Source organism: Myripristis murdjan, chromosome 6 (genome assembly GCF_902150065.1).
Source record: "Myripristis murdjan chromosome 6, fMyrMur1.1, whole genome shotgun sequence".
NCBI classification, from domain to species: Eukaryota; Metazoa; Chordata; class Actinopteri; order Holocentriformes; family Holocentridae; genus Myripristis; species Myripristis murdjan.
Window position 1 is genome coordinate 31,909,679 of NC_043985.1, and position 72,089 is coordinate 31,981,767.

Genomic DNA, 72,089 nt, shown 5'->3' on the forward strand with positions numbered 1-72,089 from the left:
CTCAGAAGTAACTTGTTTTTAGACAATTTTCACTTGTTTCAAGTGAAATTTCACTTGAAACAAGTGAAAATTTGCTTGTTTCATTGGCAAAATTTGCCAGTGGAAAAAGTGAAAATTCACTTGAAATAAGTGAAAATTAGCTAGAAACAAGAAACAAATTTTGCCAATGAAACAAGCAAATTTTCACTTGAAACAAGAGACAATTGTCTAAAAACAAGTTACTTCTGAGGTGATCATGTCTTATTTTAAGTGTAATGAGATATTTTGACTAGTAATAAGACATTTTTGACTTGAAATAAGACAAATAATCTTGGTAAGATTTTGAGTTTTTGCAGTGCAGCATTTACCATCAGGCTGCTCGAGGAGGTGGAGGAGTTTCACCTGAAATGTGTGCAGACCCACAGCGCTGAGCGTTTAATGACATTTCCAGCTCATAAAAATAACATTAAACTCACTTAGAAAGCGTGTGCAAATAAGGGGTATAATTTATTAGAATACCAGTTAACATCACCGTCTTTATTTATATATGTCATTATAATTATTAATATTTAGATTTTTTTTCCTTTAATGGTCATGGTTAAATTTATTATCATTTTTGTTTTATTTCATTTTAATAAATGAACTAATTTATTAATTAACCGTCCCATGTCGACTTCTTGTTAACAGCGCTGTCATTTGTGATTGAAACATTTACGCTGTCTACTGAGGAAACAATCAATAAACTGTTGATCCAAATTTCAGACTCTCCAGGTATCGACCAGCCCTCACGCTCTTGATTAATTAACGAGCAGCATTTTAATTCTAGTTCAGCAAAATAACAAGCAAGCAAAAATAAGATTTCTGTGACCACGGAAGATGAACAATGATTTGACTTTTTGTGTGTGTGTGTGTGTGTGTGTGTGTGTGGGACACAAACTGCATCTGTATCTGCTCGTGTCACGTCCTGTCCTCCCTGTCTGTCTTTAATGAGGGCAGGCCTGCCTAGATCCCCGCTAATCAGCCTCTGTCATCACGCCACGCTTTCTCTCCTCCTCCTCCTCCTCCTCCTCCTCCTCATCCCTCTCTTCTTTCACCCTGCGCTCATCTCTGTCTCCCTTTCACCTCCTCCTCCTCCTCCTCTCTCCTTCCTCGCTTCTCTCTTTATCCATTAAACTGTTTCTCGCTGTGTTGGAGAAACAGATCACTGCAGCTTGTTGTGATGTGTGTGATCTTGTTGTGGGAGGTTCATGAAGCCTGTCTGTGTTTAAACAGCTGGGAACAGATCAGATCTGTGCCATAAAGAAGCGACAGAGCCTCCAGTGTCTCCTGTGTTGATAATAAGAAGCTTTTCTGTCCCGTGTGTCTGCTCGCTGCCGGGGGAAAGGAGACCAGGCCGGCAGCGAGAGCCCTGCGTCAGTTCCTGGGGATAAAACTGTAATGAGGACGGGACAGGAGATAATAGGCAGGGGACGGGGATGACGAGGTGGAGGAGGGGGCTGAGGGACACACACACACACACACACACACAGACTGTGGAAAAGTATGAAGTGAGAGCCCAACTCACCTCAAAGCTCTTTAAAAAATAGAAATGATTCCTGCTCCTTATTTTGCTCAGTGCGTCTGAACTTGGAAGAAAAAAACAAAAGAGTTTCCTGACAAATTAGTGCAATCAGTCAGGCTCTTACAATGAATCCTATTTCCTAAGTGTCTTTTTATTTCTGTATGCCGTTTTTTATAGATTAAAAAAAATGTATTTTCACAATAATTTTGTTTTATGAAAGAAACATGTTAAAGTTTTACGTAATTTCCTTGACTTGAGGTGGACTGTATTTGGATATTGCTGATATGGCCTGCATGCCTCCCTTTTTTTGCTATTTCCTTTGTGTTGAGTTTATGCATCGTTTTGTGTTCTGTCATGTTAAATTGTTTTTTAAGTGCAACTAATTGTGCAGCTGTCTTAACCAGGACTGGAAGAAGAGATCTTGTGTCTCAGTGGGACCTTCTGGATGAAATAAAGGATAAATAAAATAAAATAAACTGTTTGTGGCTGATGTGTGCAACCCACCAAATCAAATGTCTTGAATTTGCAAACTCACTTGGCCATTAAAACTGACTGTGACCGTGAAACAGACTTTCAGAGGTCGGCTATAGCGGTTATGAAGGAGGTCAAAGGTCAGAAGACAGAGGCAAACACACAACTAAAGATAGCTGTGCTGGTGGATCTATAAAGTTTCTGTTCAACACTTTACTCCAAGGCAACGCCTGTCGAAATCTATCACTCAAGTTGCCATGGAAATTGATCATGTGATCAATTTCCATGGCATGGTGATCATGTTGATGCTCCCCAGGGAATGAACCCTGTCAACTCTGGTGACCTCATGACCTTTCCTCTACTGCCATCCTCAAGCCAAAATGTCAACTTTGTACATGAGATGTCACAAAATCTGAGAATGATGTTTGGCTCCCCAGAGGAAGATTCCTCCTCATTTTGATGACTCATCACCTTTCCTCTATAGCGCCACCCTCAGTTTTGAGATTGCATAATTTATTGGCCAGATTTCACTAAAACTGGATGAGTCCATCAGGCAGCCAAAAGCGAGCAATATCGACTATGAGGCCAAAATCTCAAACTGATATTTTAAAGACTATTTTGCAGATTGTCATGAAATTCAAAAAGCACGTTCATGCTTCCCGGAGCATGCACCCTGTCAGCTCTGGTGACCTCATGACCTTTCCTCTGGCTCCACCCTCAGGTCAGTCATGTGACTTTAAATGTAGTGGATGGATTGCTGTGCAGTTTTGCTGAGTGGCTCCCCGGAGAATGAATCCTGTCTGTTTTGGTGATCTCATCCCAACTGCATGTAATTCAGTCACAAACGTGAAATTATACTACTTTAACTCTCCCACAGAGAAGAACACACATACAATTTTATTCACTCTGTTAATTTTAGTAACTTTAGATTTTCTCTCGCATTATCCTTAACCAACCTCTCATTTTTCACCACACCAGCAGGGAACCAGTGGCAAAACACACGCTTGCGGATAAGTGACTGATAGATTAATCAACAATGAAAATAATATTTAGCTACAGACGTAGTTTGGTCGGGAATCAAGACGAGAATAATCCTGTTTTATAAAATGGACCTTAGTGTTTGAATAGTTGTTTGGATTGTGAGTTTGCATCATGAAGTCTGTGGTTCACTTGGTGGGAAGGAGGCAGGGTGAAAGCTTGTAGGTTACAGGGCTGATGTCCAGTGTGTTTGTCTAATCTGCGATAGCCCGCAAGTCCAGGATTGGGCCCTGTCCTTCAGGTGCTGCTGGGTAATCCTGTTAGCTCGGGCGAGCGCCGGCTAAATCCCAGCAGAGCAGCAGGACTGGCCGCACGGCGCTCTGGACTCTGGACTCTGGACGCCACAGGCATGCAGACCCACCTGTAAACACACAGGTAAGCAGCACTCCGCTCTTATTCTGATACATGATGAACTGCATGGTGTGTGTGTGTGTGTGTGTGTGTGTGTGTTGATAATGTGAGTGGTTAAGGTGCTTCCTGCAGCTCTGGGTCCAGACTCAGTGGTGCTGTGCTACAAGAAAAATGTGTTTTTAAGGAGGAAGTGGCTCTTTCTGGAGTGTGTCTGACTGCAGAGATGTTATGTGTTGACATGTGTAGATGTTTAGAGATAGTTTCCCATGTGTGGCCTCATCTGGGGACGGAAAGATATTAAGCATCTTCATTAAACTTAAAAAAAAAAAAAGCTTCCCAAATCAGTGGAATCAGAACAATGACGAGAGCTTCTTCCTCTCATCGATGAAACTGTTTGTTTGATTGGTGAAAATGATGAGTGTGTATCAAGCGTTTAGCAGCTAATCCAGGTCTTAGGCAGTGAGGGAGGCAGTAGATTAGGGTGTGGGCAGAGCCGCACCATGTAATCCAATACTGCAGACTGCAGATTAGGCCAGGAGAGGCTCATTTGATCTCTGCTGACTGGGACAGTATGTCAGAAATCACACAGGGATCAAACAACCGGCAGAAAAAAAAAAAGAACAAAAAAACACACTTTTGTTTGCCAGGTTTCTATGAACGCGGTGGATCTGCGCAGATAAAGACGTCAGGTATTAGAGGGACTCAGCGCATTAAAGAATGAATCACTGGGGGCGTGTGGAGGCTGTAATCTGTCTCTTACAGCATTTTAAAGCTTTGGATATCCCTAAAACTAAAGACGCTGACATGCTGTGTTCAGTTTTTAAACACATTGTTGGTGCGTCAGTTCTTCTTTAAACTGGCAGCAGAGCGTCACCTGGCTCAGTAACACCACACAGAATATTGGAAAGTACTCAGCCAACAACTCGACAGAGCTTTAATGTCATGCCGGGAGGATTAATCAGTTGATTGATAGTCGATCAAGAGAAAATGAGACTGTAATTTGGTCATTTATCAAGTAAAAATACCAAACCCTTGCCTGTTCCACCTCCACGGTGCTCGGATTTGCTTGTTTTTCTCTGTTTCATGTCATTATTAAACTGATGCATTGAGGGTTTCTTTGAGCATTTCTAAGACCTCACTTTGGGGTTTGCACATTTATCATGTAATTTAATATTTTAGCGATAAGTGAGTGAGGATGTCAGCGCTCTTTTCATGAGCCCAGGAAAGTTAAAAAAAAAAAAAAAAAATGAATGAAGAGGATCAGAGAGGGGGAAAAAAAGAAGCCGACTGATGCAACAATTACTTCTGCACTTTTTCCACCTCGTCACGATGCAAATATGTTTTTGCAAACTGTTGCATCAGTGGTCCTGCCTTTGGTATTTCAACCGTTATAGAGTGCAAGTTCCTTCTGATCCATAACATTTTTAAGAGTGAAATGATGAATCAACTGATGGTAGAGACTGTGGGCCAATCAGAGGCCATATTTCTGTTAAAAAACAAAGGAAGACAGGACTTGTTGAGGTGCTGGAGGCTGTAATCCTTGAAGGCCCAGAGCCAAAAACATGATGCAGGGCTGGAGGAGGTGTTTCACCTCCTGTAACGCCACGGCTCAGCTGATCTTTTTGGCCTGAGCGGGGACACGGGACGGTTCCCCTTGGCCTGGGACAAAGCTCAGTGTTTGGCCTCACCTGTTCCCCGTCATGATCCACCAAACCTACCTGAGCTTTTTGGAGCTGCGTATGAAAAAAAAGCTCTGCATCCTGCTAGGAGGAGGTGGAAGCCACAGAAAGAAGCTCTGAGCTGAAAGTTATATTTTTAGCTTGATTTTGGGTTTATGGAAACTTGTTCTTCTTAGAGTTTCGGGCGTTTAGAAATAAACAACGGCGGCAGCTGTCCTGGCAACTGAGTCTGAAATCCTGCAGGTTCGGTGGCTCGCTGCCCGCTGCTGAAGTGGATTAGCTGAGCAGATTCACTGGATAAGCCGGAAGCGTGGCGCTCCTGCTCGCTTTTCTGTGACTCAGTTTCTCAGATCAGCTCATCAGCCGGCGAAACTCCCTCCTCCCGTTTGTTTTTGACGTGTTTGCTCTTCCTCCCTAACCGATTTAACCCTCTGTCACCTGTGGAGCCGCACAGGAAAGCAGCTTAAGTCGCTGCCGCCGCCTGTTTGGTTCTCCTGTGGCTCTGCTGCTGTCTGACCTCTGAACAAATGAACACCAAGCCTGTTTTTAGAGATACACGTTTTTCACCTGACAGTTTCCATGAAGCTTCAGTCTCATTTTTAGTCTTTGCCAAAGTCAGACTCTTTTCCTCTTGCCGGTCTAAATGTTTTGAAGTGACACAGTCGTCTACCTGTTTCACAAACGCCCAGAATAAAAACCAGAGCTGCACCAAAACAAAATGCTGTGTGCAGGGAGAGGGGGGGCCAACGCGAGGCTGGGTGTCCTTCGCAGGACCTGATTAGCCGCAGTGAGAGCCCCCTCTGACATGAAGTGGCCGCCCCAAGCAGCTCATGAAAGAAAAATGATTGGACATTATCGTTTTTATGATCATCAACAACATCTGAAGAGCGGCTTCACTCGCCCCAAATTCAGGCTTTGACTTAATGGCCAAATTTGGTAAACAGCTGATTATGACTCTCTCTCTCTCTCTCTCTCTCTCTCTCTCTCTGTGTGTGTGTGTGTGTGTGTGTTCAACAGGATGTTTAGCTGGGTGGTGAAAGTCGTCCCGCAGCCCCCTGATGCCCCGGGGACTCTGGGAGATGAGGCTGCCAAGACCTCTGCTGCTGTAAGAGCAAGCACACACACACACACACACACACACACACACACACACACACACACACACTGATCAATATCTGAGAGTAAAAAAAAACTTCCATTAGTGACGTTCTGTTTTTTTCTTTTAAAGAAACTAATATTTGTTGTGAGGAATCCCCAGATTTGGTCTTCTGAAAGTTCAAGTTCATGTTTATTTAGGAACTCAAATCCCTGTTTAAAGTCTCAAAGCCCAACAGGCTCACAGGTTTACAGCAAACAACACAGGAGGGGCGAGGAAAAAAAACAAAAAACAAAAAAAAAACACTCCTGCTGTGGTCTGATTGGCTGATTAGTTCATTTTGGCTCCTGCTGCACACCTGGAGGGGAACGCTGCTCTCTCTGTGCTTTCCCCTTCATCCTCTTTACCTGGTATCAAATTACAAATAAATCTTCTTTATTGCAGGAAGGCCCATCACAGTATCAGACTTTCACTTCACGATTATGGCCAAAAGATTTCGTTGTCACAACATTTAGACACAATCAAATCACATTATCAGTCCAATTCATCTTTAACCTTCGTTTAATGTGTGTTTTGTCTCTTTTAACCCTAACCCTCTCTCTCTCTCTCTCTCTCTCTCTCTCTCTCTCCCTCTCTCTCATCTGTAGGAAGTGTCCAGAGGTAAAGAAGGTGAGCATTAGTTTCCTGTAACACACACCGTCTCATTGCTTATCCTGCACTTGTGTTGAGTTTTCTTCACCTAGAATGTGTGTGTATATATGTGCATGTGTGTATAACTAATAATAACAGTAATAATAACCTTCATTTCTACAGCAGTTTTCCAAATAGAGTCACAAAGTGCTTTAAAGTCAAAGCCACTAAAAGTCAAAGGGCAAATCTAATAAATGCAAAAATAAAACACAAAGATAAATGAAGTAATAAACAGCAAAACAGGAATATAACCAGGTGACTGTGATTAAAAAAAAAAAAAACACTCAAAGTGATAATAAATAAAATTAAACAATGAAAATATTTATTGTAAAAGATGCAGCATGTAAAAGATCGTCTGCACCTGCATGAGTGCAAAATTTGAATTAAAATTATTTTTTGACTTTATTTTGCAGTGAAGAACCAGGAGGTGAAGAGGATAGAGGTGAAGAGCCCGCCGGTGAAAAACACCTCAGAGGAAGCCTCAGAGGAAAGGTAAAGCACCCTGTGTGTGTGTGTGTGTGTGTGTGTGTGTGTGTGTGATAATAGATAATGAATGAGAGCTAACGAGCGCTGTGTCCTCCTGCAGTCAGACGCAGACCGGCGTGCTGGGCTGGCTGTCCAACGGGTTTGTGAGCGCCCTGCCGCAGCCCAGCTCCCCCGGGCTGCACCGGGCCAACTCCACCTCCGGGGTGAGTCCCAGTCCCAGTCCCAGTCCCAGTCCCAGTCCCAGTCCCAGTCCCTGTCCCAGTCCCAGTCCCAGTCCCAGTCCCAGTCCAAGTCTGCTTGACTCTGTGTGTCTCTGTAGCATCAGTGTGTGTGTGTGTGTGTTCAAGCTCAGGACTCAGCAAGGTGCCCTGCAGCTGTAGTTGTTAACCAAAGATAATAGAAGAAGTCCTCGAATCCATTTAAAGTTGCAATACCATAATGGATAAAATACTCCAGTAAATGTAAAAGTCCTGCAGTCCTAATGTTCCTTCAGTAAGAATAACACGTCATTTCATTGGGCTGTGAATTTCATGGGAGGTAGGCGATAACTGGCAAGTAATTTCCTTAAAATCACCCCCAAATCACATCAACATTTACCTCTATAAAAATCTATTAAATCTATTGAAAACCAAACCTTTTACATTTACTGTGTCACCAAACTCACTCCAGATGAAGCAAATCCCTTCTATGATAAAAATGAAACCAGGGTTGCCACTGGTTGTGAAAATCTGTGGATTATCTTGAAATCCAAAAACTGACTTTACATGTGCAGCTTGAACGCAGCTTCAGTGCCGTTTTAGAGTTTTACAGGAAAACCAGCAAATAAAAATAATAAATTCGGTTTGTAACAACATTTGAAATGATCAGAGTGAGTCTGATGGCGCAGAAAAAGTAAACACAGCACACTAAAATGAAGTGTAACCAAAGAAAAGGAGCATCCACAATAAAATGTAACTCAGTCTGACAAGTAAAAGTAGTCTTCCTTTCAGAGAGTTGAATTACTACTGCATTAATCTATAAGACGTATTTAAATGTTAAATGTTAGCTCTAACTGCTCCATGTCCATATCCAGCTGTCACTTAAATGTAGTGCAGGAAAAAGTACAAGATCTCCTTCTGTAATGCCTCTCAGGAAAAAGTAGGAAGTCTCTCAAAATGGAAATACTCAAGAAAAGTGCCAGTACTTCAAAATGTTCAAAATGACACTTCAACACAGTAGTGGGTTAAATACACAGAATTACAGAGACTGCATGATGCTCTGAGTTTTGTTTCAGAGGCTTCTCCACCTTGACTATGATAAAGTTCGACGCATGACTGTCTGTGTCCTGTGTTACTGACCCAGAGTTTGGTTTCTGCAGCATCTCATTTTTTTTCATTCCATCTTTTTCTTCTCTCTTTTCCACCCATCAGGCGGGAGAAGATGGAGAAAGGTACTGTACGCTCCGGGGGGTGGTGGATATTTAGAGGAATATTTAGATCGAAGGGTGGGATGATCGAAACAGAATTCAATTCTGATTCTATGGGTGGGACCCGTCGGTGACCCCTCTCTCTCTCTCTCTCTCTCTCTCTCTCTCTCTCTCTCTCTCTCTCTCTCTCTCTCTCTGGCAGGACCGGGGTGATCAGCTGGGTGGCTCAGGGTTTGACCAAAGTGCTGCCGCAGCCTGATGAGAAGTACAGAGAGATCCACATCAACGCCAAAAAAGTTGATGAAGTAACGGAGGTGAGCGACATCATCACATCATCACATCATCACATCATCACATCATCACATCATCACATCATCACATCATCACATTGTGTCTCCAACAATAAAAGAAAAAGTCCTTTAACGCCGCAGGACACAGCTCCCGTGGAACAAATGACCATTATTAACTGTGATTACATGGACGTGAGAATCCCAGGTATGAGGCTTATCCCGGTTTTGATCATATTTGGGATATGACATCCGGTTTTTCATATCTCTGTGTACATGGTAAACACTGGTAGATAGATAGATAGATAGATAGATAGATAGATAGATAGATACTTTATTCATCCCGCAGGAAATTCGCAGTTTTTCAGCAGTATCCACAGATTACAGATTAAATAAATAAAAAATAAAAAATAAAAAATAAAGAATAAGATCTGAGTACAACAGAATAAGATCTAAGTACAACCCAGTGTGCAAAAAGCAATGTGCAAAAAAAAAAAAAAAAAACATGTGCATGGGTGTGTAAAATGTGCATAGAGGTAGGTCAATGTGCAAATTTCGAAGAAATATACAGTATACACATGATAAATAGCAGTAAGCAATATAAGCACTATAAACAAGGATTGTAAAAAAAATAGAAATGGTATCCTGGTTACTGTGTTTACAGCACAAACCTTTAATCTGATGTTCCTCTGTAGCCGTTAACCTGAATTTGGTTGCGTTAAATGCCGACATGGTGCCGTGGATTCGGCCCATCCACCTTATGACCAGCAGTGGGATCAGATGTAAACACGCCGCAGTGTCCCGGTGTCCTTCAGAGGAACTCCAGCTGGCATGATCAGGTTTCTCAAAGCCAGGATAAAGGCTGATCCAGGTTTCTGAAATCAGGATGTAACGTTTACATGCACAAAGACACAAACAGGACACTTCAAAAACCCGATCATACCTGGGATACTCAAGTCCATGTGAACACAGTCCACCTGATGAGAAGGGAGGGAGGGGACGGGGAACCGGCATATTTGTCCGATACTGGGAAAGTTGAACATGTGTCAGAGAAGACGTGCTGCACTTCTGCCACCACCTGGACAAACGTGGTCATGGTACTGCAACCCTGTCTTAAAAAAATCTTAATAGTCACAAATTTAATCTACAGTTTCATGTCCATGGACAGAAGAATTGTCATTTTTTTGTTCGTGCACATGGACACAAGTTTAATTTGTGAATTCTCCCTTACTGGCTAGATTCTGGTAGCTTTAGCCAACAAAACGTGGTTAAAGTTAGCAGGAGGTCATGGTTTAGGTTAAGAAAAGGGGGTGGGAGCCGGGAGATGCACCAACATGTTTATTTGTCTGCATCTGAAGCTGCTAAAATATTCACACCTCACTGAAAATGGTGAACCAGCTCCAGTCTGATGATTAGTCGACCTAGTGGGCCTTTAATTAAACAAGCAGTCCGAGCATCATCTTGACACACGTGTCCTCTGAGGTTCAGCTGCTCTACAGGGTAAACAGCTGAACTGATCCTGATGAAGCCAGACGACGTTCAGAGCTCTCGTCTTTGAACTGACTTGACACAAGCAACTTGATGCCACCTGAAAGGCTCGTTAGCTTAATCATGTATATGGATTAAGCTCACGAGGGCATCACAGGCTCCTCAGCCAGATTAAATCCCACTGTTAACTTTCCTGCCATCTGAACATCTCATCATTTGACAGACAAAAGTACATCTTAAAACTATTTCTGCTTATTTCTAATAAAACATTCAATTTACTTTCTTTGTTACTGGATATTTTTGTCATACAAAAGCGCACCAACACAATTCTGTGATTTCATGTTGCTGTCACCATCACAGTATTACAAAATATATCAAATGTGATGAATATATAAGAGTATAATGTGGAAGGTGATTGCTCTAAACAATGTTTAGCCTGTTTATCCATGATATTATGTGGCATTATCAACCCAGTTTTGAGGTTTTCCCTATTTCCAATGCTGAATTCTATGTATAATTCCTAAAAAAAAAAAAAAAAAAATTCATGCATTGTAAATTATTCTTGTAAGAATAAGCAGTCCCACATAGATTTAAAACTGTGTGTAAATTGTACATGAACTGTTTTCTCACTCAGGAGGGGCCGGTCACTCAGGTGAGTCAGAGCAGCAGCAGACGAACTCGCTGTGATGTGAACGCCGTTTTCACACTGAGGTCATGACAATCTGAGGCGGACCTGAAAAGGCCGCGGAGAATTCAACCCGCCTGAGGTGGTCTTCATTTAATTCAGACGACAGACGGCCTCAGAAAGCTCAGACCGGAGCGCCATGACCTAAAACTGTGCTGCACGGTGCTGAGAACGACAAGTTTCCGGTGTCAGCACGGTGCAGACGAGAGTGTGAAACTGCTTTTTTTTTTTTTGGTGTTTGTTCAACGTGCCGTACAGTGTCAGCTAGGGGTGTGACGCTTTTGCACACACACACCCTCGAAAACTGTGATTCTGCAGCACTCAGTTCGGTGTGTGACGTGATGTGAAGGTTTTACTGAGTGGGATGCAAAATTACAGCAAACATTATGAGTCATGTGGAGCATTTCTCTTCATTCATAAGAGCATTAAAGTGAGGAGGCTAAACCGTCACACCCCTGGTTCACACATGGAAACACGCTTACTAACGCACTCAAGTGTTCCAGCTGTCACAGTGTTTGTCCTCAGCTTTTTTTTCGAGGCTTGGTGCCCTTGTTTATTGTGGAAGACAATAAACATGTTTGCCGTTGATGCTGTGTTGATGCTGTGGTCCAGTGCATTTTAGAGGATTTTTATCCTAGGATTTAAGTGGGCTTGTGCAAAAAGCTTCTGTATGCAGACCCTAAAAACTCTAATGTAAGAGGTTGCTTAATTTCATTGAAAATAGACAATTGCTAAATAAATAAGTAAATGAGAATATATTCATTTCAGTTCAGTTCAGTTTATTTATTTACAAATCATTTGAGATACAAATACCAGTTATAGTCAGTGTTTAAGTTTTGTAAAATGGGACTCCCCAGAAGCTATCTGTAGCTTATAAACAGGGGCCCAAAACATTAAAAAAAAAAACAAAAAAAACAACCATACATTACATAACAAAACAGTTCCTTATATAACCTACTCTAAAAACTAAGATCCCCTCGGATTCCCTAGATACAGAGATATTCACATAAAATCAGCACATCAGTTATACATGAGAAATACATACATACATATATTCATTCAAGTGAGCAGTTCATAATTTAGATCCTCAGCAGTTTTTTTTAACAGTTTCATAATACATATAATTAAGCATAATTAGATAGCAGCTTTTGTTTTAACCTCTTTTTAAATATAGACAGAGATGCAGACTCTTTTATAGTGCTGTCAATCTCATTCCAAATTTTTGGACCTTTACAGGTTATACTAAAACTTGTACATTTCAGTTTCCTTTTCTTTCCCTTTAAAAGTTGTTATTGACTCTTACAGGCCTATTGTGAGGGAACGCTGTTTAAACTAAGAGGCAAATTATTTCAAACCTCTGTGGCCGTGAAATTTAAACTCTTTAAAAAATATGGATTACTGGCATTTGCTGGTGTGACGTAAAAAAAGAATAAAATAGAAGCGGCTGTGTCTCTCATGAACTCTGCTGGCTTGAGTTTGAAAGTATTTCTTTTTTTTTTTTTCTGTCCTGTCCCAGGTGTTTGATGCAGAGGAGATGCCAGGTATGTTGGTGTTTTAGCCTCTTTTAAATGTGTATTTGCCTTTATTTAGTGGGATTGATCACTGATGGAAAAAAAAAACTGTGTGAAAAGTATAAAATGTGAGAAATTAGGGGCTGAAAATGGGTGTCACCTCACTGTTAAACCAAATAAATAAATTCATAGCCTACATCCACAAATAAAATATGTTTAAAAATGCAATAGTGCCTCTCAGTGCCCCTGTTAAATCTGAATAAACTTGTAATAAACCTGAATAATTTAGGTTTAGTCTGATTGGTCTGAAACCTGAAGGTCTGTTGTCTGATTGGCCCAGATTACGACCCCCTCCCGCACATCCCGGTGGTGGAGATGGTGTCCGAGGACGAGATGTCTGAGGTGGACAGCCTGACCAGCAGCTTCCCCCCAAGGTACGCTCACAGCAGCCACACACTACACATACACACCTGCACACCACACACACACACACTCCTGTTAAAGAGACAGTTCACCCAAAATACAAAAAAAAAAAAAAGATATTTTCCCATGAGTTTCTTTCCAAAAACAATGACACAGATATAATACAAGACATAATCCACAGGGGCGAGGAGTTTTGTCAGGAACTATTTCCTGCCGAAGAACACCAGCAAACTGTGTTTATTCCTACACCACATGTACTATAGTGCATAAATGCTTACAATACTACCAACCATTTTCCAAAGCATTCTGCGCTTTTAGATGCTGCTGAATGAGTCTGACTTGAAACCTGCTTATGGAAGGGAAAAGTCCTGTGCTCATTTATTTTTGTAAAAGTGACTTTACTGTGGAGCACGCTGATCTGAGGAGTCTGCAGTTCCTCTGGTGGCTTCATGTGCCGCTGGGAAGCTCCTCATCTTTGTTTTTATTCCACCTCTTGGTTCTGTATGTGGGATTCCCTGCACAAGGCTGTCTGCTGTAGGAAGCTCCGACTTCTGAGACTTCCAAGATGGAAAAAACGAATTCCCTCCTTGGTGGCCAGAATTTCATTTATTTATGTGTCTATTTAAGGAGGAAGCATCCAATTCCACATCATCACAACGTCTGTGTTTTCTTATCATTTGTCCTCTGGGTTTGATTTTCCATGCAAGCAGCACATGAATGCAATGCTGACTTCGAATGCCACAATTCCCAGCAGCACATGAACGCACCAGAGGACCTAATCGTGCAATGACAGCTTAAGTGGATGAAAGTAAATTAGGGCAGGATGCTTGCTCGGTGATGGATTATCTGTCTGAAGCGAGTTTCATGTCTCTGCAACTTTATTTTTGCACCAGAAAACATGATCCTCCTTAAACCCTGACAGTGTGTGCACCTTGTTCTGTCTGTACACACACGTACACACACACACACACACACACACATAAATACAGGTCAAGCACACTATAGACATGCGCGTGACTCTCTCTCTCTCTCTCCCTCTCTCTCTGCAGGGTGGTCAGCTGGATAAAGCAGGTGATTCCTCAGCCGATTCTGCTGCCTCCTGGTGCCGTGCCCCTGGAGTCAGCAGCCAAGACCAACTGCCATGACAAAAGTACAAACAACACACACACACACACACACGAACTTTCGCACACACACACACACACACACACACACACACACAGCAGCTGTCCATGATGTCTGAAGTGTGTGTGTGTGTCTCTGCTCCCCAGTTGTGTCTCCACCACCCGAGTCTCTCAGTGGGATCTCACTGGACACTGACGGCAAGGCTGCAGGGTACGTTCTCATCACGTTCTAATGACGTTCTCACGTTCTCATGATGTTCTGACGTTCTCATGACGTTCTCATGACGTTCTCACGTTCTCATGATGTTCTAAAGTTAGATAGATAGATAGATAGATAGATAGATAGATAGATAGATAGATAGATAGATAGATAGATAGATAGGTATACTTTATTGATCCCAAACTGGGAAATTCACGTTACGGCAGCATCATCAATAAAAAAAACATAAAATAAAATTAAAATTAAAATTAAAAGTATATACAATAGAGACTAAATATACTAAATATATCCACCAAAGACAATAACGGCTAAGTATATACAATAAACTAACCTAAGAATATGAGATGTTTAAGTGTTGAAATATAAGATATACCGATGAAATAATAAATAAATAAATAATAAATAAAAAAAAGTTCTGACGATGCTCTGACGTTCTCATGACGTTCTCACGTTCTGATGATGTTCTGACGTTCTCATGACGTTCTCATGTTCTGATGATGTTCTGAGGCTCTGACGTTCTGAAACTCTTAGGTTCTGATGACGCTCTGTTGCTCTGACATTCTGACGTTCTGATCCTCTGACTCATTTTTTTGACGTTCTGCCGTCGACTGACTAATTGATTCACTGACAAACTGTCTCAGTGCCAGATGCATAATATTACTCTGTCTAATTATAGTATTCAGTCCACTAACATGAGAAGCCAGAATCAGAGGAACGTGGTGTGTGTCAGGTGTCTCACATGCCACTGCTCAGAGTGTAAAGTGTGTAAAAAGTGTGTAAAAAGTGTGTAAAGTGCTGGCTTTGTGTCTCGTCTCTCTCAGGATGGTCGGCTGGTTCGTCTCAGGTTTGGGCCTCAGGATGCCTCAGCCGGTCGTCCCTCCCAAAGACGACGCTGTGGTGAGATTCAACACACGCTGAGGGGTTTTAACCCTTTATAGGGCACTCAATGAAATACTTTGAAATTCAAAAAAACAACCCTAGACTGTTATTAGTGAACATGACATGACTTTATTACTTGTATAAAATTTTTCAAATATTTCATTTTCCTATAGAAAATCAGAGCCAATGAGATTGGTCAAATGCCACAAACATGTGACCTGGGATGTAGAGCGATCTTTGCTGATTGGCTGGGTGAAGACCAAATGATTATTGAACTAACTGAGACAGGGGATGGGCCTGATATGTAAAATTTTTGAAATTACCAAAAATAGTCACTTGCCCTATAAAGGGGTGCAAATACGTTCATTTGTCTGTTCCACTTCCTTAATCTCACATTTTTGCATTGTGATATATTGAATTTCAATATATTGTAGCGGTTTGGAAAATGAATGAATGAATAAATACATTGTCCCATCATCCCTCTTTACCATGCATTATAAAAATTCCCCGTCTTCCTTCTTAGCCTGTCTTTTTTGTCTGTATCTTATGAAATGCATGCTTTGGGTCTGGGCTCACACTAATAAGAATTCATTTCATAACACAATGTTTCTCTCTCTCTCTTTTTGCTCTCAGGGTGCAGCTGAAGTCCTAAACAAAGGTGAGTTTTATTTTATTTTCTCGCTCCATGAAAATAAATCCTGAGTGCCGATGCAGCACTGATCCTCAGAGCTGCCACAGTTCACAGTTCAGTTCAGCAGATCCATGCCATGTAAATTATTTCCAAAAACATGTTTTACGTGAGGACAGAGCTTTGCATATAACTGGACAGAAAACACCTCTTCAATTGCTCAGGTTGGGGGGGGGGGGGGGGGGGGGGGGTATTTTAAGTCATTAATCGTGCCAGACCTGCATTCCAACAGTGTCTTCTTCAGAGTCACTGAGGCCAGGCTGCTGTAGATCAGTGTAAATAAATTCATCCATTCACAATCAGTTTCAAGAAAAAGTGTCATCTGGAGCAGCCAGTGCCATATTGCTACATATTCAAAACTTATACAATGATACAATAACAGAAAAACAATAGATGCAATAAAATCAGCACATCACAGGAAACAGGACAAATCCATTTCTTCACTTAGGCTGTGAGGTTTGATGGTGTTGAGTGTGTGGATCAAAAAAACTTCCCTACAAAACAGTTTAAACGCTGTTTTTGACATGAAATATTGAGCACAGGTGTTACTGATGATGTTAATCAAGGGTCAAGTGTAGCAGAGCCTTCCCACTACAGCAGAGCCCTGGCTCTGTTAGACCTAAACCAAACAGAACCTTCATTAATGTAATGTCATGTGCTTACCCTGCTATTTCATGTCAAAATGGCTGCTGTGAAAAATGTCTATTAAAATTGCACAAAAAACCTGATTGATTACATGATTACTCTTCACTTTGCTCAGCGTCTTCCCTGAAGTTTATGGAAGGTCCAAGAGAATTCTGCATTTGGGATATTTATTTTTATTATTTATTTATTTATTTATTTATTTATTACCTTGGGACTGGACATTTTTTATAAATTGCATTGTAGGCAAGCTTTTGGGATCCACACATTCAACATGAATGAAGCCTAAATGAGGAAACGACTGTCCTGTTTCTTGTGATGTACAGATTGGTTATGTTTGTTATGTCTATTGTTGTATTGTTGCACACGATTTAAAGGAATACTCCAATAAAATTCCCTTTTTCTGTCTCAGACCCAGTCTGAGACCAGATGTTGGACACCATCTTCACCTCTGTACGTCCCGTGGTTCAGTTCCTGTGGGTGGCATTTCGATGGTGAAACTGTAAACTCATTCTTTTCAAATCCACGTGATCCACTGTGTAAGTCAGGCTAACGACTCCCATAGACTTCAACTGTTTATGCTAAACTAAAAGGAAATGCTACCCACAGGAACTGAACCACTGGACGTACAGAGGTGAAGATGGTATCAAACATCTTATCTCAGTCTGGGGACGTCAGAAAAAAGGGGATTTGGCCGAAAACATTGGAGTTTTCCTTTAAACATGTGGTAATGAGGCATTGGCTGTTACAGGTGAGACCTTTCATGGCCCACCTGTATCAAATAGGTGGAGTTTATTTAAGCAGATTTATGGCAGACGTGTGTGTCTCAGTCTTATGAGTGGCACCAGCAGATTTGTGCGGTTATATGAGCGCGCTTTAAACGTCACCTGCATGCATCCTGTTTCTGAAAGGCGGCACATCGTCAGGCTCTTCGGCTGAGGTGCAGATGCTTCATTCACTTTTGAAATTATGGTCTCTCTGTTGACGAAGCGCCCTCTTGTTTCTCCCCCTTTAGTTTTTGAAGAGGTGTTGTGGAAGGTTTGCGGTTTGAGCCAGATGGTCGGAGCCTAACTCAGTCCCTCTTCTCCTTCTGTTTCAGGGGGGAAGGCGCTGCGAGCCCCTTAAACAGCAGGAGGAGACGACTGGGGGACGCTCCAATTCACACACACACACACACACTTACAAATAAAGATAGGCACACTGTTGGAGGAACCACACACACAATGTACAGCAACCAGGCAGCTGTGAAACACCACATGAATACTGAGACATACGAATGTATTAAAACTTAAAACATGTGCACAGCATGAGATGTGTAGTGTACACATGTTCTGAAATTTGCTTTGGTCGACTGTGATTGTGGATATTTTTTTTTAGCTTAATTAATTAGATGGTTGTGTCTGTCCTGAGTACTGTATATCTTTGTAATGATGAATTTGCACATTCTCTGTTAAATACAGAAATACTATCAATCAATCAAAATATTAGATAGGGTTTTCAGAGAAAGGATTCCTGAGATATATTTTTCTGTTAGAATATTTAATTATATGTATGCGATTGTTGTGTGTATTCATGTTGCCATTTTCATGTATAACAAAATAGAGCAATAAGAGATTAAAGCACCGAATTAAGTGCAAGGGCATCCCTGCCCGGAAAAAATAATCATAATAATAATAATAATTTCCCAGCTGACTGACAGAAATCAGGACATAATAATTGACCGTATGTGGCAGCTAGTTTATGACTGAGTTATTTGTAAAAACTCAAGTATAAACCAGATCTCTATTTCTAAATATTCACTGGATGGAAATGAATGTTTGAAGTTTAGCATTTAGGAAGTTTTCATCCACTAAACCCTTCTCGTTGACGATGTCCTGTGATTAGCCTAAGGTGTGCAAAGTCGTTTTTGTTCCAGACGTTTTACTGAGAGTTCACCGTAGAAAATAAACATGTAGGATCAGCACATTCAGGCCTGTTCGGCTCCAGCGGGTCTGCTGTGAACTGTGAACTGTGGCGTAGACGTGGGACTGTTTCTCAGCTTTGTTCCTCACATCTGGTTTGACTGGACTTTAGGCAGCTGTACTTTATTACCTGTCTGACTTAGAGAGAGCTTCACTATGACAGTATTGATAACACAGTGTATTTATGTGTCAGGATATTGCACCCAGAATAAATGTTCAATGAGAAATGCTTTATGTGGTTATTTTGTGCAAACCTTGCCCTGTGTATACACTGACTGACCAAAATCTGTCAGTGCAAACGTCATGCAAAGTTTTGCATGACAAACAAAATAATGCTTTCTTTCTAGCTCTTTTAAAAGTGGTAGTTTGTATTCTTGTCTGCATCGTGGTGTTTGTTTCTGTATACGAGCGTGATACATCCACCGAGTTTGGTGCATTAAATCCTTCCCTGACATGAGAGCAAGAGCTTCACTGGGAGTGTACTGCTCCAAAATGAATGAAGTAGATACAGACCAGAAAACAACTTTAAACCCCGCTTGTAACACATACAGAGCTATTTTCACTAAATCCAGACAAAAATCACCTACTAGTGATATGTATAAACTTGAATCAGCATTACTCTGACAAACTCATATTTTATGGCTAGACAAGCTCTGTCTGATGCCCGAAACTGCAAAGATCTCAAATAGATATATGGTCCCCCACAGGTTATGTGTCTCCAAGTAAAAACAAATCCTACATCCCTCCTGCATCCAAACCCCAAGCAAAACCCAACAATATGCTCAGAGCCATGTCACTAAAGTAAAATTAAAATAAAATAAAATAAAAAGTCTACTTCCACTACATTCTTGTCTCTTGCAAGTCCATGCAAAATGACCGTTGCCGCCTTCTCACAGCTTCGTACAAACTCAAACCTGACATGGTCCTGGAGGATGTGGAGTCAGACAACGAGGGGAAGGGGGAACAAGAGGACCGGTCCAAACCCTCAGCAGCCTCAGCACCATCTGCAGCGCTGGCTCCTCCATCACCTGCAGCAAAAGAGCCTCAGCCAACACATTCCAGCTCAGGGCCAGCGCAACTGCAACGACCGGCATCGGAGAGCGGGACAAAATTCTCTCAAGAAGACGCTGAGACCCAGACGGGCCGCTGGACGCCGTTTATCAACAGCATAAAGAAGGAGGCTGAAGATGTGGCCATAGCGACTATGGAAGAACGGTAAGGGGGGATGGGGCATGAAGGACCACAGGTGGTTAGAGCTGCAGCCCTCAGTGGACTGCAGATTGAAGTCCAGTGACCTCATGACCTCACGTCTTTTTCAAAAGCGAGTTAAAAACATTAATTTTCTTCTTTTGTGTAACAGCAATAACAGTCGTCTTACACGCCCTCGTAGCTCTCCTGTCCGTCTAGTTTGATCCAGGAGTCAACCGGCTCCTGCCCCACAGTTTGGCAGGATTTATCAATCTGGAAAACTTTAATACAGTCTTGCAAAGCTCTTTACCACCCATCAGATTAAGACAAGGAATATATGAGGCTATAATACTGTGTATTAACATTAGTCTTTCATAAACCAGTGAACAAAAGGTCTATGTCTTGAGTCCGCAAAGGGCCAGAGCATGAATTTAGACATTGTCACCTGACACCTAACTGAAGGATTACATGGTTCTCTATGAGTTTAGGAAATACTTTGACCTTAGTAATGGTTTTAGTCTTTTATCAAGAAAAAAATCATACTTTTGCTTATTTAGGCTTCACTAAAATGACTAATATGATAAGATTTCTTTACTTGTCAATATTTATATCATTATATAATTAATACTTTGGTTTAATTTTGGCTATTTGTCATACTAAGGAAGAATTTTGAAGACATCAGTTCAGGCTCTGCTAACTTCCCATGAGACTTTGTGATGCTTTGTACAATATAATGAATCAACTAATCAAACAATAAATAAATAAATTAACAATGAATCATTAGTTTCAGACCCATTATGAAACATATTCCATTGCAGTGGAGTCACATCAGTGTGCACCATCTTAGTCTCCTGCAGGAGCGCATTGAGATGGTGCGTATGGCCGAGGAGGTGGCCCGGCAGACGGCTGAGATGGCTATTAGACAGATGGCGGCTGAGGGTCAGTCCATCAAGCTCTCACTGGGGAGCCAGGAGCTGCTGGAGGGCCCGGAGATGGAGTAAGAGTTTGTGTTTGAACATCGCGTGCATGTGGCAATAACACTTAGAGAGAGAGGTGGAGCGCGAGTGTGTGTCGGTGTACGTGTGTGTGTGTGTGTTTATGGCTCCCGGTTGGGTCTATATGATGTGATGTGTCACACTGTGTGTTCACCACAACCAGGTTGCAGGCGATACGAGATGAGGAGAGCGAGGCGGAGCACAGTAAAACCACAGAGTAAGAACACATAAACAGAAAAAAATCCCGCGTGGGACCCCTCAACCTTCTTAGGCTTTAACGTAGAACTACCCTAACATAGGACGATGCATCTTGTCCATAAGACCTTAATGTATCAGAGGACACAGTAGAATCTCCTGTGTTGTAGATGAGCCTTTCTGTAGCTTATTTTTTGTTACCTAGTGTTCTAAATTTAAAAAATAAAATAGTATAATCTAACTGATAATCTTCCTCATTTGTGTGGTGTTCCCTAAGGCTCTATTAAAGGCCCCTTGTTGTTTTAGTAATGTGCTTTGTCTAGGTTATATTGTTTGCAAAATAGAACATTTCTTTACATTGCTATGTAAACAATATCCAAATCTATGTTCCAATAAATGCCGATGACTCTGGCAGCTTAACCCACCTGAAGGCCTCCTCCACAGATATTTCTGCAGCCCCATAACTTCATAATGCCATCACTTCTGTTACAGTATTCAGAAGTAACAGAATGGCCTGTTTGGTCCATCAGGTTGTTTCAAAGTTGTCATGGTAATCTATGTGCTTTTGTAAATTGCTAGAAATCTGGGCATAATATTTGATTAACATATCTGTTTTGATGACCAAGTAAAAAGGAGGTCATGTCTTCCTATAGCTATCTGAAAATAGTATGAGTGCTGTTTTAATTAATGAACACAATTGCTTGTCCTCAGCTGATCTTGAGGTTATCCACACCTTCTCTTCTTCTCATTTACATTACTGTAACCCTCTCTACTATTTGTTATCAAATTCACCCCCAAATTTTTAATTATAGCTTACTTGTAAGGCGAGGCTCAATCTCATCTCCAGCTACATATCACACCTTTTGATTATTTATGCAGGTGTAGGTTGCAGCCTCAGATCTTCAGGTGCGCTCCTGGCTTCTCTAAATACCAAATCTACTTCTGGGACTCGGGACGTCCTGCCTCAGGAGCCCAGACCAGCAGAAGAAAAAGTTTTCTCATTTTAAACCAATAATGGCAATTTTCATTTTTAGTTGTTTAATCTTATTTTCTCACTTACCTCATAGAAATTTTGTTTAGTATTTTTGCCTTTTGCCTTTTCTCATGCTGTAAAGCATTTAGTAATCAATTTGTAATTGTAATTGCACAACAAATAGGCTATATGAATGTGGAATCATATTATTGTATAGTTATATAATACTACATTATGACACACCACGCACGGCCGTGGTGACCGCAGGTGTAACCCACATCACCTGCTCGGCCGTGTCATTTAGGAGCCATGTGTGAATGTTGTCGCCCGTTGCCATAGCAACGCTTATCCAGCACAAACGTGGTCTCGCTCCAAATCCCGACGGTCCTCGTTATGTGATCTCTGCCGCGCGCGCCGCCTCAGCATCATTCTGTCGCACCATAGCAACCACAGCTTCCCATGGCAACAGCCGAGCCCCGCCCCCTTTTCTCCTCCTCCTCCTCCATCCATCTCAGCGGTTCCCTTGGTAACCGCGCGCGCGCCTGATCTCGAGAGACAGACTGTCCCCCCCGTTTCCCTCAAACTTTAAACCTCCTGATCGAGTTTCTCCGCCGATTCCGTCTCGCATCCTCCTCCGCGAGCTCTGTGGATGTAATCTGTCGGGATTATTAACAACCGCACGCGAAATCCCTGAGTGAAAGTGAGTATCTTGTAACGTTTTTGCTGGTCGAGATTAGATAATGGAGTAGCGTTTTTTTTTCATGGGTCGCAGTGGTATTATTATTAAGATGAGCATGCGAAGAACTTTATTCCAGTCGGATTGCCAACACAGTCTGGATGATCTCGGGTGCAACAGGTGCTGCTGATTCAGGCGGACGTTTATGATGAAGGGAAGCCTTCCTGATTTTTTTTTTTTTTTTTTTTTTTTTTGCTGAAGGTCTTTCAGGTAATACAAAGAGAAGGTGCGCCCTTTATACGGAGTCTGCTCCGTGAGGATGTGCCACCGGTTGCATGCACATCTGGGACAGCACACTTTTTTTTTTTTTTTTTAATTATCGTTGCTTGTTCAGCTGAAACAAGTGCCAGTCTATTCCTTGGGAATAAAACCACAGTCCTTAGGAAAAGACTGTGTCTGCAGTGTTTTTCAAGAGTGTGGCCTACATGTTGAGATGTCCAGCGCACCTGCAGACACCTTTTATTAACATCTTCATAGTTCATAACGTCTTCAGGGTTCATGCAGTCATGAAAAACCTAGAACAGGTGGTGAATGTCCATGCTCTGGAAAAAAAAAAAAAAAGAAAAAAGAAAATTATTGAATTTTTTAAATCTTAAGGCTTGTTTGGAAATCAGCTTTATCAGCATCAGCTATGGATACTATAAGTTGATTGACCTAAACAAACTAACTAACTAACTAACAAACAAACAAAAACATTGTGGTGGCGCTTTAGGATTTCCATTGTGTGTGTTAAAGCATCTCTCTTTGTCTGAGTCTGGTGAAGAAAGTCTGCAATAGCTAAATTTAACTCCTAAATTAAGTTCATCCACATTTTTGGCCAAACCAGTTGCAGATTGTGTTGTCTAGCAATTAAAAATGACCCCAAACATGTAGGTGCATGACTATTACGCTACAGAAGTGTATATAGAATATTTTAAATGGGGTGAACAGCTTTTCAGTGGCAGCTGTAAACGGAAATTAAGTTAAAATGTATGGAGCTGTGATGGGAATTCATTGGTAAGAAAAAAAAAAGTGTATGAACCCTGCACAGAGTTGTGTGTTGATTTGTGTGATGCTGAGGCTCTCAAACTTTTTTTTTTTTTTTTGTGCTGCAGGAAGGAGCAGAGCCCTGCTGAGGAGGAGCAGGAGCAGAGGGAGGAGGAGGAGCAGGAGGAGGAAGAGGGGGAGGAGGAGGAGGCCGGTCCTGAAGCAGCAGAGAGCGTCCCTCCTCCTGAACCCGTGCAGACCCAGGAACTCACTGCCAGGGAGCCAGGTACACAGCAGCCAGATGATGCTCCGGCATCAGGGCTTTTATTTATTTAGTGCATTTACTTTAAGAAAACACTGTACAAAGAGTGATGGTTGACAAGTGGCACAAAATAATTTATGAAGGAATAGCTTTGTAGGACCTTAATGAAAAATCACTGACATTTCTATAATGTTCCTGCAGGGGCTTACAGTGCCTCTGTGGTGCTCCAGCCTTTTCAATGATATTTGTATAGAAGTCTTATAAAATTTAGGATTTTATAACTGTCAGTCTGATTTTGGGAAAGAAATGAACTAAAGATAATAATCACCAGTGTTGGTGAAGTTACCTTCCATAAATTGTAATCACATCACTTTACTAATTACTTTATCTAAAATGTAATTGGTTACTTTCCAAAACCAATTTCAGCCCTTATCAGAGGGAGATTACATGACTGGACACCAAATCATGAGCACTGAACTAGGATTATTTTGACCTTTTAAATTATAATAAAGGAGTTCAGTTCATATACAGAAATCATTCTTGGTACATCTTCGCTTACAGAAACAGATTGTCATCACTGCTCATCATTCAGCCCATAGCGCTCCATAACTTTCTCTTCATTACATTATGGGACATTCATGTTACTTTAATAAGGCTTGATTTGGGCTGACCTGTTAAAGCATGGAGCCTTAATCAAGGCCAAAAGGCCAAAGGATAATCTGAAAAAAACTGATTAGATTTGATATGATTTGAAGTGGTTTTCCGTGGTTTATCTGAGTGGACTCTCCTCTGTGATGAATGAGCTGTCAGGATCGATCTCAGCATCACTGATGTCAGCTGCAGTCACAGCAGACAGATGTGGGAGTCAGTTCAAGAGAAACACAAACATTTCATCCAAACTTGTCTTCCCATTCTTGATGCCAAACACCCTGAGAAAGGCCACATGGCCGAAACATGTCGGTGGTTTTAATGTTTAAGCCCTATTAATTAAAGGCCTTTTAAACCTATCAATTCACTTGAGTGCCTGGATTTCACTCTTTTTTCCTCTTTTCATTACTTTCCCCATATACTCCATGAGCACCAGTGAAGGGGATTCCAGTAGCGCTTTATCCTTTTTTCTTTTTTTTCTTTTTCATCCAAACTGTTGAGTAGTTTTGTGACTTTATCAGCCTTTTAGTGTATGAGTGGATCAAGAACTGTGTAAAATTACATTTTCATGTACTTGGGGATATTCTTTGTTTGTGGCGTATCACAGATAGACTGCTGTTTGCAGCTGCACTGTATTCTGAAATATATATTTAAATCTCTCAAATTCTTAAGATTTAGCAACTCCAGAGCCGGAGGAGGCAGCAGAGCCCCCGAGGAGCTCCCCCTCTCCTCCCCCAAACCCTGAGCCAGGTGAAACACCTGAGGCGGCTCCTGACGCACAAGAGAGGAGCACAAGGAAAGAAACCAAGACTGCAGAGGAGGCCGGGCCAGGGGCTCAGCCTGTGACCCAGCAGCCAGCGAAGGCAGCGGAGGGCGGCCCGGGCACCAACGCTGGCACCGCCGCTGATAAAGTAACGTCCAGCATAGGAACTGACTTTTACAGCAGTGTGTGTTTCCTGTCAGGACACGTAATGCAGTGGCACCCATGACTCAGTTTATTTAACCTGCTGAGCTGGCTGGTCTTATTCACTTCAAATTACAGCTGTTTGATCACGCACTTCAAGAAAACTCTCTTGAATTAATTACACACTGTCCCGCCATGTCCCGTCCTGTCTCTTCTCTCCCTCCCTTCCCTCCTTCCTTCCTTCCTTCCTTCCTTATTGTATTAAATGGAGCACTGAGGTGTGAAAGGATTGTGGTCTAAAATTTGGCTGGAATTTCTCAAAATATTGTTTTTCTTAAAAAAGACAGGGTGCTTTATCAAACATATTTGAATGTTTTCCCTATTTAGAAACTTTTTTTTTCTAAAGGGAAACAAGTTGCAGAAGTTTCTGATGTTCCAGATTATTTATAGTCATTTAGATCTAGACATCTAGGAGACTTTTTGACCTTTTTGGTGAATAATACTCTGTTTCCTTCCATTAAAACGTTTCATCATCTGTGTTTTCTTCAGGAGGCGGAGGCTGCTGGGGAGGGCAGCAGTGGTATGTACTCTACACTTTTTATCCATTTTTTTTAAAAAAAAGCCTGGTCAACTTGACTAAATGGCGTCATGATGATGACCTGGTTTGAAATGACTGACTGACTGACTGACTGACTGACTGACTGACTGACTGACTGACTGACCGCCTGTTAGACTAGCTCTCCTGCAGCCTCCCCCTCTCTGACTGACTCTGTTTTCTGTGTGGCCGTGCTCCTGTCTCCTCCTCAGCCCCGGCCAGCTGTGACATGCTTAAGAGCTGCCTGATGCGCATCCCTCACGCCTCCGAGTGCTTTGGCAACATCAACGCCTACTTCAAAGAGAACGGCATCTCCCCGCCCAAAATCCCCCCCATGCCCAAGCTACCCACCCAGCTGTCTGACGTGACCAACCTCTTGCCCTCCCTGCCCCCCGAGCTGCGCCAGGAGTTCTCCCAGATCCGCCTCACGCAGGTGCCCCGGAGTATCGCCCAGACGCTGAGCGAGCTGATCCCGCGGGGGTCCGACGGCTTCTCCGTGCCCCCCCAGGTGTCCAACCTGAGCCAGAGCCTGTCGGCCATCCCGCAGAAGCTGTCGCAGATCCCCAGCCGAACTCAGCAGTACTACCTCAACATCCAGAACCGCCTCAACAGCCTCATGCCGCAAGATGCCTAAGAAACAGCAACCGCAACAACAACAACAACAACAACAACAGCAACAGCAACAACAAAAACAGACTCACGACAAGAGCCGGCAAGACCTAGAGCTGAGCCGGCTCGTCCGCCACTCCCCTCTCCCTCCTCCCCACCACCGCCACCTGCGCTCCCGCTCCCCCTCCCCGTCCTCGCCCAGCGGCAGCACCTTAGAGCTGCCCAACGTGCCCTCGTACCCCCGCCTGCCGCCCATCGTCAGCCCCCCGGCCAGGCAGCTCAGCAAGCTGTCCGGCCTCTCCAACCCGGCGTTCTGCATCGAGGACGACCCGGACGCTTCAGCCGCACGACCCGCAGGTGAACCGGCAGCCGCTTCTGTCCCGAGACTCCCTGCAAACTGTGTGCACACCTGAACCTCAGCCTCAGGAGTCAGTGTGATAAAGGCACTGCAAAAACGAAAGCAGGCGACTGAAATTGACAACAAAATTTGGCAAAAGTGTTATCATCATAATGTGTTCAGCGGTGTGTTCAGCGGTGTTTTCAGCAGTGTGTACAGCAGTGCACTGCAAAAACTCAAAATCTTACCAAGATTATTTGTCTTATTTCAAGTCAAAATGTCTTATTCCTAGTCAAAATATCTCATTTCACTTAAAATAAGACATGATCACCTCAGAAGTAACTTGTTTTTAGACAATTGTCTCTTGTTTCAAGTGAAAATTTGCTTGTTTCATTGGCAAAATTTGTTTCTTGTTTCTAGCTAATTTTCACTTATTTCAAGTGAATTTTCACTTTTTCCACTGGCAAATTTTGCCAATGAAACAAGCAAATTTTCACTTGTTTCAAGCAAATTTTCACTTAAAACAAGTGAAAATTGTCTAAAAACAATTTACTTCTGAGGTGATCATGTCTTATTTTAAGTGTAATGAGATATTTTCACTAGTAATAAGACATTTTTGACTTGAAATAAGACAAATAATCTTGGTAAGATTTTGCGTTTTTGCAGTGTGTGTATAGCAGTGTGTACAGCAGTGTGTTCAGCAGTGTGTATAGCAGTGTGTTCAGCAGTGTGTACAGCAGTGTGTTCAGCAGTGTGTTCAGCAGTGTGTATAGCAGTGTGTTCAGCAGTGTGTATAGCAGTGTGTATAGCAGTGTGTCCAGCAGTGTGTTTAGCAGTGTGTGAGAGCCGCCGTGCCTCAGATGGGCTCAGCCTCCAGGTGCACCAAGGCCAGTAGAGTTAGTAAGTTTGTCAGGGAGGGCTTTGAAGATAGGCAGAAAAGAAATGAGGGAGTTTCAGATCAAAGACATGACACACACACACACACACACACACACACACACACATTCACATTCACATATCCTAATGCTATTCCATGAACCCTCCTGTTAAAGTACCTGTTGTGTCAGGTACTTTATGTATCTTGTTGACCTGAATAGCCCTTTAAATAAAACACAGTCCGCCCCACTCACCCCCCCCTTATACATCAAAGTTCATGTGGGAATCAGGTTCTTCTCTCCCACATGTCACATGAACGATCAGTGGCTCTCTGTGTGTGTTATGTTTTTACAGGTGTGGTTATGTCAGGTGAGGGTTAAGGTTAGGGTCACAGGTTAGGCCCTTCCTGCTTGTCCTGTCCCGTCTGTGGATGTTTGTGTCCTGCTGTCCTGCCCCTGCACAGCCCACGGTGCAGCCTGTAGGATTTTGTTGTGTTTGATTAGACTGATGAGTAATTATCGTCCTGATGGCTGAGCGTCAGTTTCATCAGGTTGAGCCTGAAAGTCTTTGTGGTTTTGTGTCGTCTCTCTCGTGTTTCTCCTCAGCGTTGGTCTCTTTTCCAGGTGCTGGTGGTCTCAGTTTGTGGTTTTGTGTTAGTCTCTCGTCTCTTGTGTTTTGGTGATGAGCAGCAAGCTTATTGTCCCCCACGACTGACGATGGGGACAGGTTTGTGGATTTGGCTCCGTTCGCTCATCGATCATTTGCTGAAACTTGAGGCGCTGATGGATTTTGAAACTGGGGTCCAAAGTTTTGATTTCAAACCTGACTGACGCGCCACAGCGTCATCACACTCAGTATCTCCTATCAGATTTGATATCCGGGACAAATTTGATGACACTATCCACAAAATGAAACTGATTGGCACCACAGCGCCACCAACGGGTCAAAAAGTCCCCCAAGTTTCAAGCAGCAATGTCTCAAGACACCGGATATGTTTTAGTTTTAGTTTAGTTTTAGTCATGTTTATTTCGAATATGTCCATAAAACACACAATTCTGCAATTTAAATCATAAAAAAAAAACTGCCAAAAAAGACATACAAAATGAACAGATAACAGATTCAAATAGCAAAAAAGAAAAACAAAAAAAACAAGAACAAAACAAAAGAATCTAAACATATCCGAAAAGGAGTGAGAAGAAGTAAAACTTATGTACTCTCACCCCTCTTATATCACACATATAAAAAAAAAAAAAAGTTGCGGGGAATGACATCGCCACTGTTGACTTGTTTTCCATTTATGTCAATGGTCAGAGAGCTCCTGCCCTCTCTGTGGTGTGTGTTTTCTCTAAATGTGTCACATCATGTCATGTAAAGATGAAAAAGCCTAAGTATCAACACAATAAGTAAGTTATAGATGCCAATGCTTTAAAGGAATATTCCAACATTTTGGCCTAAATAGCCTTTTCCCGGCTTCCCCAGACTGAGACCAGATGTTGGTCACCGTTTTCACCTCTGGACGTCCAGTGCTTCAGTTCCCGTGGGTAGCATTTCCTGTTAGCTTAGCATAAAGACTTGAAGTCTATGGGAGTCGTTAGCATGGCTCTGTCAAAGTGAAAAATATAAATTTATTCCCAAAATGTTGGAGAATCCCTTTAGCAAAGATTAATTTTGAGGCCAGAAAGTTTAAGAAAGTAGCACCGAAACAATCAGCCAATTAATTGGTTTAACTGGTTGATGATGATTAACTGTTTATGTTATTTATCAAGTAAACGACATTTACTGATTCAAGCTTCTCTAAGATCACTTTATATCATTAAAAAATAATACTTTAGGTTTTTTTTTTTTGGCGGATCAGACTAAGGAAGCTGTTTGAAGTCATCACTTTGAGCTCTGCATCACTTTTCACTCTTTATAGACGACATGATTATTTCAATTTTACAAAACAAAAGCATAATCAGTAGATTAAATGATGATAAAAAAAAAAAATCATTAGCTGCAGCTGCATTTTGAAGTGTCTGTTTCAGTGCAGATGAGGCCACGGCATTAAAAAAAACCCTTTAACTTTATCTGTGCATGAAACTAAACGAGGAGTGACTTCCTAACCCTCAGAGAGCGCCGGGCTCGGCCTCCGCCCCGCCGTCAACGTAGAGGATGTCGACTCCGACCACGAGAGAGCAGGAGCCGGAGAGGGAGGAGGACGAGGAGGAGGAGAAAGAAGAGGAGGAAGAGGAGGAGAGGGAGCAGGGGCGGATCAGAGCGGCGCCTCCCAAATCCTCACGGCACCGGACCCCAAACAGCAGACCCTCGCCGTGCCCGTGACCCCGACCGGAGGCCGCCAGAGGTGAGACACAGACGCTCGTTCACGCTGACTTTTTATAAACTCAGGCTTTGTGCATCAACTCTCTGACGGAGCTGTGATCTTCTTCTCTCCCATCATGCCTTGCCTGTGCAGTAAAGCGGCAGATAAAGAGTAAGGACGGTAGCGTTGTGTCCGCTGTGCCGTGTGCTTGTCCTCGCCTAGCCTCCGCACCGCAGCAGCACCGGGATCATCATGTCTTCATGTTGATTTTGCTTTAGCTGAGGTCCCGGTTTCTCTGTTTCAAAGTGAAGTGTTTCAGTCCAACAAGCTTTTCTGAATTCTCACACCTGCTGACGTAATAAACTGAAACCTCAGTGGCTGTCGGCGGCTGCGGCCTCAGGGTCCACGCCTGTCCGTCCACAAAGCGTTATTCAAAATGAATAAATACATTAATTAACATCACTACTTTGTTCAAAGAAGATGGATTTTTTTTTTTTTTTTGAAGTGGTAGAGTCTCTTCTAACCCATCATACACAATCAAACACTGCAAAAATTTCAGGTAATTTTTCAGGTAATTTTAAAATATTTTTTAGAGTGTATAGTATTTTTTTCTTTTCTTTCTTTTCTTTTTTTTTTTTACTTTTTAACATTTTAATTTTTTCCAGATTCCAGTGCATATCCCATTCATGATTCCATTTTCAGATTCTTTCCAGTCACTTTTATTTCCCTTGTACTGTTAAAACGTACTTAAAAAGATATATATTTTCTTTTTTCTTTCTTTTTTCTTTCTTTCGACACACATGACAAACTCACTCTGAGAGCCACTGGCATGAACTGTTCCTGCCACATGACTGAGGTTATCAGCAGCTGTGAGATGTTTGTTCATAAAATCCTTTAAATGAATAAAAAGTGTTTGGGCTGTGATCTGCCGGTGGTTTTCGGGGCGTCCTGACTCAGAGCGGTGGGGTGAAACACTTCAGATGTTTTCCTTGTGTTTGGCGCCGTGTCAACGTGGCCTCTGCTGCCCTCTGCTGTCTGTGTTGTTGCTCTACAGTCCGTGTCACCTTGTGTCAAGTGTTTGGTTTTCCCAGCATGCATCATGCTCATGTTCCTCAGTGTCCTGCAGAAACCATGCAAATGCAAATGCAAATGCCAAAAAAAAAAAAAAAAAAAGTTATGAGAGAGCCAGAGTTTTTTGTGCTCGTTGGAGCTGCTGGAGTTTCTGCAGAACACAGTTTGTCCTCTTGTCATGCTTGTATTAATTAGCGATGGGCGTAAGTGATGTTTTATCATATCGCATGAATTACTGGACGGGGGGGGTCGATTTCTCATGGAGGGAAATCTATTTTTAGAACTTATTTTATGGCAGCAGCAGTGAGAAGGCACAACAATGCTTATTTTGCAGTCAAAACACAGTTTACAGTTCATATTTGATAAAAAGAATTCATTCATAACCAACAAAACAATGTAATAAAAAAAAAAAGCATTAAATAACAGGCCTGTTAATGACATACAGACTTCAATTGCCAAATGTAATAAGATCAAAACAAAAAGCACAGGCATGGGCTACAGTAACGTGCAGTATGTAAAATTAAAAAAATTAAAAAATTAAATAAAATAATAACATTTAAAATAATTTATTAATTAGAATTAAAGAATTAAGTCGGCAAATTGGACGAAGGCCTTCTAGTGAAATTAAAACAAAACAGGAATGCATGTGTAAAAAAAAAAAAAAAAAAAAAATACAAATAAATAAAACATAAAATAAAAAAAAATAATAAAAAATTGAGTTCACTCATAACAGTGTGTAATTAGGGGAAAAAATGGAACCGGGGAGAGGGTTTATATTCCAGGAAAAAAATTGAATTTCCAAGATTAAAGTAAAAAAAAAAAGAAAATTCAGAGATCATGAAGTCACAAATTTACAAGAAAGAAAAATTGGAAAAATAGTTTTTGAGAAACAGTGTTGTGAGTTTTTTTCTCATAAATTTTACACCTTTAGTCTCCGTTTCTCAGTTTTAGTCTCAATTTTGATTTTTTTTCTCAGAAATTTGTGACCTCATAATCTCAGATTTCTTTCCCATTGATTTACCACTTTAATCTTGGAGAATATCTGAGTTTTTTCCTCATGAATTTGCAACTTTAATCTAATAAATTATGAGTTGTTTTTTTTTTTGTTTTGTTTTGTTTTGTTTTTTCGCTCAGAATAGTTTTTTTGTCCTGTAGTGGCCCCAACACGCCGTCGTAGGGAATGACTCACGCCCATCCCTGGGATTAAACATCCTGGGATTAAGTAAAGATGCTGAGTGTTTGCTGATGTTGTTCTGTTGTAACGTGCGCTGTAATTATGAGCCACTGCATGATGGCTTTGTTTGCTTTTGCTTGGCTGTCACTCATCTCTGTGCTCCGCCCGCCGCGTGCCTGCTGCAGTTTGATTTAGTTTAATGCAGTAAATGTCAATAAACTGACGTGTGATGATGTCACACTGTGTCACCTGCCTGGAGGTGATTTATCTTGTCTTCTGTTCATCTTCCCCTCCCTCTCTCTCTTGGATTTACATCATCCTCTCCTCACACACACATAAAACTCTCTCTGTATCCCTCAAACCCTGGCTTGGCCGTCCGTCCACATCAGTAGTGGGAGGACTCGCAGGACGGTCTGGACTAAGATGTAAGATACCCAGCCTGCGCTAAATATCATGTAATCTCATCTTTTGTCCATCCATCCGCCTGGTCTGTATTTTGCTTCGCTCCGTCTTCACTGTCAAGCCTCCACCTGCTCAGTAAACGGTCATCCTCATCCTCGTCTCATGTGGGTTGTGATCTTCATCGTCTGCATGTCTCTCACTCTCTCTCTCTCACACACACACACACACACACACTGAGGCTGAGAGGAAGGAGTTTTTTTGTCCATTGATCCAGTCACAACTTGGTTTTATACTAGAACACGCAGAAAGAGCCTGTGCACATGTCCATCATCATTACAACATCACCTCACAGCGTCAGTATTAGTTTCCAGTGAGTGTGTGTGTGTGTTTGCGTTCTCAACATGACTGAAAAAGCAGCAGAAACCTTGTTCCTTTCCGAAGGCAAAAAGTTAAAGCGCCAGAACTTTTTCACATAAATAAATCTTTCAAAGCTCCCGACGTTTTGCATTATTGTGACATTATAAAGTTAATATCTGCGTCAACCTTCCCCTGCTGGTGCACCGCCGACCTTCACAGAAACCAGTTTCTACTGGACCTGCAGGATTAAAATCACTGATCTGATGGTGCCATGAGTTTGTTAGAGTATTTTCTCGTGTTTTTCTGAAAGACATTCTTCTGCACAGCCCGGAGAAGATTTATTTTACTTATTTATTTAACTTTTATTTGACCAGGAAAGGCTTATAAAAATCTCTTTTCCAAGAGCGCCCTGCAGCAGCACAAAGAACAGGGTTGCAGACATACAGGAACACAGAACAAGTTATAATAAAGATAGGAAATAAATTACAGAATCATAAAATATCTAAAATATTCATCTCAAGGCGTCAACATTATGGATCACAGAGAAGTGTTAAGAATCAGTCAGAACATCTGCAGCCAGATGTGCCTCCAAATCAGGGTTAGGGTTTACTTGATTTATTTTTCAAGCAGCTTTAAACTTTCTGCCACAAGAGGGAGACACCTGCAGCTCTAACACTGAGGCGTGTCAGACGCCCTGTGGCTGAGACAGCAGCAGACAGGTGGCGCTGTGACGCTGCTGTGTTTCTTCATCCCGACAGCAAGAGGCTGCACTCTCAGAGCGAGGATGATGATGATGAAGGAGGAGGCGCCCCCGTCAGAGCCTGGCCCAGCCAGTCCAGCCTGCACAGCGACGACGCGTGAGCACACACACACACACACACACACACACGCACACACACACACACACACACACACACACACATGCACTAGACACCAGCTGCACTAAGTATCAATATTAAAGGTGCACTAAAGTTTCTGAACTGGAAAGGTGACACTCAGTAGAGGATACACATTTCACATCAAAATTAAATCAAATTAAACTTTTGTCATTTTTTACTTCTCATGGTTTTAATTCCACAAACTCCTCCAGTGTGAATCATTCTGAAGTTATGCACCTTGTTGTGACCAGAGTTATTGTAGTTTTGTATTTTTCATTAGTTTTTATTTGCATTTCCTTTTTAATTTTTGTTTCCAGTTCAGTTTCGTCTCAGTTTAGTTTCCAGGGTGAGTTTGTTCATTTCAGTTGAGTTTTTCTCGTTTGAAAATGTTGAGTTTGAGTTGAGTTTTCCTGAGTTTAAGTGTTAGTTTGAGTTTGAGTTTGAGTTTTTTTTTATTCTAACATGGTAGGTGTTTGTCAGAATCCAAAGCCAACACTTTGTGTCATGTCGACGTCCCAGTCCTAATAAACAGCAGCACCAACACTCCTCATTCTGCTTGTGATTGATTGATTGATTGATTGATTGATTTTTTTATTAGTGTGTCATGCACACAGGTGCCCAGCCCATAAAAGCTTACAAGACACAACCACATAGAAAAACAAGTCCTTGTGTGAGCTTGTGTGAGCACATCTGACCAAACTGACCAACAGCAACACTCAACACATTTTTATTCTCTTTTAGTTTTATAAGAACACAGTATAATTTCAGCTACTTTTCATTGTTCTCCAAAGTCTAGTTTTTATTTTTATTTGTTAACTATGTTTTTTCACACCCAGTTTTACTTTTTAATTTGGCCATGTTAGCTGAATCAGACGTTAAATGCCTTTTTGTGATCGGCGACGCCCACCTCCACGCCCTGTTTTGACCAATCAGCATGAAGAGTAAATCAAAGTTTTGTGCAAATCTGTTCATACGTTTTTGAGATATCCTGAAAAAAAAAACAGGCAAACAACAAACATGATGGGGCAAAAGCAACCCCCAGCTCTCCGGTCTCCACGGTGCAGCTTCAAGTCAGACGGCGTCCACGGCCCTCTGATGACGTGATAAAGTCACTCCGGTCATTTTCCGTCTTTTTGTCTCCCAGCCTGAAGGAGCGTCCGGCGTCCTCGGCCAGCCAGACGAGCACGGTGGTGAACGAGCGGCTCCAGGAGCTCGTCAAGATGTTCAAGGAGCGGACGGAGAGGGCCAAGGAGAAGCTCATCGACCCCGACAGCTCCGACGAGGACGACAGCGTCATCGCCTGTGAGTCACACACACACACACACACACACACACACACAGCCCAGAAAAAAAGCACAGATGTCCGGTAGATCATGTGTGAGTCTGATGTGAGGCTCGAGGCTGAGGTCCTCACGGTGCAGCACTTTGAAGAAGCTGATGCTGTGAAATGTGATTTTGGCCACTGGGAAAGTTTTCTGTTCCCTTTGGTTAGTGCATCACACGGCCCTGTTCAGGTGTGGTGTTTTGCATCCACATAGATCCAGACTGTGTCCAGACTTGAGGCTGATTGTAGTTCATTGAAAAACGAGTCTTGAGTGGCCTTTTGTGCTCGGACACTGCATCACTTCAGCCTGTTTCTGTTCCTGCGTCCACGTTCAAAATCAAAATAATCGACCGCTTCCACCAAAGGAGTTTTATGCACTTTTGTTTTATTTTTACGGACTTTTTCCTTTGTTGTGGAAATAAAGGCATAAATTTGTTTTTGAGGATAGTGTTGCAAAGGGGTGGAAAGTTTCCGGTAATCCCCATGGGATTCACATGGGAATTTTCGCTCTGGAATATTGGAAATTTTCAGAAGATTTTGGTGTCACTTTTTTTTTTTTCAATTTTTCCGAAAATTCCCGGGAAAATTCGGCTCGGGAATTTTGGGAATTTTCTTTTTTTTTCTTGTCATCAATTTGAATGAGGTTTTTGAAAAGTTTCCATGGAAATTTAAGCTTGGGAATTTTTGGAAATTTTCGTTTTTGTTGTTGTTAACTTAAGGTGAATGGGGCAAAAATAAACAATAATCAATAAAATGAATGTCAACATCAATATCACCATTTTGGAAATGGAAACCCTAATCTCCTGAACTCAGGACTCACCTCTAACCCAAAGGCCACAATGCCAGCAAACTGTGACATCATCATCCCCATACCCAAGTGTGTGAAAAAAAACATAAATATAAAACTTAAATATAAACAGTCAACTTTGCATTTTGGTGGAAACAAATATGTTGCATGATTCAATGCAAATTAAACTGTGCACCATGATTCACATATGCAAATAATTTCGAGCACATTTGATCATCATCAGTCAGTAGCCTATACTCCACTAGGCTACAGCACTTCCACTGAGACGATCATCGCATCAGCATCACGATTCAATTTCCTGCATTTCTATGCATTTGAATGGGTAGTTTGAACCACTTCATATGCACACCTTAACAATAGTACTGCACACAGTCCTATGCTTGAATTAACACAGTTTGACTCAGCGAGGGAAAATTCCCAAAAATTCCCTGGAAATTCATTAAAATGTAACATGTTTGCATGCATATCTGCTTATAACAAACCAAAATGTTTATTATGTTTACATGTATATGACTGGGTGAATGCAGTGAATATAGATTCCCGAAAATTCCCCCCCAAATTCCCGTTTATTCCCATTAATTCCCGTTAATTTCCAAAAATTCCCATGGAAATTTTTCAACTTTGAAAATTCCGGGAATTTTGCAACACTATTCGAGGATGAGGCAGCTGACTCTTGGTTGTGGCCGGAGACACCAACGCGTTTACGCCACAAAACTCATGTGGACAAGTGTGTGCCAGGCTGGAGTGATGGCACCTTAATGCACCTTCAAAGAGTTTTGAGTGTGTTCACATTAATATTTAACTTGGACCTTAATGCCGGATCTGAACATCTGCTCTGTGGATGTGGACCCGTGTGTGTGTGTTTTTTTTAAAATCTCTCTCTGACCTATTGTGACCTTTAACCTCTCCCCTCTCGCCTCCCTCCAGCTCCTCCTCAGGCCTCGGCTCCGCCCCCTGCTCCTGGATCTCAGCAGGCGAATGAGGCGCGAGTACCTTCCTCAGGAGGAGGAGGAGGAGGAGGAGGGGAGCAGGAGGAGGAGGAGGAGGAGGAGGCAGAGGAGGAGGAGGAGGAGGAGCGGTCACGGCGCTGCTGCAAGGTGAAAACTCCTCGGTGGATACGAGCCTGTATGCACTACCGCTTCCCCGCCAGCATCGACCCCTTCACCAGTGAGAACCCAGCCCGCCTCCCCCCATCCTGTCCCATCCCCGCCATCCCGTCCCCTCCGTCCTGCACAGAACAGCCTCAATCCTCCAAACCACACGGAAACAAATTACATCACATAGAATTAATTATCCTGAGAAATTAAATAAGAATGTCCCAGATTACAGTACACAATGGTGCTTACTGTTTTCAGACAAGATCTCCTGACCCAGATTATGAGTTAATACAATATTCCTAAACCTAAATAGTGACTTGTGTCAGAATATCAGGATTTACTGAACTGTAACACCAGACACAACCAGGAATATTTGTTTTCCTTGCTGCATTCATGCCCAATCTGCAAAGTGCTGGATTAAGATTTCAGATGTGTGGTTTGGATGAGGGAGGATCTGCTGTGCCGCCTGTCACCTCCCGTCTCCCCTCACCTGGCATCCCTCCCCTTTTCTCTGCTCCCCTTTGATATTCACGATGGTGTTGTGAGCTCGTCCTTTTTTTTTCCACGCTGTTTCCGCTCTCTGTGCCGTAGCACCCGGCCAAATCCCACCTGAGGAGACTTCTTCCACAGGGCCAAACTATAAAAAAAAAAATAGTCAAAGTGTAAATTACATCCCTCTCCTGCTGATTTATTATTCGCCTCTTCCTGCTGCTCTGTCCTGCCTTCCTAAAGCCTAAAGAGACAGAAAGCTGAGCTGAGACTGCAGTACAGCCTTTTCACCATCAGGGGGCAGTGTCGAGCAGTAGTCTACAGCACATGGAGGACATGTCCATCACAGCTGATTTCAAATATTTACAAGCAACTGCACTTTCATTACTACATTTTTTTTTAATGAAAACATAATTATAACCAGACATGCAAATAATGGCTGTAAAATTATGACCCCGTGATATTTTCAATTGCAAAAGCTCCAGTTCAAGTTTAATTAGAGCCCCGAGGCACTGGGGTAAAATTCTGAGAAGCACCATGAATATATGGGTTTTATTATTATTATTATTATTTATTCTTTATTTAATTCATTTATAAAAGAAAAGAACAATTTAATATAAATACAAACGTTCCCAGATCTTGAATGAAAGGGAGCAGAAGGAAGAATAATCTTATTTAATCTGCCCCTTTATCCCAAGAAATCCATTTACAAAAAAACATAATTTATAAAACAACAACAAAATAAACTCTTCCTGGTCAGTCATGAGTGCAGGCAAATTATCAGATTAAATTAGTCAATTAGACCGACGAGCCAGAGGAGGGAAACATGTTTATCTTCCCAATAAGTTCCAGATTTCATTCGTCTAAACACGTGGAAACGCACGTCTCTCCAAGCGCTGTCTGTGTCTGCTGCTTTTCTGCAAGAAGAAAATATATAACTTTTACAGAATCAATTTTCTGGAAAAGTCCCACAGCTCTTGGTTTATTTTATTTTGTTTATTTCCTGTGCATCTTATTCGTTTTTTCCTCTCCTGTCATGATGAAGTTTCTGGAATGTGTTGTGAGTTTCTCCTCCTCACTCCAGGCCTCTCTCTCTCTCTCTCTCTCTCTCTCTCTCTCTCTCTCTCTCTCTCTCTCTCTCTCTGTCTCTCTCTCTCTCTCTCTCTCTCTCCAGACTTGACCTACGTGTTGTGGATGTTCTTCGTCACTCTGGCGTGGAACTGGAACGTGTGGTTCATCCCGGTGCGCTGGGCCTTCCCGTACCAGACGCCGGGCAACATCCACTACTGGCTGCTGACCGACTACCTGTGTGACCTCATCTACATCCTGGACATCACCATCTTCCAGCCGCGCCTGCAGTTCGTCCGCGGAGGAGACATCGTGGTGAGCAGAGCCCGGCCGGCGCTGACATCAACACCTGGGATCGATAAACGTCTGATAATGATACAGGAGTCTTAAGTTTGACTAAAAGAATTCATCAATGAACCTTTTTCCAGGACAAAAACAAGATAAAAACTAAGCAAAAATGACCATTTGTTGATAAAAGGTATGATGATATGTGACATTTTCATCAGCAAAGAAAAACGAGACAAAATTTCCAGAAAAAGACAAAAGAAAACCCAGTTCCTGACCTCAGTTTGGAAGACAACGGATACTTTAAATATTAAATCGTATAACAAAACAAAGAAGCAAGATACAAAATAGAGCCTAGCTAATGAGGAGTGCAGATCAGTCTATTTATAATGGTCAGTAACATTAAATTTATCAGGAATATACAGAGGAAAAATTTTTTCAGTATAATTTGATTAAAATTTTTGTTTTCATCGACTAGAAACAAACACGAGACTAAAACTAACAAAATTCAACGACTAAAATGTGACTAAAGCTGTCATGCATTTTAGTCCAAAGACTTAAAGCTGAAATTAAATCAAAATGTCTGTCAAAACACTGCAATACAGATTAAAAAAACACATTAGCCAGTAATTTGTCTCCATGTTTCTCCTCTCGTTTCCCTGCAGTGCGACAAAAAAGAGATGAGGAAGAACTACATGAAGAGCGTACGCTTCAAGGTAAAACCGCAGCTCTAAACAAGCCCTCACAAATCAGTCAATCAATCAATCAATCAATCAATCAGTGAACAAACAGAGCAGCCAAACTGAGGTTGCGCTCTCTCTCTCTCTCTCTTGCAGTTTGATGTTGTCAGTCTGGTTCCTCTGGAGCTTTTCTACTTTAAAACCGGCATCAACCCTCTGCTGCGCTTCCCCCGCCTGCTGAAGGTGAGACCCACACACACACACACACACACACACACACACACACACACACACACACACACACACTGACAGTTTCAAGTCTTTCCAAAAGTTCAGCCAGTTTCATCACGAGGCGGCTCAGTAACTTTATAAAAACCTTCATTAATAAACGGTAAATTGAGAGTTAATTAAAGGGATGCATTTCCATTTTTGGACATGAAGTTGTGTGAAACCCTCCGGCAGTGAAAAGGGATTTTTTTTTACTGAAGGGCAAAGTTCTGGCCTCCTGAAGGATTGAAACAGGTGCTTCCGGCTGGTTTTCCGGGGTCACAAAAATAAAAAGTTTTGCTTCTCAATACAACACAGCATTCTAAATAGTAATACCTCTTCATCTCAAAACCGAATCTGGGAAAAAAGTCAGACTTTCACAATCACTCGGCTCCATTTTCGCTATTTTCGTTTATTGTCAGAGAAGAAAAACAAAAATGGTGTGGACTCTGAGACTGTCATATGAAGTGAAAATGAAGCTGAGTGATTGTGAAGTCTGACTTTTTTCCCGGAGTCAGTAAACGTGAGTCACATCAGCTGAGCGGCTCTCTGACGTTAAAAATAAGTAACAGGGTGAATATTAGGTGACAAAGTGTGACACATTTTGGTGCTAAAGGGTTTTAAATGTTTCCATCCTGGCCTCTGCAGATCAACTCCTTCTTTGAGTTCAACGAGCGTCTGGAGGCGATCCTGACCAAAGCCTACGTCTACAGGTGAGACGCCACCTGAGGCCGAGTGTGTGTCCACTGGACCTCTGTCCCATTAAACACACAACAGGATGAGCAGACCTCTGACCTGTCTGTCTCTCTGCCTGTCTGTCTCTCAGGGTGATCCGCACCACCACCTACCTCCTCTACTGTCTCCACTGTAACGCCTGTCTGTTCTACTGGGGCTCAGCTTATGAGGGACTGGGATCCACCAAGTGGGTCTACGACGGCAAGGGCAACAGGTGGGCACACACACACACACACACACACACACACACAGAGGGCCTCAGGTTTCTTGACTGGTGACACTACTGCAAAAAATATTTTAAAATTTAAAATAATATTTTTCTGAAAACAAATAATAAAAAAACCCACCCAAGTCAAGATTTCAAGGTTTGAGTTCAGAAGGCATTATCCTCAAACACACAGGGATTTGATTTATTTCTGCACCGTCACGCTTCAAGAAAATAGAGAGGGAGATTATAGATTATATTATGTCAAATTACACTGCAAAAACCCAAAATCTTACCAAGAATATTTGTCTTATTTCTAGTCAAAATATCTCATTACACTTAAAATAAGACATGATCACCTCAGAAGTAACTTGTTTTTAAGCAATTTTCACTTGTTTCAAGTGAATTTTCACGTGTATTGTTATAAAATTGTATAAAATTGTCTAAAAACAAGTTACTTCTGAGGTGATCATGTCTTATTTTAAGTGTAATGAGATATTTTGACTAGAAATAAGACAAATATTCTTGGTAAGATTTTGAGTTTTTGCAGTGATATAGATTAACTTATTACTTGGCAGCTTTTGTGCATCAAACAGGGTGACTGGAGGTTTTGGGAAGGAAAAGAAAGACACATCATCACTTCTTTTTCTCCTGTTTCTCCTCCTCCTCCTCTCTGCCTGCAGCTACATCCGCTGTTACTACTTTGCGGTGAAGACCCTCATCACCATCGGCGGCCTGCCCGACCCCACCACCCTGTTCGAGATCGTCTTCCAGCTCATCAACTACTTCGTCGGAGTCTTTGCCTTCTCCATCATGATCGGACAGGTGAGTCATCGCTCATCACCTTTGTTCAACATGCAGAAATTAGCATTATTACAGCTCATTTTCTTTTCAGTCCCAGAAGACTGATATAAACATACTAAATCTTGGTGATTTCTGCAGCAAAAATAGATAAATGCATATGTCAAAATTTCAGATTTTCATTTTCTTCACATTAGTATTAAATAATCTAATAAATATCTCACTTCTTTACAGTGTGTCCTCTCTCATTTTATCCAGCTGTGGGGCTTTTAATTCTAGTTTTGTCTCTTATCTGTTGCAGTTCAGGTCTCAATTATGTCCCAAGTAAAGATCCTACTGTTTTCATTTTGCATTTTTTTTTCTTGAAATGATGTTAATTTCTTTTCTGAGGTGGTGCGGCTCTGCTAAATGGATGCAGAGCTGCATTATGCAGAGTTACAGGCTTTTTGTTGCAGTAAAATGACTCCTTGCTGCATGAGAGTCGACACTGTGGATCTGCTCTCCACCAGGCAATTTACAGCCAGCCTGCTGTTATTTCCTGGTTTGAACTTTCTATAGTTCTGTGTCGGCCTGAATGAGCTCCTCCTCTTCCTCCTCTTCCTCCTCTTCACCCCCTTGCCTCTTCAGCTTCATCCAAAGCCTCCCTGAAACGTCACGCTGTGCAGATAAAAGGATCCAAAGTTCAGATCTGCAGCCACAGAGAAAGTTCATTCAAAGCAGCGCCACCTTGTAGCTCAAAGCCTGCAGCTTCACCACATTTTCAAACTGGAACTCAGAGACTAAATAATCCACGTTAATCCAACAGGAGCCTGGAGAGGACGAAATGCAGCCCTCATTTCCATCCCCAAAACACTTTCTTTTTTTTTCCTTATCTCTCAGTTTTACACAAGTGATCTGCCGTGAATCCAGCAGCTGGACTTTTATGAAAAGATTTTGATCTCACAGCGCCCTCTAGTGGTCATATATATCACTTAGTGCAGCTATAACAATAGTTATGACACACATTCAACAAATATTTTGAGTTATAACATCCTTCTTAGTATCTTCTCTTCACATTGAGTCACCTGATGCTGCTCGCTTGTCGTAAAAACCTTTTTTCACTGGACGCATGTTCAGTCTCATAACAAATGATTTAAATTACTGTTGACATGCTCCTCATTAGAGTAAATTATCTAATTAATCACACTGATGTTAGAGAAAGTGTATGGAAATGTTCCCTCGGTGTTATTAATGTTGAGCAAACAGCCCACTTTTTAAATGCAGGATGGCAGTAAAAATGGCCAACGTTTCTCTTTTGCATCCCGAGAAACGTAGAAACGTAGAAACGTATAAAGCTGCTTTGCATACAGACGATGACCCAGCTTAGTCTCTGCACACGCCGCCGCCTTAAATCACCGTTTGGTCGTTAGTGCGCTGACTCCTGACCGGCTAACTGTGGGCATTCATCTCTCAGATGCGTGACGTGGTCGGTGCAGCCACTGCCGGCCAGACCTACTACCGGGCCTGCATGGACAACACCATTAAATACATGTCGTCCTACCGCATCCCCAAGGACGTCCAGAACCGCGTCAAAACCTGGTACAACTACACCTGGCAGTCGCAGGGCATGCTGGGTAAGCACTGTGCAATGCAGTCGGTGTTTCTGCGTGCGTGTGTGTGTGTGTGTGTTTGTGTTTGTGTAAGCCTGCCTTCCTCCGTCATGTTGTGTCTGCCGTCCAGATGAACAAGAGCTGCTGACTCAGCTGCCAGATAAAATGCGTCTGGACATCGCTATTGACGTCAACTATTCCATCGTCAGCAAAGTCCCTCTTTTTCAGGTAAGCACCTTTAAAAACATTTTTTAAAAAAACCTACAGAACAGAATATGTAGTGGTGTAGGGTTATTTTTATTCAGCCGTCACACACAATACAATAAGTGGAAACAGGAGAATCTCTATGTAATCTATTATATTATATAATAAGTATAAACAGTCCAGACAGTTTGCTGTAAACAGAGTGAGAGTTAAGTAACGACTGAAAAGCCACAGGCAGAAACATAATAAATAATGTGCCTTTACTATTTTATCAAAAAACATCCGTCACACTTGTAACCCTCAAAAAATGCTTTATAACCCATTCTACACCTTCTTAAATGTATATATATTACATTATTCCATAATTTAACCCCAACAATACAAATACATCTCTGTCTAATCCCTTTTTTAATCTTTTTTTTTTTTTTTTTTTTACAGTAAACTTATAAACATTTCTCAAATCATACGTCTGAACGTAATGTGCATTATTTTATAATATGTCAAATCATTAAATTTCATAGCATGGGGTTTTATAAACAGTGGATTAGTGTGATCATAGTAACTAGCCTTATTAATAATACATATGGCTCATTTTTTATAGTAAAACTATTGAATTAATAGTCGTTTTAAAGGTTGACCACCACAGGTTGACCTCCACACGATAAGATATACTGTATATAAGAAAGTATAAGTGAGCAATGAATTATATACATGGCCTTATAATTTAAAACAGCCCTAACTTTATACAGGACTGACTTTGAAATGTATTTAATATAGTCAACATGTTGTTTCCATGTTAATTTATGATCAATCACAACCCCAGGAATTTCATCTAAAAAAAAAAAAAAAAAAAAAAATTGTTTTATCATCGCAGATTTTTAATCTATTTCTTGTCAGTTTCCAAAAAACATTTTGTTTTTTTCACACTGAGAGACAATTTATGAACATCAAACCAAGTTTTTAGGATTTCCAGCTCCTTTTCAAGAGCAAACAAAATTCCTTTCCATTTTCCCCCAAAGCAAAATAAGTGGGTATGGTGGTGTAGGATGCAGGAGGAGAGTCAGTATGTAGTTGTAGTTTCCTGAAGATAAACGTGGAGTTCCCACGGCGTAGCGCTGCTCTCTGTCTGCTCTGTGCTCAGGGCTGCGACCGCCAGATGATCTTCGACATGCTGAAGAGCCTGCGCTCTGTCGTCTACCTGCCGGGGGATTACGTCTGCAAAAAGGTACTCGTGCCGTTTTATCTTTAAGTTGTATACAGCTGGTGTATTTTCTCTCTGTTTCCTCCTTCATCCTGTGTCTTTACTCCCCCCTCTCGCCCAGGGGGAGGTGGGGCGCGAGATGTACATCATCAAGGCGGGGGAGGTGCAGGTGGTCGGCGGTCCCGATGGGAAGACGGTGTTCGTCACACTCAGAGCAGGATCAGTCTTTGGAGAGATCAGGTGGGCACGACTTTAAAGGAACCACAAATAATACGGACTCTATAGTAACATCTAGTGGCGGCTGGTGGAACTGCAGCAGCTTCCTCCTCCACGTGTTTCAGCTTCAGCCTCCAGAAATACAGTCAGCATTAATCTGAAATGTCAGTCAAAGAGGAAAATACAGTTTACAGAGCAGCCACCTCTCCAGGCTATTTTTATTTTTTATTTGTTTGTTTCTACTGTGTTTTTCTACTGTACAAGCTCATTGTTCAGGATTACAGGCTTAAAAATGGAGGAGTTTTTTTCCCCCACTGGTCAGGGGGAACTGGGCTGAAAAAATATTTTGAAGGAGGAACATTACTGAAAAAACTTTGAGAAACACTGATCGAGGTAATATAAATGTCACAGACTGTACCTTTAAAGGTTGTGTTTCGTTTAGTGAAAAAAAAAAACAAAAAAACATGTGACCGTTCCTGAATCTTACAATTGTGGATGCCGTCCTCGACAGATTTCCTCGATCTGAAATAGAAAAATGCTGTGGGCTTGTGCACATGTTGGGAATTATTTTGAAACCTAATCTCAAATCAGACAAGCTCAAATCAAAATCAAAATATCACTGACATTGATCACTGATAGATGAAACTATGAACTGATGTGCTGATAAGCCCTGTTGCTCTCTGATTGGCAGTTTGCTGGCGGTGGGCGGCGGCAACAGGCGCACGGCCAACGTGATCGCTCACGGCTTCGCCAACCTCTTCATCCTCGACAAGAAAGACCTGAACGAGATCCTGGTCCACTACCCCGAGTCCCAGAAACTACTGCGAAAGAAAGCCAGGTGACAGAGAACGTCTCATGTTGCCTTCAAGTGCAGGCTGGTACATCCCATGTGCAAAGTATGGGTAACTATAGCAACCTCAAAGCATCAAACATGGACGCCATAAATCTGTTGTTTCGTCTGATTTTATCCAACTACAAAGAGCAAATATCAAAAAGTTGCTTTCTCCTTCAGCAGAGTGAAGAGCAGAGCAGCGCTGTATCATATTTTTTCTTTATTTTTCTCAAACAGATCCAGCAAATCGACCACCTAATGCAAGATACAAAAAATATCTCACTAAAAAATACATCAAACAGTCGACATGCAGAAAACACACATGATGCGTTGGAGACTGGTAGGGGGAAGTAAAAAGCTGATGTGGTCCTGCCCCTTCTTTACAATATCAGATCACTCTGTGTAAAAAAAAATTAAAATAAAAAATAAAATAAAAATTCTCATCATATATAATATAATAAAATATAATAAAAATAAAAGGAAAAAAAAACAAATTCACTCAGTTTTTTCTACTTTTTGAGCTCCTCTATTTTATATTTGTCCATTAATAATTGTTTGTGGCTGCATTTGAATTTTTTAATGTTGCACATTTTTATGGCCACATCAAGGCCGTTACCCCACAAACTGAGATGCACATGACTTTAAGAGTTATATAGACAGTAGGTTGTTTTAAATTAAATTTCCCTCTTAAATCATAACCCCCCTCTCTGCCTGTGAACATCTTCTGAACATTATTTATTACCTTATACACAACATGGACAGTTTTAAATTCAACCAAATCCATAAATTTCAGCGTGTGTGGTATGCTCTCAATACGCAGCATGATTTATTATCCTTATCGCTCTTTTTTTGCAATGTGCATATGGTTCATTATGACAAAATAAAAATAACAACATGATATCATCTTTCTTGTCATGAAATATCGCAAGTTAAATACATTAAATACACACACATGCACAACGTGTGTGTGTGTGGTGTTCAGTTAACCGTCACTGAACACAGGGCTGGACGATATGTCACAAAATATTCACAAAATATTTACATAATGAAGTTTTTGATAAGTAATAATCAGTAATGCCTATATAATATAAAAAAGTACTTAAAGGCAAATAATAGAACATTCAGGAAAGTAGGAAAAGACAACAGTTATTCCATATCATGATATGACAATATCCAAAATCTCAAATCCCTGCATCCAACCTGTGTTAGAGCTATTTCCTCTGTGGGCGGAGCCAATAATCAACAGCTTCTTCTTCGGCTTCACTTTACTTTTGTGTGTTTCTGAGTGTGAACGTGGTGATTGTCTGAATCCGCAGGAAGATGCTCAACAAGGGCAAGAAGCCTGAGGCCAAAGAGGAGGCGAAGGAGCCCCCCCAGGCGCCGGCTGCCCCTGCCAGGCCCGAGACCCCCCGACTGCTGAGAGCGGCCCTGGAGATGACCGAGAAATCATCTGGACTCAGAGGAGCTCTGGCTAAAGTCAAAGAAAAGACCAACAAGTCCAGCATCTCCTTACAGGTAGACCCTCAGGCTGAAAGGAAACTGAAGACACACAGAAGACAAACCTGCTACAGTTACACTACATTTATCCTTTTGTCCTCTCCTCTCTTCTCCTCCCTCAGCCCTCCATCTCCTCTTCCCTTCCTCCTCCGTCTCCCGTCTCCAGCTCAGGACCCGACAGAGAGACGGAGACGCCGTCGCCCGTCTCTGCCGGCTCGGCGACGCCTCAGTCTGCGTCGCGGTGCCGCAACACCGGCTCGGCAACACCTCGCTCTGCGTCACGTTGTCACGGCGACACAGAGAGGACGCCCGGGAACGAGGCGGGCGAGGAGGACGAGGGCAAGGAGAGAGGGAAGAGGAAGGAAAAGAAGAAGTGAATTTGAAGACGAGGGAGGGAGAGCAGGTGGAGGAGGGAGGAAGGAAAGAGATGGAAGGCAGGGAAAGAGGCGAGTAAGGAGGGAGGAAACCAAAACGACGTAAGGAAGGCAGGGAGGGCAAAAATAAGCCTTGATGGGGCAGCTTCCCTGGACCGGGACTTCAAGAGAGGAGGGGACTCTTGCTCAGAGGACCATAATCAAGGAAAACCAATGAAAGAGAAGGTCTGAAGGAGGGAGAGAGCAAACCATGCCAAGCAGAAACAGGACAGCTGACAGAATAACAGAAAAGGAGAACAGAGATGTAGAATTGAAGTGGCATTCACTGGAAGTGGGACCACGTAGAAACAACTGCAAATCGAATGCATCAGTACGTCAGGCTTGTGGAATGAGAGCTACTCAGACTCAACGCTAAATTATCTTATATTCGAAGTAATCTTGTTGTGCGCCGCGTCCCAATCTTATACCGTTTTCTCACCTGAATTCGAAATATGGACGTGGAATTATGGAGATTGTCCACGTCAGACGCTTTCTCGCCTACAGGAAATACTCTGTTTGCTTTAGGTGAGGGGTGCCACCTGGGTAAACCGTGCAAGAGGCGGGACATGACGCAAAAAACACGCTGCAGAAATCGCATCGTTTTGTTTTGGTCATAAACAGCCGAGTCTCTTGCCGTTCCTTGAATTTGTCCGATGATTTACAGCGTCGGCCCTTATACCGACCGAAGTTTCCGAATCTCAATGTCCACCCGAATAGATTTTCGTTGGCGTCTTCGTGTAAATGACTCTTCTTCTTCACGCTCGGATGTTTTTATTCTTCGGATTCATGTCAGTGGCATGCAGAAGCGCCATCAGTGCATGTATGAAAGGGGCTTTTCAGTGAATGTAGACTTGAAAGCAGAGCTACAAACATGACAGCGGGGTGTCGAGGGAAGTTCTCTCATTTCTTGTTTGTTCTCCATTTGGTCACAATTGCTTCCTCTCCCGAACTGAAGCAGACCAGGCGGGGAAAGGGTATATGGGAAGGGCCTTCAATGCAAGTATACTCTCAAAAGCCTTTGATTCATTGGTCAGAAATACAGCAGTAGAAAATGTGGACAAACATTTTGCAACCGTGCCTGGAAATCACGGAAATGACCCAAGTAATGGAGAACATGGAGTTTGGTGATACGGGCTGTAGTCCTGCGGTCATTTTCCTACCAAACACACTTCTGCAAGATGTTGCTCAGTACAAACACTCAAGACTCCAGGTCGCCAACTATGTGCTGATTCACTCTTTCCACAGAAAACGCCGCAATCAGACATCGGTATGACGACAGACGCCGAGCCTTAATGTGATCCTCGCATGTCCTGTAGCAATGAAACGGAGCGTGTTTGGTTCGCCTCCTGCAGCTGGGTCCAATCTGGCTCAAATTATGCTCTCGCCGACTCGCCGAGCTGCACTCGGGTTCACTTGGAAGCGGCCCAAGTGCGATCGCTGTGCTTATACACCTGCCAAAACACACCGAGGGACTAAACGCTCCAGGACGCCATCCACCGAATACCAAACATCTTAACATGTGGGAGCTTTCTCGGACACGTCCTGCGCTGTGTTGGAAGAGTTTTGGGCCACACGCACTCGGTTGTTAACGCACCCAAAACTGCATGTTTATCCACAGAGATGAAAGGGCCCAGATTTATCGATCTAATTAATCAACATTACATTGTGATTAACCGGAAACTTGCTCTTCTCAAGTTGTGTGGGGCAACTTAACTGGGAGTAAGAATCTTGTATTGGTTTTCCACTCTTACCCATAATGCAGTATCATACTTATAGCCTATATTGTCCTTTAAAACCCCATGTGATGCACTCACACTGTATTTCACAAGCTGCAGAAAGTCTCTTCTTCTCTCCAGCTGATGACAGATTTATTTTTTCTGATTGCTTAGGCACTATCTTTGAAACAAGAGGCTATTTTTTTTTTTTTTTTTTTTTTTTTTGCAAAACTCCACCAAACCAGCATCACATTATCCACCTCTTGCAAAAACAAACATAACTCTGCAAACTCATTTAAAAAAAAAAAAAATGTGTTTTTGCGTCAATAAAGTACACACAAACCATCATTTCAATAAGCAATGTGAGGCAGCAGATACACACTGATGGTAGACATGAAAACCCTGCTCCCCTCCTCATCCTCCTCCTCTTCCTCCTCTTGTTCTCACCCCTCTTCCTTCCAACACTGGCCTTCATTGTTGTCCAAAGCAAATGTTTACCTGTGGCCTAAGCTCTGATTCGTCGGTGAACTCATTATCTGAGAGTGCTTTCACATGTGTCGGTGTGCAGAGGCGACTGGCAGCACAGGTTTGTTAGCAGTGTGTGATAAAACCACAAACTGAGTGTGAAGCAGAGGACGTGCGTTCGGTTTGACTCGCCTGCAAGAGTTCATGGTTTCAGAGGCAGAGCTTCAAGAATCACTGCTGGTGTTTCAGCACTTCAGAAAAAAGAAACTGTAATAAGGGACTGCGGTTGCAGAGAGGGATGTTTGAGCCCCAGCTGCTGTGAGATTTAATAGAAAAATGAGGCTGAATTACCTGCGATCTGGACGCCGTCTTGACCCAGGCCTGTCTCAGTCACAATCAACACACACACACATTCTGGTGCACACACACACTCAGGCAGGATGAGCAGGGAGCTGGCCTGAGCTCTGAGCACCAGCTGAAGAGCGTCCCTTTAATAACTCTCAAGTTTGTTTTCCTTTAGTCCCTGAGCGACGTGTGTTCGTCGATCTTCGTCTCATTGTTCACCAGCAGGGGGAGCAGGTCGCTCGTTTTGACCTCAGTGCAGCTGCGGGACCTGATTTTTTGTCTAAATGTTGGACTCCTGCTTTCTACAACGTTCAAAATAAGAGATTGTTCTTGTTGTTGTTGCATATGAAATGTTTACAGATTCTTTTTGTAAACTTAAAGGAATATGCCAACATTTTGGGCAAAATAGCCTTTCTCCCGACTTACCCAGACTGAGACAAGACGTTCGACACCATCCTCACCTCTGTACCTGTGGGTAGCATTTTGTGTTAGCTTAGCATAAAGTCCATGGGAGTCGTTTTTGCCCAAAACGTTGGAGTTTTCCTTTAAAAAGTTCAATTTGCCTTATACTCTTGTCACTCACCTGTGTGTTGTGTTGGTGTCTGTAGCTTCAGCTGATGATATTTAATGTGTTTCCTCTAAGAAACAGTATAGCAATACTGTAATTATATCGAAAATAAACCCATATAGCGATGATCCATAGCTCTAGACAAACAAACAAACAAACAAATAAAAAAAGTTAAGCCATCTCAGATTATGTTCAGTCGAGTTTAAGCTGAGGATAATAAATCTACAGCCAATAGTTCCAGCTCCATCTCAGAACTGGACCTCACATCCTAATGAATGTATCTGTATGTAATCAATATATTAGTGAGCATTTAACTCAGAGATTGTATTCATCAATACGTTTCGTGACGTTGATTCCCACAACATGTACAGTGCATGTTTTTATGTTCATGTAAGTTTTGTTACATGTTTGATATGGTTTGTACAGTCATACAGAGTTTTTTTTTTTTTTTTTTTTTTTTTTTGATGTTTAGATCGAAGGAATTTTCATTTCCCTTTGGAGTCTAAAATGATTTTGCTGCTTTACAACATTTACATGCATTCAGAAAACGCAGAATATGTTGGTGTGTGTGTGTGTGTGTGTGCGTGTGTATTATTATTTACCATAATAATGTGTGAACTGTCATTTCTGTATAGTTGCTTTGCTTATTGATACAGCCTCAAGAAAAGTGCTGTTTCGACCAGCTACTCATACTGCCAGACAATCTGTAGATATCAATGTGTCCCAGTGTGTGTGTGTGTGTGTGTGTGAGTGTCTGTGTGTGTGTGTGTGTGGAGCGAGGGAGGACTGACGGTGCAGTAGAGACACTAAATATTCGTGTTTTGCCCTTCATTTTGCTCGTTATCGTCGCTGATGTCTGTAGATCTCTTTTGTGGATTTTCTTTAAATAAACAAAAGTTTTCAAGTTTTTGGTTTTCATTTCTTTACGATGACATTTTCTCCTCCTTTTCCTGAAAATAATAATAAAAACACTCTCACATCAGTTGCAGCCAAGTTCAAACTGAATTTGTAAAAGCAGAATTCAAGAAAAGAGATGTAAAGTAGTAACAGTTCTGTAAAATTACCACAAAATATAATGCATAAATAGTGACATTTCACAAATTATTATTTAATTATTTCATAAATAATACTGAGAGAAAACTAGAGAGAACTCAGATTAAATGTTTTTATTAGAAAATTATGCTAATTTTTCTTAATTATCTCTGAAGGATGTTAACTCTCCAGCTGGAAGGTCTTCATAACTATTTGTAAAAATGAAACAAAACTCAAAAGTATTTACAAATTTAAGCATTTATTATACTCTATTCATACTTTTTGAATGTTTTCAGCTTCATTTTCATTATTTCAGGTCAGCAGACATTATTTTACATGGATGGCAAAACAATTTTGCAGGATTATCAAATTATTATTATTTTTTTTAAATATAACATTTTTAAATATAAAATCTAAACTCATGCCATGACCTTTGACCTCTGAGACAGGTGAGGCCTCCCTGCTGTTGTTTTGTGTTGTTGTGGAAAACACAGCCTTCATGTGTTCATGTTCAAGTTTATTAAAGATTATTGAATAAAATCAATCATCAGTAATAATAATCAATAATAAAACACACTGTTCATGAATTTTTACATGAATTAAGACGTGAGAAGCTTTCAAAACACAAAAACATGAACCACAACTCTTATTATTATTGTTGTTGTTGTTGTTGTTGTTGTGTTCCTGCTGGGAGCCGCTCATGAATATTCATTAGATAAAGTATTGTGAGCCAATCAAGAGGCACCAACTTCAAACTGCCTCGGGCTGACAAAAAAAAGCAGAGCAACACCGGAAGTTGTGCGATTTGGCCTTCAAAATAAAAGTCTAAAATTAGCCAGGGAAAGGGTTGAGCTGCAGAACCAAACACATTCAAACTGTTTTGATTGTAATTGTATTTTAATTGTTTGAAGTGTAGCTGCTGAACAGATCCAGCTGTGGTGCGGCTGCCTGGTGTTTCCCTGCACATTTATCAATGAGTCGCTACATTTATGGCTAAACTTAAATTTGAGTTTGACTTTTAACTTTTTCCTAACCACAAAACAACTTTGATCCCAGAGTCCCGGCTGTTCCTGGAGGACATGAGATGGGAGCTGATGCTGCGGTGCCACGTCAGCCACAGACGGCCCTCTGACGCTCTAATTGCTGTTTACTGTATTTAGGCCGGAGCAGAGCAGACGGCCTGGAAGAGAGTCAGCAGCGAAAACGTCTGCTGCAACCAGAGCAGCGACTCATGTTCCTAAACACAGACGTGAGTTTGACTTTGAAAGAAAAAAAAAGCCACTGCTGAACCACTGAGCCACTTTATAAATGCCTGTTTGTGTTTGCTGAGGAGCACAAACCTCCTGGGCCGCCTGGACGCTGCTGCCTCAAACAGCCAAACTCCTCCTGACAGGCCTGGACTCTAAAAAAAACCTGCTGTCCAGAAAGTCTAATCTGGATACCAGTAATCCAGATTGGATCAAATCTTAAAAATGGGTTATTTCGATTTGGTAATCCTGAAAAGTCTGGATCTGGATCAGAGTAATCCAATCCAATGTTGCATTGCAAAAAAAAAAAAAAAAAAAAAAAAAAAAAAAACAGTATAAAAGTAAGATGGATTATTTGATGGATGGCAAAAAATGGTATTCCCAAATCTGGATCACTGTGACCCAGATTAAATATTTTGAACAACTGGCCCCAGGAAAAGGTTTTTCCTGTGAGCTTTAAAAAGGTGTAGTCCCCCCCAAAATGATTGCAGAATTGTCTCAAACTGTGTGAGATTTAAATTTGAAAAAACATCACCAGAATCAGTTATGAAGTTTCCACGTTTCCACCAAACTCTCTCTCTCTTTCTCTCTCTCTCTCTCTCTCTCTCCCCATCTTCATGTTGCTAAAGCAGATCTTCTCACAGTAAAATGGAACGTACATCAAGGTGAGATGCAGTGAAATATCTGAGGTGTGTGTGTTTGTGGCAGCAGACGTGTGTTTGTGGCAGCAGACTAAAAACACTATAAATGTCCACATACTGTAAATCACCTTCCAGTGCTTTATTTTGATTTATTTTATGTGTTTTTTTTTTTTTTTTTTTTTTTTTTTTAGCTACAAATGAAAAGTGTCATTGGGTTACAGGATGTGACTTATGACTCCTGTCCACCTGGTGAGGCTCCCACCTCATCTACAGGTAAAGGCATATTCGGCTTTCGGGTGAAATTTCAGGATGAACCTATAATGCATTATAACCTGTGACCTTCTGTAAACTTTTGAATGCACATGTTCAGTGTTTCAGTGCCTTTTGCACAAGTTGCTGTTCTCTAACAAGGAGTTTAACAGCAAAATTCACAACAGGCGTTTGATCCATGAATCGACCAATAAATTTCCTGGTTCAATTAGAATTGGTATTTAAACAGTCCTCCTCATCATGCTGTTCACATTTTGACATCATGAGACCAAGACGACACCTAACAATTGATCAGCAGCACCTCGCCATGGCGAGGCTTCAAACAGGATGTTCTCAGACGGAAGTGGCCACTGAGCTTAGAGTGTCACAGAGTGTCATCAGCAGGTTGCAACAGAGATACAGAGAGACTGGAAGAGTCACAGAAAGGCATAGAAGTGGACGTCCTTTGGCCACATCCCACACTGATGACCGCTTCATTGTGAACAGTGCCCTGCGGAACCGGATGATGAATGCCACTCAACTCCAGACACATTTAAGGGAGGTGAGAGGCACCCAAGTGTCACATCAGACCATTCAAAACCGTTTACATCAGCATGGTCTGCGTGCTAGACGACCTGCAAGGGTACCTGACCACACCACCAGGCACAGGTGTCATCGTCTTGCATGGGCCAGGGAGCATTTACGCTGGACGAGGGACCAGTGGGCCTCAGTGCTGTTCTCTGATGAAAGCCGATTCATGTTGAGCAGAAATGATGGCCGCCAACGATGTTGGAGACATCAAGGAGAGCCCTATGCATCAGCCACTGTTGTCACCAGACGAGCCTTTGGTGGTGGTGGTGTTACTGTGTGGCAGGTGTGTCTAGTCAGTACAGAACTGCCCTAATGGTACAGTGACAAGCCCATACTACCTGAATAACATCATTAATCCAGTCATTGTGCCCCTGCATGAACAACACAGGCCTAATTTCATATTCATGGACGACAATGCTCCAGCTCATCGAGGTCGTATCATTAGGGAACGGCTGCTGGAGACTGGGGTACCTCAGATGGAGTGGCCTGCACTTTCTCAGACCTGAATCCCATAGAAAACCTATGGGATCAGCTGAGTCGCCGTGTAGAGGCTCGGAGCTCTGTACCCCAGAACCTCAATGTCCTGAGGGCCGCCCTTCAAGAAGAGTGGGATGCCATGCCTCAGCAGACAATAAGTCGACTTGTGAACAGCATGAGACGTCGCTGTCAAGCTGTAATTGATGCTCAAGGGCACATGACAAGTTATTGACACTGACATTTTTTGTTGTGGTATATCCACCACTGTTGTTGGCTTTTGTTTCAAGAAATTGTTTGAGATGAGGAAATCACCAGTGTATGCTTCTACTTAAATGCCCTACTTTCATGATATAATATCACTGTAGCGTGAACTTTTTACATTTTCCGTAAATTTCACCCGAAAGCCAAATATCCCTAACTTTTTGTGAGTAGTGTATGTGTGTGTGTGTGTGTGTGTGTGTGTGTGTGTGTGTGTGTGTGTGTGTGTGTGTGTGTATCTATCTGTCTATCTACCTATCTATATATAAATGGGAAAATGTAGTCTTGCAGTTAAAAATGTATTAAATTCAAATAACTACAGTGGGAACTAAACAAACACTGCAACCTTTAACTACTTTTTGCATCCTGACCGAGGGGACTTGTATTGTGAAAGTCTGCACCGGAAACGCGCTGACTTACTGTGTGTGTCTTGACAGCCGCCGCCTGCAGCCTGTTGAATAAAGTGAGAGCGGCTCTCCGGTGGCGGATACACACTTATACACACACTCATACACTCACTCACACACTCTCTCACACACACTCTGGATGGATAAAGCTCGTCTCCGTGCCTCCTGCTCGCTATGAGCGCGGAGCCGCGGCTCACGGAGGAGTTCAGCCGCCGCTCCGCACCTTCCACCGGCCGCGAGGAGCCGAGAGAGCCGGGACGTTTCCACCCAGCAGCGGAGGAGCGGAGCAGTGAGAGGTGAGTACACACACACACACACACACACACATACACACACACACACACACACACACACACACTGAGCCGTGAAACTTCAACATGTGCAGTATGGTCGCTGCTTGTTTCTGAAACAAACAAACAAACAAACAAACAAACAAAAAAAAAACACGCAGTTTAAAGGAGAATATTATATAGTTTTTATTGTCCATGAATGAAAACGCTGCCAGTTTCAGTACACACACACACACACACACACACACACACACACACACACACACACACACACACACATACATACACACACACACACACACAGCTGGAGATGTGATGAAGAGGATGTGAGTCTGCAGACACACAGGTGGTTCAGGAAAACGGTTAAATCACTTGTGAAGGGCATGAGGCTCCTCTCACACATTTTAAAACAAAAAACTGATCTGAGCCTCACTGATGTGACCTTTGGAATGTAGCCTATAACTGTAAGCATCATCAGTATCGTTTTTAAATTTTGTTAATATTGGCTAGTAATTGCTCAGGTTTCAAAGGGTTGATTTTAGTATTAATTAGATCACTAAACTGTCACAGTACAAAAAAGTATGAGGGATTATTTTAACCTGATGACTTTGGAAGCGTTCAAGCCATCTAAATGATTTAAAACTCATTACAAAAAAAAACAAAACAAAACAATATCTATCTATCTATCTATCTATCTATCTATCTATCTTTTCATATGAGGGTTCCCTTTGCTCAGTGAATATGTCGGCTGGTCCACAACATGAGGAAGCGTGTAAGCCTCAGTTTTAGTCGACGGAGTTGCAGAAGATATTACAACAAACAAATACAGGGCATAAGATAAAATAATCAAAAGAAAACGTGGAACTCAGGCAAACCTTACGTGCACCTCAAAGCCGAGAGGAAAGGTGGGACTTGAGTCGAGATTTGAGATTGTTCATGGAGGCTGCAGGTCGCCCCGAGGCCGCGGAGCCACCTGCAGAAAGACCTGGGACAGAAAGCACCTGAGTGAAGTCGAGATGGGATATGGATGAAGAAGGAGAAGCCAAAGGGCCGTGAGGAGCTGCAAACACAGAGGAGGAGAAGCTTGAATGAATCCTGGACCTGCCCGGCAGCCGGAGAGGGGGAAGCTGAACCAGACGTGAACCTCCAGCTGTAAGAACCTGAGGCGGTTCAAGAAAACTCCTGTAAAATCCTGCACTGTCTGTCTCCACTCAGCAGTTTGGACGAGGCATGACATGCAGTGCCGCAGCCTCATTGGACCAGAATGCAGTGCAACAATAAGAGACTTTTTCTTGACCGGAAAATCTCTTTCTCTCTTCTTCTCCCTCCACTTTGTGCTGTAACTGAATGCAGCAAACCGCCCTCTGGGGGGTAGAAGACAGGCATTGTGGGAATTGTAGGCAGGTTGAGGGAAAGAGTTTGCAGTGTGTAGTTAATCCTGTGCGAGACAGCCGCTCCAGAGTAGACAAAAAAAAAAAAATCCCCACGCGTGAATATTTCCTGCACCGCGTTGAGCTGCAGGCTTTCTGCTGCCGCATGTTGGATCAATCTGTCACGCTGTCGTTGCTCATAAAACCACAACCACATCCAGCGCAACTGCAGCTGCAGAGTCATGGAGCGAGCGCTGGGATCCATGTGTGCTGAGCTCCGTCCTCCAGGCCTCCAGGCCTCCAGGCCTCCAGTCCTCCAGGCCTCAGCGGTGCAGCTCCAGCGTCGGGGGCAGGGTCTCGGCTCTGGGCTGCGTTTGTCCGTCCCGTGTGATTTGTGATGTGGAGTCGAGCCGCTGCCCCTCCGGTTTGGAAGCCGAGGTGGATCAGGCGTCTAATTAGGACGCCTCCTGCAGCGCCTGGAACTCTTTTTTTTCCTTAAACCAGCCACTGTTTCACCGCCAAGCAATCTGTTCTCACCAAACATCCACTTCTCATCAAACCAAACTTTTTTAATATAACTTCACTCTATTCCTCATCAGCATTATCACCTGTCTTCTCTGTTTGACAGTTAGTTTGCATCGTTTTGCACAGCTGATTAACGTCAGATCATTTTGCTGAGGATTCTCCACAGAAGCGTGTCGGCCCGTGCTGAGTTTGCACCCGACTGGCAGCAGCTCCTGTTTGAAAAGCAGAAGCGGAGCGCACACGCGGCCAATCAGAGAGGCCGGACCAAACATCAGACACACGTTTAGCAGCTTCAGCCCAAAGGTCATGCACAGCGGGACGTTTTGTACTTCATGTGGAGAACGGTGGAGACGGTCTGTGGTAGAAATTGAAAAAAAAAAAAAAAAGAAGTTGTTTAGGAGTCATAAAAACGACAGGAACTTGAAGTGTGCAGTGTAAATATGTTAGTGACTGATGTTACGGATGATAAGCTGAGCTGCATCCCAGATTAGCTGAGCTGGTGACCGCATAAAGTCAGAGTCTGAGGTTTACAAACAGCTTTTTGATGGAGATTAAAAAAAATAAAAAATAAAAAAATTAAGTAATTTCCTTCGGGATGAATAAAGTATCTATCTATCTATCTAGATTATGTTTGCAACTCTGTATATGAGAGATGCAGGGCTTTTATTTAACTTATGCATCGTATGAGGGGACTCTGCTAAAGGAACATACCACTGATTTTGAATTTTTGGCCGGATTACTACGGTGTTTCCTCATTTTTTACAAGGGAACAAATGTCAAAAAAAGTGAAAACCCAGCATGATGTGAGCCAAATGAACAGGCGAAATGTGAGTATTTTGATTTGAAAATTTGGGATGTGCATAATTGGCTGTGGAAAGCAAAAACATTTCCCAGGGGACTGTTTTCCCCGGAGGAGGAGGAGGAGGAGGAGGGAGTGTCTGCAAAGCCTCGGTTTGCCCCTCGTCCTCTGACTGGACTTTCACTGATGCCCCTTTTCCACCAAAAAGAACCTGGTGCTGGTTCAGTGCTGGTGCTAGAGCCGGTGCTTAACTGGTTCCAACAAAGAACCGGTTTGCTTTTCCACCGGCCGAGATCCAAGCGGAGCCGAGTCAGAGCCGCATCATGACGTCAGCGTAAAACGTGATCTCCTGTTGAATTTTCCTGAACACGGCTTTGTTCGAGTGGCTCCTTCCGACTCGTTTTGGACTTTGGATGAAGACTTGGGACGGGTCTCCTCCTCTGTCCACTGCTGCTTGTTTTTACCATCCACACTGCCTTTAGCTGCTAAGAATGCGACCGATGACGTGGTGGGTCGCGTCATCGGTTCTTTCTCTGGCCCCTGTTTAGCCCCTGCTCGGAGTTGGTGCTTGTCTGGAACCAGTTTGGAACCAGTTTGGCCCGTGCTTGGGCGGAGGAAAACCAAAGAACCGGTGCTGAGTCGGGCACCGGCTCCAAACCAGCCCTGGAACCTCTTTGGTGGAGAAGGCGTGTGACTGGAGGAAGTGTCTCTCTGAGTCGGAGAGACGCTGCTGTCCCTGTCTAAGACGCCGGCTCGATGTCGTGGACTTGAGACGGCGAGGTCGCTTTAGTCGTGCCCGGCCGAGCTCACAGTGAAGATCAAACCAGGCCGAGCTCCATGTGGAGGAAAGAACAAAAATGTAAATGAAGGCTTGTTTCTGAAAATACATCACAAGTAGAGTCTCTCTCTCTCTCTCTCTCTACTCTTACTCTCTCTCTCTGTCTGTCTCTCCCTGTCTCTCTCTCTCTCTCTCTCTGTCTGTCTCTCTCTCTCTCTCTGTGTCTGTCTGTCTGTCTCTCTCTCTCTCTTTCTCTCTCCTGGTCTCTCTCTCTCTCTCTCTCTCTCCTGGTCTCTCTCTCTCTCTCTCTCCCCCTCTCTCTCTGTGTCTCTGTGTGTCTCTCTCTCTCTGTCTGTCTGTCTCTCTCTCTCTCTCTCTCCTGGTCTCTCTCTCTCTCTCTCCTGGTCTCTCTCTCTCTCTCTCTCCCTCTCTCTCTCTGTGTCTCTGTGTGTCTCTCTCTCTCTGTCTGTCTGTCTCTCTCTCTCTCTCTTACTCTCTCTCTCTCTCTCTCTCTCTCTCTCTCTCTCTCTCTCTCTCTCAGTCTGTAATTGCATTAGTCTCCCTGAGTACTTTCTCATGACAGGGGGCTTCTGTTATAGGATTAACACACGCCAACACAAACACACAGGCTTACATTCACACAAACACACAGTGACAGACGTGCACGCTGACAGACGTGCACGCTGACAGACGTGCACGCTGACAGACGTGCACGCTGCACGGTCTGTAGCACCAGGCGCTCCTGTGCTGATTGGCTGGAGTGAAAATTTCTTCGTGCTTTCAGTGTCGTCTGATTTTCAGAAATCACTGATAAATTGTGTGTGAGTTTTGTCCCAGATGGCGGCAGGCCTCTCTGGGGAGAGTCGGCACGCCGGCTGATCTGGATCCTCGGCGGCGTTTCAGCGTCGCCACCCTGAGTTAACCCCGGACTCTTCACACGGCGGACTGATTTGGTTTTCTGCCTGGACGGGAAACGTTTCCTTGTTGTGTCTGCGCCTCTCATGTCACGTCACGTCACGGTGTGTCGGCCTGCTGGTCATGTGTCTCAGTGCTCGCTCTCTCTCTCTCTCTCTCTCTCTCTCTCTTTTATCATCACTCTCTCTCTCCACTGTCATGCAAAACCTGCTGCAGCTTCTCTTCCCTGGGGGTTTCTGAGGCAAAAGGCATTGTGGGAAACGTAGTACATCACTAAGAGGAAAGTGGGTCCACCAAATACGGCGGCATATCAGGGCCATTATAGGGAGAAAAATAATTATGGAGCCGGGAGATGCGGGGTAATATTCAGAGAATTTCCAAGTTTAAAGTCGAAAATTTACGAGGAAAAACTTGGATACTCTCTGAGATTAAAGTGGTAAATTTATGAGAAAAAAACTCACAAATATATGTGAAAAAAAAAAAAAATTCTGGGATTACAAAGTCACATTTATGAGAAAAAAACTCAGAAATTCTCTGAGATTAAAGTCATAAATGTAGAAGAAAAAACTCATAAATGTAGTTTTGTGACTTTATTCTAGGAGATTCTTAGTTTTTTGTGGACGAGGAATTTTCTGCCAGTATCCAAATGGAAAACTGACTTTTTTTGACGACCAGTTTTAGGTTCAGGTTTGTACCAGATGGGTTGCTACGGTAACCATTACACACATTGTGAGGGTTAACGCCCACTGTTATGTGCTAATTTTTTATTTATTTTTTTTTAATAACTCATTGAATCATCTTCCAAAACGATGTTTGGACCTGCAGATGCTGAGTGGCCAGTCATCTGTGTGTGTGTGTGTGTGTGTGTGTGTGTGTGTGTGTGTGTGTGTGTCGGCGGTGTGTAATGTTGTGAACGCCACATGTGGCCGACTGTGCACACATGGTTTCATTCCCACACACGCAACGTGCAGTCCCTGGCATGACCTGGACACACACACACACACACACACACACACACACACACACACACACACAACACACACTCACAACACACACACACACACACGTACAGTGTCAAGCATCTGATTCAGTCTCACCCTCCTCCACGTTCATCTGGATGCTGAACTTGGTTTTACATGTTTTTTTTTTCTTGCCGTTATCAGAGAAACGTCGTGTGATGTGTTTACTGTCCTTGAAAGTCAAAGCAGGACGGAGGTGCAGCGGCGTGATCCGTCTAGGACTGGACAGAAATTATAACCCAGTAAAGTGATTTTAAAAAATGCTTTATGAATGAAAGCTGGTTCCTGCTCAGAGACCTTTGCATGTATTTGAATCAAAGTGATAGTTTGGATTCTTACCCACTTAGTGTTGTTGAGTGTAAAACATCCACCAAGTCTGGTTTATTACCTCCAGGCCTAAAATGAGTTAGATATAGACCTGAAAACAATTTTGCATGTTGACACAAAGCTGAACATTGAGTTTGAAGGATGCACAATAACACGTTTATTTTGGTTTCACTTTGAGCGCTCTCCTCCAAAATGGCGGAGCTGTTTCGTGCCGTAGCGCCGACACTTGGATATTTCATTCTCATCTGTTTGGCTTCTACTTTGAATTCTGTTTTGCATTCAGTCTCCATGTTAAACGACTGTGTGCATTTTCATTTTTCTCTTTTCTCAACTCTTTATTCATTTTATTCGTTTCCATTTGGGTTTTTTTGTAGTAAAGCACTTTCTCTTTGTTTTTCTTAGTGGTTTGTGAATAAAATTTAAATTCAAATCACTACGACAGCTGCATCTTCATGTCGGAGAGAGACTGAGCAAAAGAAAGAGCGAAAGTTGAAGAAGAACAGAACTCCAGTGAGAGACAGAAAGATCAAGAAGGAGAGACAGCGAGAGAAAAGAGCGACAGAAAGAGGGAGGGAGCAGACGAAGTGCTGCTCGGCGTGGCTGCGGGGCTGCCAGGCGCAGAGACATCAGTATTTGTGGACCTCCTCTCTCTTTGGCAGGACGCAGCCAAACAAACAATAGCATTCTGTGTTGGTGCTCAGCACGGGGTCTCCCGTTGGCTCTCATCTGCCCGCACAGCACAGCGAGGGTTTGTGGGACGCACGCCGGGCGGCGGAGGTCCCATCATCGGCCACCTGGGCGTCCCGGGCGGCGACCCAGCCGGGGGACGGGAGCGGATCTGAGGCCGGCGGCGTCGGGACCGAGCGACGGACGATGGACTCTTTCAAACCGGCGACAAAACTGCAAGTTAAAAAAGCGGCGCAGCGGGCCGGCCCGTTAGCCGACAGAGTGCGTAACATCGCTCTTTACAGATGACAAAACCACCGGGACAGGAGGAACAGTCGGCTTGTAGCTCCTCTAGAGGGGATCGTATTATTTATGCTGTGTCTCAAATCGCGCACTTCCGTTAGTGCACTGTCTGTAAGCACACTTAGCTGACAGTACACTTACCGGCACAGTGCGCCAATTTTGACAGTGAAGGGTGTCTCAGTTGGCGCACTTCCCGTTGTGCACTTACTGGAAATGACGATCGCCACAGTCAGCGTCAGGCAAGCCGACCGCGGCACCTGATGCCGCCTGATGCCGACCGGAGCCGCGGCCGGCCCGCCTGATGCCGACCGGAGCCGCGGCCGGCTTTGGTTTTCGGTGGTAAAGTTGTCCAGAAGTAGACGTGCACACATCCTATCTTCAAAATAAAAGCATCACCACCGCTTCTAAGGTATTAGAGTTTTATTTTTGTAAACAACCGGAAGTGACTGTACTTTGCACAATCGCTAGCTTGAGAGTTACCCGAAAACGTCGAAGCCATTTTCAGAACAGACGTTATTTGGACAAACTGACCACAGATTTGGAATCTACGTGGTTACTTTCTCGCCTGAAAAAAAATTAAAACTTAATAAAGTGACATATTAACAGCCGTAAAACGAAAAGTCACCTCAGCTTTTTTAGGTAGCTCCTTCCGGTCAGTGGAGCTGTGAGGGTGAGAAGTGTCCATCGCTCCACACTCAACTTTTTGACCGTTTTGAGTGGACATCCGGGTATTTGCAGTGCACTGCATTTTGTTAGTATTTTCAGTGTGAACGCACTTATGCACTCAAAATACTCAGTGTAAGTGCAGAAGTGTGCGATTTGAGACACAGCAATAGTGTTATTCTTGAGTTCTGTATCATCATCCAGCGAGATTAGAGTTCCTGAAAGTCACAAACTGGATGGAAACATCAGTCAGCCAGGTGTTGGGTCGAGGGTCTGCAGGGTTTCACTCTGACCAAAAACTCCACCAGGTGATTTCACCGATTAGTTCCTCCTCTCTGCTTGAAGGTGAGCTGATCAGTGAAATCACCTGGTGGAGCTGGAATGTGGTGTGTTTTTTGTTGGAATGAGAAAAGTTTCACAAGTAAGTTATTTAACCTGCACTGAGTGATTTCAGAACCTGCACTGCAAAAACGCTAAATCTTACCAAGATTATTTGTCTTATTTCAAGTCAAAAATGTCTTATTTCTAGTCAAAATATCTCATTACACTTAAAATAAGACATGATCACCTCAGAAGTAACTTGTTTTTAGACAGTTTTCACTTGTTTCAAGTGAAAATTCACTTGAAACGAGTGAAAATTTGCTTGTTTCATTGACAAAATTTGCCAGTGGAAAAAGTGAAAATTCACTTGAAATAAGTGAAAATTAGCTAGAAACAAGAAACAAATTTTGTCAACGAAACAAGCAAATTTTCACTTGAAACAAGAGACAATTGTCTAAAAACAATTTACTTCTGAGGTGATCATGTCTTATTTTAAGTGTAATGAGATATTTTGACTTGAAATAAGACATTTTTGACTTGAAATAAGACAAATAATCTTGGTAAGATTTTGAGTTTTTGCAGTGTGTTAACAACCCTGAAATTAACCTGTGCTTTATGGAGATTTTTGTACAAGACTGTTTCTCACCTCTTTCCCCCCTTGTGGTCATATGAATGTAGCTCCACCCACTCCTCCTCCTACAGTATAAATGTGCTCTTCTCCTCTTTAGCTTCATTGAAAGGCCACATCCTGCAGATAACCGGATCAAAATTTCCGATCAGTGGTGCGAGAGCCTCGGTGGCTGCAGTCCATTCAAAGCAGCTCACCTTGTAGCTGAGAGTCTGCGGCTTCACCACATTTTCAACCTGGAGGAGAATTGAAAAACTGAACAGGAGCCTTGTGACGGTGAAATTTGTCCCTTATTTCCGTCCAAAAAACACTTAACTTTAACTTTTGTTTTGTACGACCAAGCTGCTGTGAACTCAGAGGCAGTTTGAGCTCTCAGCACCCTCTAGTGGTCAAAAATCGCTTAGTGCAGCTTTAAGGAATATCTTCATAAAGCCCACAAAATGAACATGCACATGCAAACGTGAAGCGCAAGGTAACATACTTTGACCCGAAGATTTTATTTGCTCAAGTTTGTATTTGCACCCACTTTGACGACACGACCATTAGAGAGATTCTGTTTTCCAGTGAGTAGAAATCCTGGGAGTTGATTTCGTGATGTCTTGAAGATCCGTTGAATCTGTCGGTGTGTGTCGTGATCCAGGCTCATGTGTTTGCAGTTAGTGTGCTGTGTGCTGGATGTGGATCAGGGTTCGGCCCGTTTGCTGGGCTTGGCTGCGTCGCCTCGCTCGCACACACATGGCCTGGCCTCTCTCCGCGGCGCAGACGCTCGCCTTCAAATAACGGCAAATAAATTAAAGTGAAACTGGTCGTATCGCGTTGCCGCTCTCCAGAGTGTGCTTGGCGGTTCTGCTCGACACGCTCACACACACACGGCCTGCGAGCGTGCAGCGTGCGGCGTGCAGCGTGCAGCGTGCAGCGTGCAGTGTGTAGTGTTTGTTGTTTGACAGGGGCTCGACCCCGGGCCGTCGTGTGCTGCTGGCTGCGTTTCCTGCTCGCTCGCTGCCACTTCAGGAATCGAGCGGCGGAGCAGTCGCTTTGTTGTGTGCAGAGTTTCACGCTTGGATCCGTTTGCTCAAGAGCACAACATTTTCCACCCCCGTGCGTTGCAATAAACGCTCCCAACTCACTGAGCGGTTAGAGACGAGTCATCAACCTGTTACATTCAACTGTGAGTTTTACATGGAGGTGGAGAGAGAGAGAGAGAGAGAGAGAGAGCGACTGAGACCAGGGTGAGAGTTTTTCCAGTCTGCAAACACAACCTGTCTTGTTGCAGCATTGCATTCTGGTCCATGTGCCGCTCCTCTCTGTCCTTCTGCGGTGGATTTCTCCCAGGATGACTGTTTGGTGCAGAATCGCTCTTTGATTGTGAGGGACCGATGCCAAAACCTGACCTGATGGTTTAGATCCTGAAACATTTCCTGCTGTCCAAGTCCGCTGGAGCTGCTGGAAATGTCTGTCCTCGATCGGCCAGAAGAAACAGACCCCAAACAGCTGGACGGAGACAGAAGGACATCACCAGGAGGAGTTTCCTGAACCTCCTCAGATGATCTGCAGAGGGATCTCCAGTGTCTTCTAGCTGGCGATTCACGTTGTTGTTCTGCCGCCAGTCAGTGTCACATTTAGTTTTTAAGGTTCTGCTCTTTGTGTTTGAACTTGTTTACACTTTGGCTCCTTGTTATTTCTCTGGACCGTCCATATCTAAACCTCTCAGGTCCACCAATCAGCTGTTTCTTCCTGTCCCAGGATCTGCAGGTGGACCACACTGCAAAAACGCAAAATCTTACCAAGATTATTTGTCTCATTTCAAGTCAAAAATGTCTTATTACTAGTCAAAATATCTCATTACACTTAAAATAAGACATGATCACCTCAGAAGTAACTTGTTTTTAGACAATTGTCTCTTGTTTCAAGTGAAAATTTGCTTGAAACAAGTGAAAATTTGCTTGTTTCATTGGCAAAATTTGTTTCTTGTTTCTAGCTTATTTTCACTTATTTCAAGTGAATTTTCACTTTTTCCACTGGCAAATTTTGCCAATGAAACAAGCAAATTTTCACTTGTTTCAAGTGAATTTTCCCTTGAAACAAGTGAAAATTGTCTAAAAACAAGTTACTTCTGAGGTGATCATGTCTCATTTTAAGTGTAATGAGATATTTTGACTAGAAATAAGACGTTTTTGACTTGAAATAAGACAAATAATCTTGGTAAGATTTTGCGTTTTTGCAGTGCAGGATTTCTCTGTGGACGCCCCGAGGCGGTGCAACAATCCGTCTCTCTCCTTTTTTTTTTTTTTTTTTTTTTTACTGTCAAACATTTTCTGCTTGAAGTATGGACGTGACGTCGCCTGAACGCTTTCCTAAACACACCCCTCCTCTCCACGGGTGTGTGTTCATGAGAAACTCTGTGAGCCAGCAGCAGAGGCGTCTCACAGACCAGCGGCGAGGTGTTCATGTGAAACGAACCAAAACCAAAACCAAAAAACAACAACAACAACAACAAAAAACTAGAAGTGGTCATGGAGGGATGTTGTGAAAGTTGAGATGAAGAAATCCAGAAGTATGTTCAGACTTGCAAATATTTATCGTAGCTCCTCATATCATCAGAGTCCAGATCAAGGAAACGTACACAGTGAAGTGATTCTGTAAACGGGTCTCCCTCCTCCTAAAGCTGCCTCTCATATTAACACAGACTAATACCTTGAACACTTTAAAAGCAGCTTAAACCCTACTTTTCACAACAGTCTGTGGCTGATTTCTCACTGTGTGTGTGTGTGTGTGTGTGTGTGTGTGCGCTCATTCCTGTGTAACTGCCCTAACACCTGTGAACATGCACATTTAACTCCTGCACTTGCACTGTTAGGATTGTCTCGCGATTGTATTGTCACTGTATTTAAAGCATTAAATGTGCCGTATAAATAAAGTTTGACTTGACTCTTCCAGTCATTTTAGGCCAAAATCGGGGTCAACCCAGGACAAACTGCAAGAGAAGCAAACTCAACTGGTTTTGGATCCTCAGTTTGTCCTGAGTGAGGGGAAAAAAGTCCCAAGGAATCCCATTGGTGGAAAGTTTTCACCCATTTATGACCATATAATACCAAAAAACAGCCTTTTACCACACAGGTGAATGGAGTTCAAAATTTTACTTTCAGATATCACTATAAAAATTCACAAGTTGATTACACACACAAAGACAAGAAAAAAAGTCAATTACAAGTTCTTTGAATTATTCTGTTTACACATGCATATCGCACATGATCTGATTTGATATGTGACTTTTTTCCCCTCACTCAGGACAAACTGAGGATAGAAAATCAGTTGAGTTTCCTTCTCTTGCAGGTTTGTTCATAAAATGACTGGACTATTGGTGTTGCGTTGCAGATGCGTCCAGATAAATAGGATTTTTCCTGCACACAGAAACATAAAGGGGGTCACGTGCAGGTCACAGGCGTGTCGACGCCGGCGAAGCACGCGAGAGCCGCACGCACTGAAATGTGATAACCCAAAAATACAACACCTGCACAGAAATATGATAAGAACACACGCACAGGAAGTGTAATTCACGGAGCTGTGCAGCGTGGAAGGTGCCGGCTGGTGGAAACATCTTTAAGAACACGCCGTCTCTCGCTGCTGTCGCTGCCTCTGACGTGAACCCCGCTGCACTGAGATCAGACTCCGGCCTGTCTGTGGTTCCTGGAAGAGGCGCAGAGTGAGCCCTCTGTTTGTGCTGTAAACAGCCTGAGGTCGGGTCAGCGCCGCTCCACAGGAAGCTGGCGGTCGGAGGAAGTCGATGATTCTGTGTTTCTAAATGAGTCAGACGCTCCTGCAGCGGCTCCGCTCTGCCCGGCACCAACAGGAAGTAACCTGCACTTCCTGCTGCCAGAGGCTTCCTCTACCTGCTCTGTCTGTCTGTCTGTCTGTCTGTCTGTCTGTCTGTCTGCTCCGGCTGGGTCCTCACATCACATTTGGACAAACTGCTTCTTTTTTTTTTTTTTTTTATTTCCTATGTGATTCAGCGTTTTCTGCTTTGCTGGTCAGAGAGGAGATGTTTCCCTCTTCCTGTTTATTTCTGAATCTGCTGATCTCAAACTGTCGGTCAAACGGCTTTAAAGAGGCAGTGTTCCTCTTGACTTGTAAATGAAGTAATGCATTACTTTACTTAATCGCTCCCTGTGGAAAGAAATTCGTCACGTTACTTCAGCGTTAAGCTTTGGCCGCCTGCTCGGCTCCTCGGCTCGAGTCGCGTGTTTCCCCTGCGGCTGCTTGGACGGGTGTGATGTCGGTGGATCGTTGTTTCTCGCTCTTCACCGTCACCTTTCACCGTCACCTTCTCCTCTTTTCGTGCAACAGGTTGGACGTCATGTGCTCGTCTCCTCCGACCGGCAACATCTGTACACCGTTCTGATATTTTTGTCCTTTCCCCTGCACAAACTCCCGCCAAAGTCACGAGAGGTCAGGCGTGCATGACAGGCACGTTTGATGATTTTTTTTTTTTTGTCCTATCCACCTGTTATGCACATAATTAGGCCCGTTTCCACCGCAGGAACTTCGGGGTAATTTTACGGGGCTGTGGCCGTTGTCGCGTGTCTCCACCGCCGGAACCACCCCGAAGGAGAGAGTTCAGGAACCTTTACAGGGGCTAAAAAACGGCCCTGCCTGAGGGTAGGGACTCTGGGCGGCCCCGAAAAAACTCCTGGGTTTACTCACAGTGTGATGTGATGTCAACAGAAAGCAGGCGTCCCTAGCAATAGAGTGGTGAAGTCCCGCCCCTTCCGGTGGGCCCCCATGGGACCTTTCGGAGCGAAAAAAATGAATGGTGTTCAATGGACAGAAAATAATTATTTTCTGGTCCCCCCGTCGTTATGCCATGGATTACACAAATGTTGTTTATCGGCTTAAATAACAAATTTTCATGTCAAGAGTTTGACTGTTTATTGCTCCATTGTTCAGTTAAATGCTGTTGAGAAAACACAATTAGAAAGACTACATGCTGTGTCGCGTATGTGACGTCACGTCATCGCCGTTTCCCTCCATCCAGATTCAAATCAAGATGCCGGTGTGTTTTGTTCCCAATTGTCCGCGTCTCCGAGGGCCGACGGAGCGCCGGGCCGGGCGGGAGGGCGAGCGGACCCCGCCGCCGGGCGGGAGGGCGAGCGGACCCCGCCGCCGGGCGGAAAAACTCAGAACCTCAAAAACTCAGAACCTCAAAAACTCAGCGCGGAGCAGAGAAATGGCCATGTCTGTTGTAGGCTCCCAGTGCGGGTGGTGACGTATATCATTCACACCGAGAGCAGCGAAGAGTTGTAGTTCACAAAGCGGGCTCACACAAAACCTAACATTATTAATATTCTTCGCGCTAAATTGTAGTCTTCTTTGTGTGAAAAATTATCTTTAAATATCACAAACAACATATGTGAAATCCATGGAACAATTCAAACGGGACCAGAAAATAATTTTTATCTCCCCATTGGATCGCATTCATAATTTTTTGCTTTTGAGGACCCATGTACCGGAAGTGGGTGGGCGGGACTTCACCACTCTATACGGCCAACACTACCAACAACACATTTTTTTTAGCCAGCATTTTTAGGAGCGCTAACGTTAGCTTTAGCGGAGACAGACAAACATGAAGTGATTTCTGTTTAGAGACACTACTTTTTCTTTTTTTTTTTTTTTTTTTTTTTTTTTTTACAATCTCACTTTCAGTTCATTCAGAATGACAGAAGTTTTGATTGGCGGTCAGAGGCAGATTAGTTGGCGTTTCTATGGTTACGGCTGTTTGACTGTGGCAGTCGCTCTGTGGTTCTTAGGTTCCAGTTCTTCTGCTGTGAAGTCGTTTCTAACCCTGTGTGTCATCCTCATGAACGTCATATCTCAGGAACGGCTCGAGGGAATTTGTTCAAATTTGGCCCGAACGTCCTCTCGGACTCCAGCACCAGTTATGACAAAGTTTCACCCAAATGTCAGATAAAATTATGAAGTCATGACATTTTATTTTTATTTTAAGAAAAAGGTCAAAGGTCAGCTTCACTGTGACACCACACTGTTCAGCAAACACACTTTTCCGGCCATAACTCAACATTTTCACGTGACTTTCTCTCCCTGGCCGTGATTCTAGTTGGGCAGAAAACTTCATTTAGTTTCTAATAAAACAATTTTAAATTAGTATTTTGATTCATATGGGGTCTAAAATATGTTCCTTTAGACTCTGTTAGTTCTGAATAATCAGCACTAACACTGTTTTAAAGCTGAATTTAAGGTGAATAAGCCGTTATTATCTTAGCGTTTAGCACCGCTCACCGCTGTAACATGAACGTCACGGCTCTTTTTCAACACAGGGAAATATTCTGCGACTTTTCCGACATCACATATATTATTATTCAAAGTGTGGCACAAGCGACAGCAAGATTGAATTCATTATTGCACTAAAATGTGTAATAACCTCATTCTATGTTGTTTTGAAGTATCTGAGTTTTCCAAAGAGCCACTAAATACTTAACGAGACTCTGCAGGTCTGTGAGCAGGACAAATGTGAAAACTGATTGTGAGATATTGACCTGCTCGCTGTACGTTATCCCTCACATCATTATCATTCTAATCAGAATATATCATAATATCCATGTGCTAAAGCTCTACAGTGTGAAAACCCAGTCACGCCGCCCTCATAGTGAATATTTTATGTTTGGAAAGTGTGTTTGTGTGTGTGTGTGTGTGTGTGTGACGCCTCCACTGGTGCCGCACGTTAACCAACAGATTTCCTTACTCCCCCTCCACCTCCTTGCAGCAGCCAAGGTGCATGATGGGATCTTTCCGGCGACCCAGGCCTCGGTTCATGAGCTCTCCGGTTCTGTCGGACCTCGCCCGCTTCCACGCCAGCTCGCCCGCCCTGCAGATCTCCAACGCCAGCGTCTGGAACAGGTGAGCCGACACGCTGACAAAAAAAAAAAAAAACAAGAAAACAAAAACTCCCTCTGTGGTTTCTGTTTTCTGTGCATCCTGATATATAGAAGTTTAAAAAAAAAAGTTTAAAGGTCAAATCCGTCTTGATTCTAATCTCATAGATGTTGGACTTTTTTGTTTTGTACCTGCTGGTTTGTGATTTCCTACACTGGGCTTTGAATCAGCCTCCAGAGAGGGGTCGACGTCTGGCTCGTTTTTTTTTTTTTTTTTTTTTTTTTTGTGTGTGTGTGTGTGTGTGTGTGTGTGTGTGTGGGAGGAGAGAGAGACACTGATAATGAAGCTGAAGTTTTCCTGTATAGAAAAAGTGAGTCACCACTTCTATAGAACTTTCTTTTTTGTGGGTTTTTTTTGTGTGTGTGTGTTTTTTTTTTTTTTTTTCCAGCGCTACATAGATGAATAGGTAGATGGGCTTTCGGTTGTTTCGGGGGATTTTTTTTCTCTGGTCAGTCAGAATGAAATAATTAAAGAAATAAAAAAACGAGGTGGATGTTTTATGGGATTCACCTCCTTGTTTGGCCTTTCCTGAACTCACTTCCTTCCTAGGAAACATGGCAACCCACTGGGGGTTCGTCAGTAGTGTGATTATTTGTCAGTTTCCTCACATCAGGCTCTTCTCGCCTCTTTGACTCTGCTTTACACACACACACACACACACACACACACACACACACACACACTGGATCAGTTGTGTTAAGA

At 42.8% G+C, this 72,089-nt stretch overlaps 2 protein-coding genes across 3 annotated transcripts in view; both read left to right on the forward strand.

Moving 5' to 3' along the window:
• Nucleotides 1-4,260: 4,260 nt before the first annotated feature.
• LOC115361017 (cyclic nucleotide-gated cation channel beta-1-like) lies at nt 4,261-47,804 on the forward strand. Its single transcript, XM_030054253.1, is given in 40 exon segments — nt 4,261-4,395; nt 6,097-6,184; nt 6,823-6,844; nt 7,279-7,357; nt 7,452-7,554; nt 8,761-8,780; nt 8,959-9,070; nt 12,733-12,757; nt 13,068-13,161; nt 14,200-14,300; nt 14,422-14,485; nt 15,316-15,391; nt 16,007-16,031; nt 19,561-19,879; nt 20,700-20,849; nt 21,011-21,064; nt 21,922-21,998; nt 25,300-25,377; nt 25,429-25,538; nt 26,081-26,111; nt 26,339-26,755; nt 26,757-27,092; nt 30,058-30,289; nt 34,010-34,108; nt 35,274-35,431; nt 37,189-37,235; nt 37,293-37,428; nt 39,022-39,230; nt 39,866-39,916; nt 40,037-40,123; nt 40,796-40,860; nt 40,974-41,096; nt 41,771-41,912; nt 43,342-43,501; nt 43,608-43,705; nt 44,823-44,906; nt 45,004-45,122; nt 45,790-45,936; nt 47,247-47,445; nt 47,550-47,804. Coding segments are annotated over 40 exon segments (4,800 nt in total). The 5' UTR covers nt 4,261-4,387.
• Nucleotides 47,805-55,857: 8,053 nt separating this feature from the next.
• The window catches only part of prr5l (proline rich 5 like), a 31,305-nt gene continuing 15,073 nt past the window's right edge, over nt 55,858-72,089 (forward strand). Inside the window, exons 1-2 of one of the 2 annotated variants that reach the window (XM_030052976.1) lie at nt 55,858-56,131; nt 71,218-71,351. In XM_030052976.1, the coding sequence (XP_029908836.1) occupies nt 71,230-71,351 (122 nt within the window). In that variant the 5' untranslated portion in view covers nt 55,858-56,131; nt 71,218-71,229. The remainder of the gene's footprint in view (nt 56,132-71,217; nt 71,352-72,089) is intronic. The other variant, XM_030052977.1, reaches the window with a different exon arrangement.